Source organism: Pomacea canaliculata, linkage group LG5 (genome assembly GCF_003073045.1).
Source record: "Pomacea canaliculata isolate SZHN2017 linkage group LG5, ASM307304v1, whole genome shotgun sequence".
Classification (NCBI taxonomy): domain Eukaryota; kingdom Metazoa; phylum Mollusca; class Gastropoda; order Architaenioglossa; family Ampullariidae; genus Pomacea; species Pomacea canaliculata.
In genome coordinates this window covers 21,287,948-21,357,240 of record NC_037594.1, presented here as the reverse complement: position 1 = coordinate 21,357,240, position 69,293 = coordinate 21,287,948, and the positions used below count along the sequence as shown (strand labels likewise).

General features: G+C 46.2%; 1 protein-coding gene and 1 non-coding gene across 2 annotated transcripts; one reads left to right on the top strand and one right to left on the bottom strand.

Moving 5' to 3' along the window:
* Window positions 1-6,671: 6,671 nt before the first annotated feature.
* Window positions 6,672-6,835, bottom strand: LOC112565465. Its single transcript, XR_003099414.1, has one exon. It is a non-coding gene; the product is annotated as a U1 spliceosomal RNA (small nuclear RNA).
* A 16,617-nt stretch (window positions 6,836-23,452) lies between these two features.
* Window positions 23,453-69,091, top strand: LOC112564167 (BMP and activin membrane-bound inhibitor homolog). The gene is made up of 3 exons (XM_025238803.1): window positions 23,453-24,887; window positions 57,096-57,470; window positions 66,546-69,091. Exons 1-3 carry the CDS (start codon window positions 24,824-24,826, stop codon window positions 67,130-67,132), a joined length of 1,026 nt encoding a protein of 341 aa, XP_025094588.1. The 5' UTR covers window positions 23,453-24,823; the 3' UTR covers window positions 67,133-69,091.
* The last annotated feature ends 202 nt before the right edge of the window (window positions 69,092-69,293 follow it).

The window sequence follows — 69,293 nt, the reverse complement described above, 5'->3', positions numbered from 1 at the left end:
GTGTGTTTGTGGACGGGTCCAGTGTCTTGATTGCGTGCTAAACGTTCGCGATTGAACGCAAGCTCAGCCCAAAGCCAAACACATTCCAAGGACTTTTTTTTGTTGGCTGGCTCCAAGCGAGAGAGCTGTGCGTCTCAGTTTCCTTTTCCTATTCATACTCTCCGGTCTGGTCTCGAAGGCCGCGGCGAGGACTCAGTCCCTGGGGAACACATTGCGTACAGCTGGTCAACGTGTAGCTAATAACGACAACGAGCGAAGAACATCAAGTATGGCACATCTGCTTTTTTCATTTGTTGCCTGGGGTTGTTATGTACCTACCCTGACACATCCACTCTCACCAGAGAGCTTACATCATGACTTCCCAACCGTCAAGTTCTAAGTAGATTAGGAAATGTGATAATTAAAGTGATACTTAAGGAGCGTAGAATGCAGATAACTTCGTCGACTTTTAGAGGGTCTACAAGGACAGAAATCGTCAACTGGATGAACATTTTCGATGACGACCTTGTTTTTAGCTTGAATTCCAGAATCCGAGATTGTCGAGACCTGGCGATTGCTGTCCTTGTGACTACCTCTTCACAGTTTCAGGCCCAGTCTGTAATTACCACTAACCCCAAATACCGGTTTTAGGCCCAGTCTGTAATTATCCAGGCCGCCAGCAGCCACCACACTGTGGAGGTTGTCACAGCATTGCGTGCGACAAGTCGGGAGGGTCGTGTCGTTTAGGGGGGTTGTCGTGTCGTCGAGCTCCGAAGAGGACAGTCTCTTCTGACCCATGAAATGCACGAAACATGACCTTTGCACCTAACGCACACACACACACGGTCTCTCAAAGGTCTGCGCACCAAGGCAACCAAGGGTGAAGAAGTCTGCACGCAAAGGCAGTCTAGCGTGAAGGGTGAATAATAACTGCTAGTGATCTTGAAACGAGATGTGAGTTACGACCATCGTCATGCAAGTGGCACTGAAATCACGGGAATAAAAAAAGGTAAGTGACAGATTGTTAACGGTAAGATCAGCACAGTGTTATCACCTTTTATTATCAGCCAAATCGTCATGAAAACTTCTCAATACAGAAGAACAAAAAGCACACACACACACAAAATGTTCTATGTCTATGGTTCTCCTCAAATTTTATTGCAACAGTAATCAACTTAGGGGCGTATTCAAGCTGACATTCAAACTGCGATCCACAAACTGGTGGCGACATTGTATGAAGTAAACAAGCTGATAATTTTATGCCGAACCCTTAAATCATCCATTTTCTGGTTTCCCTCGTGTCAGAAGGTGTCACTGGCATTCGCTCATTCCAAAGGCCCTTATGATGGTTTATAGTAATGTCGCCAGAATTTTGACTTACAAAGACTTCCAATAAATAAATATTACAATTGTACCCTACACACTCTTCTTTGCCGTAGCTGAAACTTAAATAAATAACCTACCACAATGTCCAGTCCACACACACCCCCATACACACTCTCGTGCGCACGCGCACACATACAAGACATGGAGGTGCCGTCGACAATCCGAAACTAATGAGATCAGGACATTTTCCCACTCTGTCACGACTGTGGCGCCCGGCGCTGACTTCAGGGAACACCAGCGTTGCAGCTAGACAAGGGTTAAGCGTTGCGCGGTCCTCATCTGGCTCCAATTCCCACTCTGCATGTGCCGAGGCCTGGATGCCAGCGTGAGACTAGAGGTTGGGCGGGCGTCAGACTGTTCGACCTGCAATGAATTACCCGAGCGAGGCCGGCAAGCAAATAGCCTTCTGCAGCGAGTCTGGCGCCACCTGGGACATCCGACCAGAACTACCAATCCCCACTGTGATAGCATTTACTTACACTTCTCTTTCTCTCTGAGACACACGGGCGCAGAGAAAGAGAGAAGAAAGAAAGAGAAAAGGTCTGCCTTGACTTTCTTCTTGATTTGTCGGGCTCCACGAGTGTCTCGTCCTTATTCCAAGAGCTACACGTGGCACTTCAGAAGAAGACTGGAGTCTCAGATCGTGTCGCTTGCCTACTCTGGCAATGAAATATATACAACATGTACACACGGAAGACAGGCTGCTACCACAACACGCAAGGAGACGGATGAGTAGAGAAAATATGTGAGTGAGTGAGTGTTTGAGTGTGTTTTTTAATCAAAAAGAGAAATGTTGAAACAAATGAGCACAACATAAGACAAAAGAGAACCCATTCATTGTTCAGTTCCAGACAGATTTGGGGGGATTATTCAAACGCTGATGCGATGTTTTCCTGTCAGCCTCAACTAGAAATAAGAGGAGGTTGGAGCCAGAATTCCAGGTTTAATATTTTTTTTTTCACTCTAACCACCCCACTCCAACTCCAAGCTCTTTTGCATCAGAAGACATTTTCCATCTATTCGCTAGTGGATAATTTTGTGTTTCAAAGTCATGCGCACTGGCACGTGACTTTAATACATGACTTCTTGTTGTTATGGGTGACGTCATAAATCAGGGAGGTCAAAAGGCGAGAGGGTGTAAAGCCATAACCCTGATTGTTGAGAAACCACATTGAAAACCCCTGGAATGAGCTTCTGTGTCCGTCTTACTGTCGCTCCTGCAGGGAGACAGGATAGTGTATCCCTCCATGGAGGAATAAAATATGGAGGTCAGTGACCAACTCTAAGAATACCATAGCAAATATGGCGAAAACTGACTAAAGGAGTCAAGTAAGGAAAAGTTAGTCGAAGATTTTCCCAAATCTGTTTGCATACCACCATGCCATTCTCGATACACTTGTCTACAAACAAAAGAGTGCACAGGTCAAGATTAAACAAGCAGACGTCAGGATTGTGCTTAGACTGTGATGACCTCGGCATAAGGGAGAGAAGTGAATCTGTACAATTTTTTTCGTTTTTGTAGAAGCCGCAGTCTAAATGAATTATCTGCAGTAATAATCACCTCATGCTGTTTAATTTAATGCTGCCGATAATTATTCTCTTGATCTCGTCATCAATTTCTTTCTTTCTTTTTTTTTCTTTTTTTTTTTTTTTTTTGGTGGGGGGCGGGGATTTTCTTAAAGGTGTCCGTCGTTCATTCTGTAATAATCATTTTTGACAAATAGCACTCAGCTGAAGTCCTTTGACTTTCACAACGCAGTGAGCTTCCCTTTGGTCGAGATATTGCGCTGCACAAGTGAACTCCTCCTCGTCATCATCATCATCATCATCATTATCATCATCACCACATCATTCGACAGTGATCGAAGCCAACGCCATCTTGACGTCACACCAGCTATGAAATATACTTACGAGAGAAAGCGGAAGGGTGAAGTCGGGGTACAGAGCAGCCACAGGGATTCCTACTTACTTGTGGAAGCAGAAACTAATGGTGGCGATGTGGCTGGCCACAAAGCCCATAATTTATTGATGGAATTTATTTTCCCCTCTTGGCAAGCCGAGACTGCTGGCCTGCGACTTAGCGTTTGCGCGTTTCCTGTGCCAGGCCTGCACCAGTAATCTTGTCGCCAGGGTTGTCGTTCTTACTAACGCCAGCGACGCTACCAGCTTAATCTTCCTGCTCTGAAATATTGCGATTCCCTTTGCTGGCTCCCTTGTGAGTAATGATAGAGCTGATGCAGTGTGCAAACTGGGTTGGCTTTCTTTCCCTGCGACCGGTGGGACATGGCACAATGCGTCGGATTCAACCTGACACGAGTGAATTATAGTCTCAGTCCTAACGGTCTTTTGATCAGGATATGCTGGTAGAGAAATCGGTCCACGAAGCAAACTTTCTCTAGCTGGCAGGTTGTTGATGATGTTGTCTGTAAAGTCTTAAGTAAACTTACACTTCAGATACAACTTTGGCAAGACGAACCGAGTGCACATGACAAACACGTGTGTGGTGTGTGTGTGCACGTGATAGGCCAAACTAGCGAGCCTACACCAAAGTTGCTGCAAACTTATGACATCCACCCAACGACTAGAAACAGAGAGAGATGGGTAGAGAAAGGAGTTAAAGAGAAAGTACAGAGAGAGAGAAAAACGTCTTCGCAGTTGCTGATCGATGACTTCACACGCCATGGCCGCCGGCTAATCATTGTTTCCCCCGAGGATCTGTGTCTTCGCGCCTCCCGGAAGACTCCGCATGGTCTGTTTGTCGGAGTCATTTCCCCTTTCCCGCGGCCTCTCTTGCCCTCGGCAGACCACGGGATGAAATAATATCGTGAATAGTGGCTGGGGGCGACTGGAATGGTGCCTACTGTGACCCGAGACTCGGGCAGCTACGTGCTTCTTGTGAGCCCCGATTTCCTTCCCCTCCACCCTAACCAGACGCACCCATCCCACCCTTTTTAACATTATAAGCCGAGTCGCTGACCATTTTATAAAATCAGAGTACAACCAAGAAAAGAAACTGTTGCCAGGAAATGAAATTTAATCAATCGATCAATCAGCCAAACAAGCAAGTATCCGAAGAAAAACTATTTAATCAATCAGGGTTTCTGTCAAGATGACCTGTGTTGTCTTCTGCAGAAAGTTCTCTATCGTGGAGGTCACGACTGGGTGCAGGCTATGCCATCATTGATCTATCCTGGAGGCTCTTCTATCGGTGATCTGTCTGGCGGTTCACATCGCCAGTCCGTCGTCAGCAGACGATCACCTGTTAATACCCTGACAGCTGATAGGTGATGTCACTGAATTACAAATTCTGTCAGATAAACTGTACGAGCTCGCGAGGTCTCGTGCGCATGTGTTCTCTCACTCACTGTATGCTCGCATTTAGAATCACTGGCTGCATACGAAGTCACCTTGCCCTGTCTCCCTGTCTCCCTGTCGGGGGTAGCAGTGAAATACGTGTTTATGCGGAAGATAATTCGCGATTATTTAGATACAAGTCACCGGTTTACGGCCTGTGGCGCCAGCAGTTTCTGCCAAGCACCAGTAAACCTGTGTCGAGCATCTTACACTCTTTACACCTGCCTTTAGAGCTTCTAGGTAGACGGTCGTAAATTTTACAGGTATCGCGTTTGCTTTGATATTCTGCATCAGGTGGGTAGTAGTGGTCATGAAGTTGCTGTCACAAGCCTAGGTCAGACAGTCAGAAACAATGACAAGCTGACAGAGCATGGACAGACAGACAGTCGAAGGGATTCTTCATATGAGAATATAAAAAACAAAGGCATCATAAAGTATAAGTGACAGCAATTGTACCCACCCACCCTACGTGACAGATGGTCTGGGGTGTACTTACTGCGACCGATTAGTTACTAAGCCAGGGCTGTCAACATGAGCTATACCAGCTAAAAGGCTCTTCTGAAACGGGACAATTTAGTCGAATGTTTGATCAAGTCTGGAAAAGTGACGGGGAATCAATGGTTTTGGAGACGAACTTTCAGGAGAGTAAAACGGAGGTCAACAAGCTAAGTTCAAAATTGTTTGACAGTACAATGACCTCTAGAGAACTTCCGATGATAGAATTTCTCGTCTCTCTGCCAGCTTACGATCTTTACGTCTGAACGAGAATCTGCTTGCATGCATTCTTACAAAATTGTTATATTTTAGCTATTATTGAATCTCACGGTTAATGTAATGCGAAAAATTAATTTTCGAGAATAAAGTGCGACTCTGTTTTCTTCTTTTTTTTGTAGTATCTTAGAATAATGTTCAGGCTCAAGAATAAATGTAAATACTTCACTGCTTTTATGAAATACATCGTAATCATCCGACATTTCAATATTGGCATAAAGTCCTCGCTCCAACAGCAGTCATAAAAGAAGAAGAAAACAATCTGGCCGGAATTGATATGGATAACTGTTCAATTTCACCCAGCCACCTACCCCTACCCTAACCCATCGACATCAATGCAAAAAATAAAAGGTAGTACTTTTGCAGTTTCTTTGAGTGCAAGAAATACATTAGATACGGAGGCATAGAATATGAAAGAAATTGAAATCGTACCTGAGAAAGGTTTAAAGCAATAAATAAACAGTAAAACCGCAGACTTCCTACAGTGAAAATGAGGGTGGGTCCAGTCGTTTTGGCACAATCAGACTGATGGGCTAGTTAATACGGGAAATGTCTAGGCTTTTTCGCTCCACAAATGATTTCGAAACCATAAATTTAAAAATCGAATAAATAAAGGAATCTTTCAAATTTTGCTCTTTGGGAACTTCCGAAAAACATAACGAACGTGTTAAACGATGGAAGCGTAAGTAAATCGGTCTAAGGGAAGCAACTCACTAATTATTTAAAACACAGGAAAATTTTTTGCATTGTCTCCCCTACTATGTGGTAAAAAGATATGTATCCTTTCTTCTCTAAACACACACGCGCTAGTTCTCTCCTTCTACAGATATTAATAGATGAAATTTAAAGCGAATTCTAACCCTCCCGAGTAATTTTCGACAATGTGTCCTGTTAGTGAGGTTTTTTGTGTGTTCACGTACATAGCCAAACCGGATCGTAGGCCTGATACAAACATCATGTAACTCTTTATAGTGTGGCAGACATTTTCGAAAGCCTCTGTTCTTCTACGTGATGTCACGTCTTGGTTTCGCGACTTGTGAACGCTACCGTGTGCATTGTGATTACATAGAGGTGGTACTACATGCACAGTGCCCTATAATACTCGATAGCTCTGTTAGTAACTGCTCCCGATATGGAGTCTTCCACGTCAGGAAGAAGTTTTATTGACATTCAGAATTTTGCAGGGGATAGCGCGAACGCAGTCCCCCTTACGAATAAATTACGCACTCGAGTCACCCACATTTGGGGTGATCGCAGGGGTCAACCCGCCCGAAGTGCAATGGACAGGCCTCGCCCTGGGAGGACCTCCTTGCTGATCAAGGTGCCTCCCGTGCCAGGTAAGTATGCTTCTCATTCGAAAGTCTGCCCTCTAGTTCGACAAAATTACTTGTTTTCTACTGGTGAGCTTTAAATAAAAGAATTTTTTTCAAAATATTTTTAAGATTTTCCCTTATAAAATAAAACACATTTAAACTAGTCTTATACTAATTTTTATTACATAAATAACTATTGTAAAAACTTAACAAAGTTTGAACTTTTTATATTACTTTGATCAAAATAAATATTTATGAGTGTGAATTATCTCCCTTGTATTCATTTTTTTTTCTCTTAGTGATATCTTGATCAGAAAGCAAAGGCTTATTTCTAAATATTTTAAAGATCTTTCATTTGCAAAACATAAACTAAAATTAAACTAATAATCTAATAATTTTTTTAATAAATCTTGCAAAGACCTACTAAAATATATATACTTTGCTAAAAATAAAATATTCGCGAGTGGAAATTATCTCCCTTGTAGTGTAGTTCTCCTTCGTCATATGTTGATCAGTAAACAAGGGCATATAGAGACTACATATTGTTAATTCAGGTATGTCGTAGCTAGATTTTGATACTCAGTTGTCAGACACTATGATGGCAAAATACACCGTGATTCGGTGGCTGCCTTCGCTGTTCGCCATTTTTCATTGCTGTAGAATACGTGCTCATTAGACTCTAGACTAAAAGGGGGAAGAACTCTTAACGTTAGTGCATAGTCTAGCAGTATTGAGTTATATCTCTTTAATTGATAAATGTGGGGATGTTTTTTTTCGTAAGTACAGCTGACTGGAAACAAAACTTACTTGTGAATCAGTTATTCACATGAAGTAGCATTAATATATTTCTAACAATCTAAGGTTGTGTAAGTATCCAGAAGGCATAATAAATTATAAATTCTTCTGTTCAATACTTAAAGGACATTAGTTGTAATAGTTTTTCCCCTCTTCTCTTTTTTTTCTTTTGTCTTATAAATTTGACATCATCTACACTCTACAGTTTGAGTACAGTTTGGGAGTTTATATTATTAATTTATTCCTTAAGTTACCCTGCCTTATGTTTGGTTATAGTTCTGGTTATGAATGACTGAGGAAGCACTGTATTTACTATGGTTTTATTTATTTCAAATAACTTTAATACTTGGTTACAATAGGCTATCAGTCTTATTCATTCATTTATGGCAATGTTTATGACTTTTTGTTTTAATTTTTATAGCTTTCCAGGGGATATGTTATCCAGTTTGTCTTCTTTGCCTTTTTATCTGAATGTAGAGCTGGGATGGCTTGTTACTTTACTAATGACAGTATAAAATGACATAGCTCTTTGGGTGGGTTATGTTAGCTATTAATATTTAATGCCAGTCTTTGTTTATCTGAGACCTATTGAGTTCTTCTCTTTCTTGTTTGTTTTCATTACACTTCAACAGCACATACGAGGTGTTAAGTCTGTCACTACATGTGCATGTAAAGGGTCTTTATATTTTCTTTTATGCTGTTACCAACGATTTTGGTTTGGTAGGACTTATCTGATTTGAAGAAAGCATTACTAGGTTGATTTTTTAAACTCCGACTTCCTTTACCTTCATATCTGTATTTCTCTTGTTGCATCTATACCCTAGCATTCATAAATTCCTACTGGAGCTTTATAGAAAGACATAACGATATTACCATTGCTGGTAATGGTAGCTGCACCATTTAATCAGTGGCAATAAAATATACTTGCATGTATTGTCAATTTAGTTAATTTAAACTGACTTACACTGAAAGTTTTTTAAAGCAAAACAGGCCTGCTGCACACTCATGTTAAAAGCATGTACTGTCTCAAAATTTTAACGTTTCAAGCTTGTATAGCTTTTAATCATCACTTGCCAAAAAAAACAAACAAAAAACAAACAGACAAAGAAAAGAGAAAGCAAAAACAAAACCAAAATCTGACCGCCATGTCATATCTATCACAATTTATACACAAGGGCACACAGCAGTGCCTGTAGGATTTGACTTTCTAAGTTTCTTTGCTCTCAGGCATTTTTCCTGTAGCTATGGGTCCTATGAGGACTCGTTTTGGAAAGTCAGTAGAGCGGCGCGTGAATAAAGTCTTTTGTTAATTTTGGGAGGGAGAGTGCTTCCACTCGAAGGCGATTTCGCACAAAAAAAAATCTTTTATGTACCTCGACGCCTTTTTAGAGTAGCAGCCATCTTGACCCGGCAGGATACGCCATCTTGTCTCCCTCATTTCAGGATTTTTGCCATCCATGTGACGTCACCAACCGACATGAGTGCGCGTGCGTTTTGCGTGTTACGACACATGTGTGTAACACATCTGCTGATAGCATGCGTGACCCACAACCCTCGACCGCTGCTCACCCCCACTGTCCACCCTCACTGTCCACCCCCACTACACCTCGCCATTGTTTCAAACTGTCCGCCGGCGAGCTAGGAACACTGGCGCCGCTCTCGTTTGTTCTCCGTCGATAGTTTGACCAGTGTTTGTCCAGAGGGTGACCATCAAACCTTCACGTCTCTGTCCCCCGGCAGGCTGTATCATCCTCACTCTTGCTCTCCCCGGCCATAAAGTTGCCTTGACGCTGAATTCCTTTCCCGCTGTGAGGAAACGCCAGGAAAAACTTTGTAGACAGGAGATCAAAATCTGCCATCAAAAAGCGACTTGCACTTGCCCGACCTTTTTTTTTTTTACAGACATGAAACAATCCCCACTGTTTCTAAGGGAGGAAAAAAAGTTCTTGCAAAAGAGATAACGTAGAAGATACAGTCAGATGGTGCACAACTCAGGTAATGAAAACTGATAGGTGTAAAGCATTGAAGAAAATCGCGCGCGTGAGTTTGTGTGTGTGTGCGAGAGAGTCAGGGAGATACTTGACACTTGATATCTTTAGAATCATTGACTATCGTTATGATGAGGTGGAAAATCAAGCAAAGTATTAATAAAACAAAGCAGAGTATAAAAACCAATAAGAATGAACATATTCGTTTCATTGGAATCCAGGTGTACATCCGTACTTTTCAGGCACTAAAGATTGATATGTGATCCTATTATGCTCTATATGAATATACATTGTTCCGTCATGTAAGCGCCTGTCCTGTGTAAGACTACAATTGTTTCATCCTTTTTCTTTCCCTATTCTTACGTCCACACACACATACAGATGGGGAGAGAGAGAGAGCATCAAAAGATAGATTGCCGACAGCACTGCCAACAAAGATTTAGCGATAGCATCTGCGCGGGGACATCCGAAGTCACGGCGCCTATAGCAGGTACACACAGGTGAGCTAGTCGCTGGCATGTTGAGACAGAAAGGTAGCTTTTCGCAGCACGGGGCTGGCGGGAGGGAGGCGGGGACGCCAGATAACGATGGGGTCACGGTGACTGTCGCCAGCCCCTTCATTAGCACGGTGTCCTATCGCTCCCCGCCATCGTCACGCTGACCTCTCGTTGCTATCGTCTGCTCGGCACCCACCGACCTGCCTACTACACGGTCACGCTTCACTCGCTTCAGGCACGGTTTGGGAGACTAGTCAAGGCTTGGTTTTACCTGTTAAACTAGCTCAGGCGTAACGTGCTTGCACTTTTCGTGTGTATGAATGTATGTGCAAGTGTATGTAAGTGATTAGCATGGATAAAAAAAATCAAAACCTCCAGAGGGTCAATCAGACTTCATATCTTAAGTCTCTCGATTACTAGGTTCTACGTAATGGTTTTGCAGTGATAACATTGAGTTGCTCAAGCGAGGGCACAACCGGACCTCGGGGATCTCTCTCCCCTAACCTCCTGCTCACCTCTCATCCTAGCATGCTAACACCAAGCTCTCAGTCAACAGTAACTTTCAAAGCGCGTGAGCCGATGGGTTTGTTGATTGGCTGATAACGATACGTCGTCCATATCGTTTCTGTGTCAAGCCACAGCGCCACCTGTCAGACTGTCTGTGACGTCAGCAGTTGAACCCGCCGAGCGAACGGAAGAGCTCACCCTGAGAGCGTCCATCTGAAACCCGTGTATATAACAGAAACATTCGTGGTCAACTGTCGTTTTGAGTTGGAGAAAGCGAGTCGGTTTGAAATGGATAATAAATTATTTTTTTTATAATGCTATGCGTATATTTAGCAGATGAAAAGTTTAGCCACCCATCCAGCCTCCTGCTTCTCTCCCTTTCCATTGTTCTAGCAGTTCTTCATCCTCACATCGGTCACTCCGTCTGCTAATCTTGACGTTTGCCAGTGACCCCCGGGTCGGAGGTCAGTCGTCTGATTAATCTTCGTCTGAAACAACGCCAGGGAGACTACGTGGACTTTAAACATCCGGATGTAGTGTTGAGGTCTCTCCTGTGGATCCCCGACCCTTGCAAGGTTCTCGTGTACCATACAGTTGCTCGTTCGTCGGGTTTGGCTAACTCGGAACACTGGCCATTGGCAAGATCTCAAGGGCCTAGTCTGACGCTGGCACCATAGTTCCTCTCTCTCTCTGGGAGGCTGAGAGACATGCCAGCAACTCTGCGGGAAGCCATTTTCTCTCTGCTGCTATCCAAGTTGTTCCCGTCTTTGAGCTGGGCACTGCGTGCTTTGCCTGGCGTCTGGCGCCTGCTAAGGCTCTACCTCCCTTCCAAACTCCTTAACTCCTCGTGATGACGTGTTGTTAATGAGCGGAGCCATGTCTCAGTCTCTGATTGCCGGCGCACCGCCCCCTCCACCTACCCTACATGTTTCCCTGGAAACGCTTGTTCGTACCCAGACATCTGGCGATGGCGCTAGAGTCGCGGCGCGCCGTGGCGGATGTGATGGTGGTGGAGGAGGAGTTCAAAGATGACGACACTAATAACGGCCTTTTAAACTCAAGTGGACTTGTCTGCGACTCTAGAGACAAACGTCGGTGTTTGTGGACGCAAATTTTAGCTGTTGAAGAAACCTCTTACTACAAAAACTGTTCTCCACAAATTTTCTACGATTTTTTAAACGTTACAATTCTCTCGACCTTATTCAGAATCGCCAGTACGCATGCGCACACACAATGTACGTCGCGTTTGTTGCCTGGAGTGGAGCTGGTGACCTGTTTGGGATTTCTACTGCGATGGGGCAGTCACCTATCAACCCATCTGTTTATTTTCGTAGCTTTTGAGCTTAGTCACGGTATGACTGAATTGCACTCTTTTTGGAATCAACTAAGTGAACCTGACAAGTCCTCTCTGATCCCGACTGTTGGGCTGGAAACTGTTGTGAGCGATTGTTTACAAAGAACAGTTGAGATACCAAAAGGTTTTAGAATTTGTCTCACAAGCACGTGCGTAGGTTTCTCCTATGCTTTTGCGTGCACAAAAAAGATGGGGACAGGAGGGGCAGGAAAAAAATATAAATATAAAAATAAAGAGGGGAGACTGAAAATTTTAAGACTAAGAAAATAGGGCGCACAGAAAACGCTGACATTTAACGTGAAGTCATATATCATTTAACCTGTCATTCATGTGTCATCACCAATTCGTCATCTAGCAGAAGAGTTCTTGTGGCCTGAATGGGGCATGCACTTGAAACAGGAGAGGAGAGGACGTTCATGTCTCCTCGGCTCGAGTCCGTAAAGTTTTAGATGTTTGTATCTGGGGCTTCGGAACGCTTACCTTCGAAACGCCGGTTTACTGTTGTTATCATTAAAATACACAAACACAGACAATCAGCAAACGTCCTGCCGAGACGGGAAACGAGAGAGAGGAAGAGAGCGGGGTTTTTTGTTTTTTGTTTTGTTTGTTGCAACCACGTGATCCATGTACACGCATTACTAACGGGGTACTGTCCGCCATCTCGTGATGCAGCCACACTGCAAGAAAAACTCTGGGACCAACTCAACCCTGCGCACTGTTAGAATTGGAGAAGCCGGCTCGAGCACAAAATGGTGTCACCGGCTGTCGGAAATAGCCATCAACGCTATCCTCCCTCGACAACAACAGCCCTTGTGAGACAGATCCTGTTTTAACAAAACCAACGTAGACATATCATAAACATATTTACAAAAATGGCTGACGAGGGAGGACAGACCCGCTCGTACTCTTGCTATGTCTAGAATTTATCTCTCGTTATGGTCAGTCATGATGGCTACAAACAATGATGGCTATATGCAACGCCCCGCTACCCTCTTACCTCCTCGACCAACTCTTTAACTCCACATAAACTTATATAACATACAGATGAACACACGCGCACAAATACACACAAACACGATAGATACAGTGTGCTTCACTGAGGATTACTAGGTTTGCGCCATCAAACCAAAACCTTTCTTTAAAGTTGCAGACAGGAGAAGAGAGACTCGCCCAAAGAGATTTTAGTTTTGAATAGGTTGGAGCCAGCTGCAGGCTAAACGAAGACGAACTTAATGATGACGATGCACGCTAATAAGGTCGGCAACATCGCGGACAGACAGGCACACGGATGGGTAGTACACTGAACACGAGGTTAGACCCGTTGTACACCGAACGACACACGAGCTTCAAATAAGTGTGGACATGACTGGCAACAGACAAACACCATGAAGTCTTTAAACAAACAAAACGACGGACAGTAAATACATGTTGAAGGTTATGAAGAAAGAAATAAAAAAACAAACAAACAAATGCGCAAGCAAACAAGGAAACAAGCAAAAACAAATATTATGATGGATTCTTCGTGCACTTTTGTTGCTTAAAAAAGGTTTGGAAAAAAAAAGGAAACAAATTCAATGATTGATGCTTAGTGCAAGTTCGTTGAGTGAAAAAGTGAAACATTGCTTTACAATTGCAGGTAACTCAACTTCGTCAAAGACAAAAAGCGATGACTCAGTGACTCTCATCTTTCTTTGCGATTTCAAATGCTGACTGGTTTCGTCTGGTAAAGACTTATTTCGTGTTTCATACATGAATTCAAACAGTCACCATGGTAATTTTATTCCCTGAAATTTTCATTTTCTTGTATTTCTTTATTTAACCGCTCTGTGGATTTTGCCAGAGCTGGGTAAATCCTCAGCGAGCGATGCGGCCGCGAGCCTTTGAGACAAGTAAACCGGAAGTGCGCAAACCTCATCCGCGGGGCATGCGCAGTGACCGTGCCAGACCCGTTCACGGGACAAAGCGTGCGGTCACGTGCTGTTGACAATGGCCGCTGTCGGTGTGTCAACACTGGGGGGAAAAGGGGGATTCTGTTTCCACCTCTGTTTAACTTCGCCCGGGTTCTAACCGTTTTTGGATTTGTGAAACACTTTTCAACAAACTTCCACTTGTTTTCACACTGGCACGCTGTTGTGCAGGGTCAAGCAAAGCCTGCCAACATGGCGCAGTGTTTTCGTAAGCCGTTCAGCGAGGTGCTCTTTTTTTCCCTTTCTTTTTCTTTTATTTTATTTTTTGATCGTGGGAATCGAGTCGAGGCTGTGACCGCAGGCTAGCGTCTGTTTCGATGGACGAAGACGAAATGAGATGAAAAGACAAAGCTTGAAACATCAGCAGGAAAGTGTAATTAATAATTCTATTATTCTCGCAGTGCTGGATGCCATGGTCTGTAAACTTAGTCGCTATGTGAAGTGGTAGCTGCTTTGCCGCTGGAGATGATGATGATGATGAAGCTGTGACCCATCCGTTCGTACCAAGTGTATAAACTTGAATGCTCACAGGGCATGTGATGTTCATACCCCCTTTTATATTTTTAAAAACTTGGTTTAGCAGGTCACTCTAAAGAAACTCAAATCACAATACATGCAAGTAAAGTTGACCAACTTTACAAAACTTAAAGTTCAGATAAGGTTAAAATTATGTTAAATGTATACTATGTATGTGTCATCCTTTTTTACATTTATTTACACATGGTATTTAGTCTTGTAAACAGCCAATGTTTTAATTGTCAGGTATTGTGTTTCTGAAAATTACCTTGAAAAACATTTTGCTTCATCATTGATGAACGCATTTTTAGATCAAAGTGTAGACACAAATTTCAACAGCATTACTTATCAAGTGCCACCACATACAAAAGCCAAACAACCCTGTGGCACTCTTTGCTGGCTCTTAATACAGATAATCCTTGTGGATGAAGTCATGGTAGATAAAGAGTTCACAACAGTTTTCTGAAACCCTCCAACTACATAATATCTATAATTTTGTTTTTCATGGTGATCTTTGGCTTTAAATTTTGTCTGCACCAACTAATTGCACCTCCAATTTATTTTCCTATTTATTTACATGTTTAAAAAATATATCTCTTACAATATGCTGGCATGTATCATAAATTTATCAGATACGTCTGATTTGCTGCAGGTTAAATGGTGCTTAATTAATGGTAATATATTTGTCTTTCTACATAGCTTTAGTAGGAATATATGAATACAAGGTACAGATGGTTCTAATCTACATATACAAAATATTCATATGAGATAGAGAAAAGTTAAAAGGTTGGTGGCACAAAAATGCTAGACATGAATGTGCACAATATGCAAAATAATATGTACACGAGTTCAGAAAAATTATTCAAGTCATACATATCAAAAGTGCACAGAGAAGAAAAAATAACCCTCACATCTTTATAATATTAGTCAGGATTCGTTAGTAATGTTAGTCTACAGACGAGACGGGCTCGAGAATTCCGCTTGGTTTTGACGAAGGGTTCGTGGTGGCGGCGATGGTGGTGGTAGGGACGCAGGCCTGTCGCCATGGTCTTCTCCAGGTTTATCACCACTGACAAGCTCAGCGGCCATGTCAGGACCGCCATAACTGCCGCGTCACCTGTCACATGACAAAAGCCCAACAAGCCAGTCCCATGGCTTCCCTCGTGTCCACGCTGCTGACAGCCGCAACACGTCTCCGTTGCTATAAATTCCTGCTGATGGATCGTCTTGTTCTTGTGCTCGCGGCGCAGACGACTTTATGCCCGTCTGACGTCAGGTTGGCAGTAATTTACGAACATTTGAATAAGCCTCGTATGGGGCTAGATGTGGCCTTCGTCCGTCCCTCCAATCCCTTCCCTCCATCCCACCACCACCACCCGCCACCATGTGCAAAGCTAACCCTGCGCTGACTTCAAAATAAAAGCCACGGCTCGTCTATATTCCTGTTGCTATGTCGGTGAATAAACAGTAATGAGCTGGTCATGCAAAGAGTATGGAGTTGGAGTTCTGGTGTACCGTTATGTTTGTACGAGCTGTGCAGTGGTGCGTTTGTAAGTGTGAGTGCGTGCATGTGTCATGTGTGCGTGAGAGAGGGAGAAGAGAGAGAGAGAGGTATGTTCATGTTTGTCTGGATTTCTGGATTAAATCAGATACAACGGGACCAGCAACGGTTGGTGTATATGGCCGACACCGTAGTAGTCATGCAGGGCTTGGCTAAATAAATGTGATGACGTTCGTATTGCGCGCCACGTGACTTTTCCTGTCCAATGGGGTTGTCAGCTTTTGGGCGGATAATACCAAGTCTTCTTGTGAGATGAAGTGTATAGAAGATGTGCATTACAAGCAAAAGGTGAATTCGTTGAGTGGTGTACCTTGTGAATTACGCTTTACGGGCCAACAGTCGATGCTTGTATGACCTGAGCATTTAGTGTGGTCAGATGATTTCACATATATTACTTACATATATTTTTCTTAATAAAATTTTTGTCAGATCTAATAACTTTTCTTTAGCTCAAAGAAAGAGAGGAGACGGTGAGATAAACAATTATTCTAGATTGAAACAAAAAGTGCATATCAATTACGAACGGAAGTTAAAAAACAATTAAATGAAAGAACGACAACTGATTCAATGGTCCTAAAGACTGTATGAATCTTTTTTTTTTTTTTTTTTTTTATTATAGAAAACATTATTCATAAGTCTTTTCTACTACAGCAGGGGAGGCTACTTGGATAGTGCATTTGTCTGTGGACCAGAAGGTCGCTTGCTGGAGGCTGGAAAATATCTTCCCTGCCCAACTGTCTACCGCCCTCGACAGGCCTAACTGGAAAGCATTATTAGTTGCTCCCCCAACTAACCCCTATTCCCTTCCGATGACCAGTTCCGGCGGAAGAAGAAAGGTTGTTATTGGCGTTTTACACTGTCCAGACTTACAAACAGGCTCCGCATTCTGAGAGAAAGGAGTGTGCGCGCGCAGAAGGTAAGTTCTGAGCCCACAAGATCCGATCCTTGCTGTTTTAGTGGAAGACGAAAGGAAAGACACGATTAAAAGAATCTGATAAAGAAAGAGGGAAAGAGATATCAGTCCTCAGCTCAACAAGGCACAGGAAATTGTAAACCACAAGAATCCAGAACAGTGTTATGTCAGACACCAACACCGGCGTCAACCTAGGCGTGGTCCCCGTCGCTCTTGGGAACAACAACGCTGGATGAACCTGCCACCGACATTCCTGCCACTCTTCCTGCGGCTTCCCATGCGAGCAGCACGAGACATGATGCAATTTAGACAGGAATGTCACTGGGTAAGATCTCTCCCTCTTCTCGAGACTCACGCTGAAACAACTTCATTTTCGTCAGCGCGAGAAACGGCAAACTCCGAGCTCGTGCAGGCGTCCAGCACGCGCCGCGCAAATGAACACAGTGTGCGGCTTTGTTTTACGGCGTCGACGCGAGAATGCCAGGTATGCAGGTGTGCCAGGTGCAACTGTCACAGGCTTCAGTTGCAGCGTGCAGGTGAAAAAGTTCCCCTTATTACTCTGCAAAGATGTCACGCCAACTCACGCTTTACGGGCAAGTGAACCTCCGACAGGCTAGCTGCTGGGGTTGAGATGGTGGTGGTGGCGGCGGTGGTGGTGGTTAGGGGAGACCCCACCCATCAAAGCGGGTCAACTAGAAGCAGCAGCCCGGTCCTTTAGCTGTTTCCGTTGGATATGACATGTTCTAGTAATAAGACACAACAACGGCTCTACATCCACAGTGTTGCTTCGTCACAGTCTACTCCAACATCAACTTAAAAAGTTGCTAGCAAGTTAAAGACACACAGACGATATAAGTTAATAAAAACGATTTATTTTATCAAAGAAAAACTAAACGCACGCGGATTGGCCTAAAAGTTTATACTTCTGACGTCACCAACGATGCAGCCAATGAGAGAACTTCCTGTATATTTTAATGACAGACATTTATTTATTAGTTTCAAACATTTTAAACTGAACTTTATAACATTTAGCAAAAAATGCAAACAGTCCACCCGGTACACCCTCAGGTCTGTAGGGTTGCGGGAGGGAGGCGACGGGCGTCCAGTGACGTCACTGTCCCAGAGCGAAGCGTAGGAATGCTCTCCCCTGGCCGCGTATATAAAAAAAAACTGGCAACACACGGGCGGAAGGCGGAGGATCAAGAGTGATCGTGAAGAGCGTAGAGGAGACATAATCGAGATGATATCTCCGTGAGTCTGCGCACAATGGCGGCGACCAGCTCGCCCGGGGAAGGCCCTAATTGGCCCGCGAGCAGGGTAGATGATGGGACAGGGGTCTCCATTTTCTCGTCGCTTCTAATTTCCGTCTCGGCGCTCAGTCCTGGTCCCTTTTAAAAAGGCATCCAGGCATGGCCACACGCTACAGGGCCAGTGATGGCGGCTGAATGAGCAATCGGCTTCGTGCTGGTGGGGGGAAGAGCAGGGGCAGAGAACAGGGAGGGAGGTTGTTAATGGAGACGACGCTGAGTTGTCATGTAGGTAGAGAATGAAGTGTCAGCAGATAGAGATCGCCGTGCATCTGAAGCCACGGACAAGGACACATTGAATAAAACATTTCTTCTTCTGGGCCCGGTTGTAGTGCACAGAAGCAGTTACACCTCAGTCTACTCTAGACCTGAACGAACTCTACCGGACTTTATTATTCTGGTTGCTGGTTGCATCTGATGTACGACTGTGACAGCCACTACCTACATTCATCAACCGTGAACTGCTGGTTTCACGAAACTCTCACTTGTGTCAACCCCGAAACGAATATTGGGCTCGGTACTCAGCTCTGTTGGAGCAAATAATTTGTATTTTGTGTATGTAGATTCTCGTGGCTAAACTAAGGTCCCCAGTTCCTTAGCCCACATTCAAGTGACTAGACACATCTATACTGTATAATTATAGCTAACAGGATGTATATTATGTTTAGTGTTCACACAGAATACGTTCACAGTATCAGTTGCATTGTTTCCTTTTTGCTTCACCATTGCAAAGGTGTAGAAAGTTTCATTTTTGTTCGCGGACACAAGCTTGTAAACTGTATGCTTGATGAGTATGGTGAAAACATTGTGCAAAATTCCTTCCATCCTGTTTATTCTGTGAAGGTTTTTTTTTTGACTGTTGTATTTTTAGCTTTCAGGTTATGCACAACATTTACTACCAAATACATAAAGTTTACGAGGAGGATCTGCAGACAGGAAGAGTGCACTCTGCTTTAGCACCTATAGAACTGACCTCCATAAATCATCATCTTCAGGGTATGGGGCCTCCTCCAATATATTCATGTGTGCAATATAAGCTAATATAAAACTTCTGTTATATCTTTCGTCTACTTCATTAATCTGCTTTCTGAGAGCTTCAGAAAGAGGGCGGATTGTTCGAGAAACTGTTGATTTATAGTCATTGGTGAAACAATCTGTAAACAACCCATCAATATATATACACACAGTTGTAATACTATTAACACCTGCTTTTCAGGAGAGAGGCTGCCTTGCTGTCAAAATGATAGGCGTGTTCATCGATGATTTCAAACTATCGGCTGCTTCGAAATCGAAATTGTCAAACAGTTCAAATTCATCGAACACCTCGAGGGTTGCGTTTGTTTGTGAGGACTTCATTTTGCTGTAAATTCGTTGTAGCTCATGATAACGATGAACAAATCCTTGAGCCATCTTGACAAAAGATACAAGTGTCAATGTGAAGGAAGAAACTTTGCTTCGCCTTTGTCCTACCTCCAAAGCTTAAAACAAAAATCCAACTGTTATTACAGACACTTGTAAAGTAGTCACTTGCTACTACTGACCTCAGAGTTTGACTAAAGCTACTTCTCACAGTTTATTGCTTCGTCGACATCAGTGCAGGTGTCGTAAAACTAGTTGGATTCTGTCCCTTTGATGGGTCTTCACTTTGGCGCTGTATCCGAGTGGTGCAAGTGGTTCGTGGTCTTTCTCTTTCTTCATACTCTTATCCTCTTCATCTATCTTCCCTGAAAATTGCCAACGAAAAAATTTACCGTCATTGACAAAAAACAAACAAAAACAAAACAAAACAAAACAAAACAAAACAAGCATAACAACACAGTTTATTGAGGCATTTTGAGGAAACGAGAACGCTGCTCAGGTTTCTGGATCCGGTCTTCAGGCAGAATATCTGCGTTTGATCATGGCTGGCAGTTCCTGGAAGGCACCTCTGTGTCGTGTGCTTTTGCCAGTTCTGTTATAAAACGGATTTTTCGTTTTTGTTTACAATTAGTGTGCTTGCTTCCTTTTATGACAGACTTGATGCCGTCTGCTCCTTACTGCTGCTTCCTTTTGACAGCTAGTGAGTGACAAGCACCATCCACAATAAGCTCCAGACCTTTACCAACCAATGTCTATGCCATATTCTGGGAATAAGATGGCCTGAAAAGATCTCCAACAGCAGCCTGTGGAAAAGAACCAGAATGCCACTAGCCAAGACCTCAAAAAGCGCAAATGGGGCTGGATAGGATTCACACCCTGAGCAAACCAAATGAACTTTGCCAGGCAGGCACTTGACTGGAACCCTCAGGGGAAGAGGAGAGTTGGGAGACCACAGCAGACTTGGAAAAGAACAGTAGAGAGCGAGGCAAAGGACGTGGGAACCACATGGGTCCAACTAAGGGGCTGCCCAAAACTGATGTGTTCTTGCGGCCCTATGCTCCTCGAGGGGTAACAAGGATTAAACTGCTCTCTCATTGCCTGCAATCCCTGCGTGTCCTGGTATCCACAGCAAGACAATCTTCGCTTTCTGAGTCAGCTTGTTGATGTTGTTCGTCATGAACTATAGTATCTAGTCGGTCTTACTAAAGGTGAACGCTTGATTGGGCTGAGAGTGAGTCTGTGAAGAAGACGGTTTTAGTTTTTAGGGGGATGACGGGGTAGAAGAGTCTATATGTAGCGATTAGAAGAGTCGGGGCTATAAAGAATAATTTGCCCCCGGGTGCTGACGTGAAGACTGGTGGCTGGCCAGGATTTTATGTAGATGCCATATCCTAAAGTTTTGTAGTGTTTTCATCTCAGTGGTCGATAAAGATAACTGGATAGGATTTGAATTCAAGCAGCAGCCTCCATCCGGGCTATACACCCTCTACACCAACCTCAGTCCCCATAACTGCAGCGTATAGTGCCGCACTTGTGGAGTGGCGGCCCCTGGTCGTATGTTGTGTTGTAGGAAGCAGTGACAAGGCACCAGCCGGCGCTACTTAATATTTTATGGTCGCACTGCAAACCCACTTTTTTCAGTTCCACCCACAACAGTTTTGGACCACCACAGTAGCTAAGGGGTCTACCCAGTTATGTAAGTCTGGACCGTGTCTGGGTGCCGTAAAAACAAAGAGCATTTCGAAAGATCCGTATTTGTTGACCATGTTTCCGAATTACTCTTTTTTCTTGGGATGTGCTTTTCATCTGAGTAAGTTTGTTACGCATAAAACGACCTTTTAAGTAATGTGTCATCAACCACATCAACAGCCTTCAGTTCCGAAACAGCCCGTTACTGACATTATTTTAAAGGATAAAAATAACGGCCATGGGAAAGTTTGCCACTATCTTCTCTGTGGCACAGTTCCTGCAGCCATCCAGCTTCCAGAGACTGAGGTCACTACTCACTTATGACATCACTCATCTGTAGGTGGCGTTGCCAGCAGACTTCCCAGCTCGCTGCTGACGTCATTGTACACCCCTTCTTGCAGGAAACCAACACACACACACTCTCCTCCTTCCGCTAAACTGCCGTACTCACACACCCTTTTATACCCGACAGCAGGAGGAGACTAGGGGCGATCTCCCTCCGGCCTCCACCCGTTCCACCACCACCACCACCATCACCACCACCACCACCACCACCACTTAATATAGCCATTCTAGCAGTCTCGGCTCCGGAAATGAAATTGATTCTGGATCGCAAGACAGGGCATTACGGGTGGATGGATGGTGCGTGTAGGGGGTGGGGATGGAACTCAACAGACAACAGGAAAAGCGAAACTGTGAGGGTGGGGGGCTTTGTTTCATTGTTGGAGGAGACAGTGAGTGACGTCAACAGAGGAAGCTAACGGAAGGCAAGGTGTGGTCGCGCAGGCGAGTGGCGCAGCGCCGCTGTGCGGCGGGCAGCTGGCCACGTTGCCGGCAACAGGGAAGACAAGCAAAGAGCATCCGCGCGCCGCCAGCAGAACGTCAGAACGACGGGCGGCGCGAGCTGGGCATCTGCGCATGCGCGCGAGACTTTGAGGACTGGATGAACGACTCTAATGTCAGGAGTGTGAGGAAGGGAGGAGGAAGAGTTGGCTTTGAGGGGTCACGGCTGATACACTGCACAGCTTGTCTTGAAACTTCGTCTGGAACTCTTTGAAAAGGTTTGGATTAAGTCCTGTCGGAGGGAGTTGGGGGAAATAAAGTTTAGGGTAGGGGTGGAATGAACTTTGGGGGAAGGTCAAACAGGAGCGATCAACGATTGTAACTACCCCATCTACCCTGCAAACTCTTCTTGCCACACCCACTCTGGTCCTTCATTGCCAAAATACAAATTAATGTATTTTTGTGACCAACCATGTCTCAAGCCCTCGTGATGTTCAGCTAACAACAAAGCACAGGTACACTAAACTTATTTCACCTGTATTCTAAGTTAGAGTTAGAGTCTAACAGTTTGTTAGGACCAGACACCCAGGTATGACATCAAGATTTCGGCAGCTTGCGGAAGTTCCTCAGAACTCGGGGTTTGATTGTCGCGATTGGAAGAGAATCAGAGTCTGATTATTTGACCCATGACCGTTTGACATCATCGTCACCTGAACCTGTCGAGTGTCTTTCTGTTCTGAACCCTGATGTTCTTCAACTCCATCTGCTTAGTACAGCTTCAAGCACTACCTGATGGCGAAAAAAAATAATCAAAAAAGGTATATTTCTGAGAAAGCAGTCTACAATAGTCACACACACATATTGGTGTGACCGACCCCACGTGACAGCTAATCATCACACGCCAAACGGGATGACAACGATTATAGTCGACCACGACATCGACGAGGGGTTAAAAAAAAATTTACAAAAAAATGTGGAGGGTCGAGGTCCTCAGGTAAAAGAAATCCTCATGTCTGCAAACAGCCCGCCACACCTGAGTGGGAACCTCCTGAACCTGCCGTCTCCGGTGCCTGTTGCAGGCACACAGCGTCAGTCGCCGCCCGGGCACTACAGAAATCGTTTTGTGATCAGTATATCAACACAGGAGTAAAATCAACAGAGCATTTAGCCTGACAGCCCACATTGCGCTATCGGGTAGGAGCCCGCCGCCCTGGCGCCGTCGGCCGCACAAGCGTTAATAAACATTAGCATAGCAAGCCCCGCCCCCGCCAGCCCCGCCCCCTCCCTTTCTCCTACAAGGGGGGGAGGGCTTGTTTCTACCTTTACGTCGGGGGGGAAGGTAAGGGGGGGGGCTGTTGGCGCGGTGGCTGGGCGGTCGGGCCACAAGGTAACAGGCGTGTTCCACAAAGAGGGAGGCGAGCTGGAGGAGCGAGGCTGCGAGTTGGCCAACAAGGGCTCTAAAAGGGGGGAACAGTTACGTGGTCATGCCTCCGTTATGAGAGCGTGTGTCGTCGTCGTCGACGTCGACCGACGGTGGGGGTGTTGTTGTAGTAGGAGGCGCTGCGTCGTGCTGGCGGCAGGAGGAGTGAGTGCTGCTACACACGGTGGAGGAGGGAGGGTGCTCCGAGGAGGAGACAAGGTTTTTAATCAAATTCGGACGCAGGAGCCGGGAGTTTACGTATACAGGCTAAATGGCTGGCGAGGGCTGACGGGAGGAGGAGGAAGAGGAGGAGGAGGAAGAAAAGAGAGAGAGAGGTAGGGAGGGGGAGAAGGCTCGGTCGCCGCAAGTGAGCGTGGAACAAGCAGCGGGGCTCATCGCGAACGTTAGAGTAGGGGCCAGTTGTTGTTACGGAACACTACCAAACAGTTGCCTTTTTCTTCACAGCGTTTGGGATTCCCGTGTGAGCGGAACGCCACGGTGAGAGAGAGACAGAGAGAGAGAGACCGAGGGTTGTGCGTCTGTCTGGATGACCAGACTGATAACAACGAGTGATCATCGCACGTGACGGTGGCTGGTGGCGGGGTTGGAGCAGTGTTTGTGAGAGAGGGAGAGACAGCGGGGCGAAGAGGATTGAAGTCGAGCGAGGCGTCGCCGAGCACGTGAAGTTTTCTGCTCGACTTCTCTCTCTAACCTAGTCGAGCTTGCTCTCTCACTCGTCTCCTCCCCAGCGCGCGTGCGCGTGATGTATGTGTTCGGTTTATGATCCCCCATCACCTGCGCTGAGTGTGTGACAGTCGCTGTACGAGCCTCGGGAGGAGGATGTAAACTGTATGACAGCTGCCCGACAGTCTCGTCCGTGGAGCAGACGGAGTTGGCCACAGTGGGGGGAAGAGTTTGACCCTTTCGTGACTGATCACAGTCAGCAGTCGCCGGAGCCAAGCTAACAATCGCTGTCATCCTCTCGTGTTGTTGTTGAACAGAGTGACGTGCTTGATGCTTCATCAACGAACGCTGTCATCTCCGTTCTTCTCATCATCATCATCGTCGTCGTCGTCGTCTGAGGTTGTGACCTGTTGTTTAGCAGTCCGCAGAGATAACTGTGCACTCGGCTCTCCGTTGGCGGCGGCGACAGCGACATCAGTGGGAGGGTAGTCGATACGTGACGTACGGCCGCATGTTACCCACGTCGTATCGGCAGCGGTGACGGACGCTGCCGCGGCGTTGAGGACTGACGGGGAGCCGGTGCTGATGTTAGTGGTGGTTGAAGTGTGGATTTACCTGCAATCGGATCGTTGGGATAACACCTTAGTGTCGTCTGCTGCCCGGTGAAGGCAGGTATACCGATGGAGTCCAGCTCCTACCTGCTGTTGCTGCTGTTGATGGGATACTGCCTGGCATTGATTGAAGGTGAGTTATTGACTGCGACTTTGCTGCTGTACACCTTTTACATTATTGAAAACACAGGTAACAGAAAAGTGGAGGGTGGAATCCTTTTAAAACTCTCCAGGCATGAAGGCTGAGGTATTGACTCTTACTGTACTGTCGCCAGTGTCCGGCAGAGTTGCATTCTCAGGGGAAATGAAGTGTCAAAAGCTGGCTTGAAACAAGTTACTGAGGACATGCAAAAGATCTTGCAGTTTCTTTATCCTTCAGATGACTTCTAGAGTGGAAATTTTCTAAGGCTTATACAACACTTAAGATCATTTAACAAGATTTTCTGATATATAGTTTAGACAGTACACAAGATTTAAACCTACACCTTCGGTGTGTTAGACATAAGAGATATGCATCCATTTCTTCTACACATAAAAAATAATACATATATAAAACTATCAGTAAATCAGCAGGTTGAGTCCCCTCTATCTGTCACAAATATTCCAGTCACTTTCTGGCTTTACCAATTTAACCTTTCTCAAAGTCTTATTTGTCATACACATCTTCTGCTTATCTTTTCACAACTAAAAACTGTCCTCCATTGGTTTTGTGTTCCCCTATTCCCCACCATCCCCTCCCCACACACACTTCCTCACACACAAACACTGAAAAAAAGAGAAAACCCTATATGTTCTCATGTCTATGTGCATAACTGTACCACATATGTACCCAGGTGACTACCGCATGCCTTACAAACAGAAAACATTCTCCTGGCCACCCCCACGAACCATTTGTGCAATGCCGTTGTCTTGGAAACACCCTCAAACTCACAACGCCTTTATTCCTCCTCTGAAACCGTCTGTCAACTGTATTTTCCATACCTGTCAGCCTTCTGACAGCCATGGTTGAACCTCCAGTCATTGTTTGCTGTCAGTTCTAATAGTAATAAAGTCAAAGGCATCCCCCTCTTCTTTGTTTTACTCATTTTGCACTCTCACATTTCTCAGTTCAAGCGCGTACACGTCTAGCAAAACTGTGGATTCCTTAGTAAATTCACAGAAAAATATGCATCTCAAACAGTATCAAAAATGAAGGAAGGAGGAGTATATCAACATTCAGCTGGAGAGCAAAATAGCTGCATGGGAACATATCAGAAGCCGCATTTACATGTAATGGTTGTGAGGTAATGTTACAGATTATCACAGTTTATTTTAGCCCCCTTCTTTTTGTAATATAGTTGTTTCAATCTCAAGCTGCTGTTTTCCCTTTAAGCAATGAAAAGTCAGTGTTAAAAAGGAGCATTTTTGTGGCCTCCCTGGGCTCTAAGCTAGCCTTATGGTTGATACAGGAACTATTGAATGATAGAAGACTCATAAATAGTCTCAAAAATCGCCAGGACTTAAAATTCACAAAAATGTTTTATTTCTTACTTTGAACTCAGATGTAATAGTGTGGTATAAATTATGAAAATAATATTTTATTTAGTGCTTGAGTAGTTTCGAGATGAGAGCTAGAACCAGGAAGGTAGTTAACATCCTCTACACCACGCTAGCTATGTCACTTAGGACCGGAAGTTTCGGGTGGAGAACATAATTAACGCATGACAGTTTGGCAAATTGACTTTCATCCTTGTTACATGTCACCAGCTTGGCCACACTGACCTGTATAAATAACAATTACATTGACTGAATAGACTGGTCAAACCACATTACAACATTGACTTGCTTTAGTACAACTCTATAAGTATTCTGAGTGAGACCCAAGTAATGCATTCTGTTGATGAAGCACCATCTGTTTTGGTCCTTTGCTGACCATTCGAGGCCAAAGCGATAAACTTTGTCAGTAACACAGCGTCTGTCTCTCTCTCTCTTACACATCTTTGAAGACACCTTTCTTTCCTTCTGGTCCTTGTCCAGAAGACCGGAAGACAGCACCCGATGGCGAAGTTTAGTTGCAAGTCTTGTTAGATCGGCTTGAGGCATCCAACTGTGTTTTGTCTGGTGGACGTGGCCGACCCAGCAGGAAATTTCCTGGAAGGGCTCGACTTTCAGACTCCGTATTGATGGCCAGTCCTGCGCCGATACCACATCCCCCTTTGAACCCTGAACCGTCCGTCTTCCATCGCCGCCACAGTGAGAGTCGCCGCCTGGAATATCTAGCAACACTGGGGACGACAACTCTGTGTGGTTTCGCCGCTCAGACTTGAGTCGCCATGTTGTTAACAGCGGGTAATGTTTACCATCACCTCTGGTTTCATGTTCACTTTTGACCCATCGTCACCTTTCCCTTCCCGAGTGGGTTGGAGGGATGGAGGGCAGGGCATGAAGAGACGCAGAAACGGAAGGGCAGGAGGGGAATAGATGAGCAGATGATGAATCTTTACACACCATTCAGACGACCAAATGATGGGTCTCTTCCTTCCGCATATGCGTTTTTAAATGATGGTGATGATAAATCTTTGTCTTCGCATCGTCGCCTAAAAAAAAAAATCTCAATATCTCTTCGTGAGGGAGTTGGGGAGGTAGGTGAATTAGGACAGTCGTAGAGCGAGGTGCTTTTCTCAGTCTCCGTGTAATGAATGATTTCTCTACCGCGGCTTTAGACCTCGAGTTATTATTCAAGGCCTCGAGTTCTCTCAGGGGCCATAGCCATGGACTGGAGGCAAAGTTACCACGGAGATAAACAGCGCTGGAAGAGTAATGGATACTTACAGATAGGAATAGGTTAAAGTGCAATTTCCGGAAAGTCTCCGTCTGTCTGTGTTTACCAGTTTATTAGCATACTTAAAGGCAGCCTGCATACATCCAGTATGTATATGTACCCTTTAATAAGTGACCTTGTCCATCCTTCATCCGTCTCCCACTCTATACTTACTGTCGCAGGGTTGTTGTTGCTGTTTGTTTACCTGAACCAGGTTTCACATCGGTTGTTTAGCAGGAACGGAGACACGAGCTTATGACAAAGGTCCTTGCTTGTTTTCTGCCCTAATCTTCTGTGTCAGCAGTACGAAACACTCGTCCCTTTTTTTTGTACCGCCCCCTGTATGAGCAGCCCCCTGTCCCCTTGTATGAGCAGCGGGCTTTAAAGAAAAAAAAAAAAATACAAGGCCCCACAAGGACTGGCGTCTGAAGCAGACCAAGTCCCAAAATGAGAGAAATCAAGTTAGTTCTGCGCGGTCAGGTGCAGCCATGACTACTGAACTGCTGCACATCCCAGGCAGCGGCAACCCACACCATCGAGAAGTAACCGTCGTCTTGGCTTCTGGAGCAGTAACCGAGACAGGGGTGGGTTGAGGGAGGAACGGTGAAAGACTCGACACATGCACATGGATCTCAGTCATCACCTCCCGTCTCGCTCTTCTGTGCATCAGACCGACTCGAATGCTCAGGTTGGGTGGGGTGGTGGTGGTGGTGGTGGTTGTGTGGAGGTGGGCTTTTTGAGGAAGGGATAGAGGCTGCTTCTGCAGGGTCTACACCGTGTGCTGACAACATGTATAAACCTGGCTGCGCAGACGAGGTAAATGCAATAAGTTACATCAAGGCACACGATGACGAGGAGTTAATACCCAATCACCTTCTGGTGATGAAAGATAGTTGCGTGAAGATTAATCTTCAGAGAGAGAGAGAGAAGATTGCCAATACCTCGACGATCAAAGGATGACTGCTTGAACGTTATCCTCCTTCCCCCTACTCTCTTCTTCCTTTCCATATTTTTATACTTCACAGTATTTCAGCCTCCACAGCTCTTCATAAATTCGTAAGACAGCGACCCCCAAGACAATGAGGTAAATAATGAAGAATGAATATGTCCTGGTTTTTGTCATATCAAAGCGATTTAATAATAATGAAAACCGAAGATTTACTTGTGCGTATTTATAACCTCTGACCTCTCATGTTATGTAACGTGGAGAGGAACACGGCGTTGCAACGTCTCCCCTGCTGTCTTTTGTGAGAGCACGATATTCACACACTAGTTCTTATTCCTCCTATCATCACCGCCTCCTCTGACATGTTGTCACAACATTGACAAAAACTAATCCAACCTATAGAAAGTTTTTAAAAAATTTATTATGGGAGTTAGTGTAGAGATCAAGCTTGTGTGTGTGTGTAGGGACACGGCAGGAGGTTGCTGGCCCGCCCAACAGATCCTTTTGGCTGGAGGGTCGGGTGCTCTTGTGAGTTGTGGCGACGCTCACGAGGTGGCGCCACGGATGCCGATGGCCCTGCGGCAACAACCACGACATGATGCTGCTTGTTGGTCTGATGGTGCGCAAAGGCTTGAGAAAACATTCAACACCGAGATTCTTTCAGCAACATGCAGCAAAACCAAAAACAAACAACAACATTAAAAAGCTTTGTTATTTTAACACATCTAGCTTGATGTAAGTCGAACGACGTTTTACGAGATCATTATCATCGTCGTCATCGTCTTCCTAAGGCTAAGTGAGACCAATCCATTAGTATGTGCTCTCTGTTTATGTATTGGGGAAGTAATGACGATCGTGCAACGGAACCCTGGAGAATGCAAGTCTCGTATCACGCACATGACAAAAACAATTTTTAAAATCCTCTTTCCCTTCTCAAACGCATAATCGCACGCACACACACGCACTAACACACAGACGGTCATTGTAGCAAACTTTATGGCGATTAAAGTGGTCGCAATCGGTTTGTGGAGGCCATATTGTGAATTAACATGTACGTGTTTCTTTTACATCTACAGGAGTCGCTAAGTTCCTTCTCAGGCCATTCTGCTCCCCTGGCACCGTCCCTTCCTCGCTCCATATTTCCTCCACTGCTCTTTTTTTCTCTCCCACCCCCCTCTCCCTCTCACACTCTCTTATTCACTAAAAATATGCAGCAGAACGGCCGCGCGAGCGAGAGAGATTAGATAACCTTTACTTTCCTGAGCCGTTCATTCAGTTAAATTAGTAACTCCGAGATAAGGGAGTCAAAGTTGATCCCCGCCTTGCCTTTCCCTCCCGGTGGCAGATCTTGGGGGAGGGCGAGCTGGCACTTTTCTGTGAGCAGATTCGCGAGTGAAAAAGTTGTTAATGACGATCTGCACACTCGCTCGACTTTGTCGATCGAAAACCACTTTCTTATCTTTTGGTGTTGTAGGAGTTCCCTGGGAAATTAATAAAAATTGGAGGTTGGAGGGTTGGGGAATGGGGGAGTTCTCTGTGTGTGTGTGTGTGGAGAGGAGGGGGAGTGCAAAAAAGGAGAGGGAGGATCAAGGCGTGGAGAGGTGGCGGTGGGAGGGCAAGAAAAAGAGAAAGAGTGGAACGGATCTTTACAAATGACATTGATCGCTAGTGTCGTTAAAAAAAATGGAGGAAAAATGAAACAGCTGAGGAACCACCTGCCTCTCCAACGAGTCCATTTTCAAGCCGATCAAAAGCTTATGTTGACCCTGCCCAGGGCACCAACAAGTCGGCAAACAGACCAGGTACATAGACACCCACACGGCACACGCATGCACGTACAGCACGGACACACATGCGCAGACACATGCACACCGTCATCTGCAGCTGCGTTAGTGTCAGTCGGGTGAAGTGTAAACCTCGCATAAACCTCGTTAAAATGGCGATTAAAACCAACGGAAGAGGTTTGAATAGGTGATAATGGCATTGATGCGAAATGCAAAGCTGTTTTATTCTATACTCACGCAAATGCATCCGCGTCCTAAGCATGCACAAGATTATTTTATCCCTTCTTTCCACTCTTCTTTGCTAACAGGTTTGTCTTCTACTCAGGAAAGAATATAAGTTATTTTCTTCGCACACATAGGAAGAGAACCAGCGTAAAGGTGGAGGAGGAACTCGGTGGGTGTCCCCCTTACAAGTCCTTGACCCCGACGGTGGCGGCGGCGGATGACGACGACCGTCACTTACGTTGTTGACTGTCTACTTCATTATTTTTCCGTTAATCCACCCGCAGAGTGGCGCGCTCTAGGTCTTCTATCCCCGACGAGGGCCTAGAGGGCGCTTCCAGTCCCGCCTCACTCCCCACGTGTCGTCTACCTGTCGTCCTGAGACAGGTTAGCCACTCGCAGCTCGAGACATGACATACCACGACACGGCAAAGGTCTTCTCACTCCAAAGTATTTTTGTATTTTTTCAAAACTCTCTTAGTTTTCATAACGCTGTTTCCCTTTTTACAGAGCCACACAACAAGTAGTCCCCACTCCACGGCTTAAGCCAGGCCATCCCGCGGAGTAAAATTAATGATTTTCAATTCCGGTTAAACGGACTGACGTCAAAATCCACTTTGGTGGCTGTGTCGTCTGCTCGCTGAAAGACTTCTTTGACCTGCAAGGTCGGACGCCTAACGACTGAATCCCCCGCTTCGCGTGTCACGGCCCCTACTCCACCCCTCTCTCTTTCTCATTTTTTTTAAGCCACCCCTCCCACCCGTACCCCGAGTTTGTCTGTGCACGACAGTCACCCGCAAATAGCTCTTGAATCAAAAAAGTAAAGAGTATGCCTTCGCGGTAGGACGGAGGAGCTGAGGAAGCCAACTGTAGGAGAGTTGTCGGGTGGGTTGGTGGGTGATAGAGGGTAGGGGGAGATAAATGTACGTTAAAGTGGCTTGTGGGGAGATAATAGTCCCGGCTTCCTACCGTCAGACTCGAGTCAAGTTTTCGCTGCATTCCTGCAGGTACTCGACTACGCCAAGAGCTCGCGAGCTGCACATCCATGTTTTGAGAGTGTGGTCGGCCACACGCCTGGTACCCGGAGTGCACATCAACGGAAACTGGCGGCGGACCCAATGAGGGTGTCCCGCTGGGAAGCGACTCACCGAGGTCGCCATCCTGTTGGGAGGGTCCATGTCATGGGCCACACGTCGTGTAAACACAACCTCCGTCCTCCCGATAAACAAACAGTGCGACTGCTCTCTTCACTCTCGTGTCTTTCAGCGATCGCAACTCGATCAAAAGGCGCGGCTTGTTGGAGTCGAACCTCACCCTCAACCCTCCCCCCAATCCGTCACCAGCATCTCACCTGTTTCATGCACGTGAGGAAAATAGACTAAAAGAGGCTGGGAGAGGGAAAGATGAAGATTTAAACATACATGGAATTAATGTTGGACCGTTAGTTTAACTAACTTCACAATCCCTGACTTCTGCCGTAGTTTATTTTTCTTGTTTTTTCTGTAATAGCATCCGTAAGAATACAACCAGTCCTATGGAAGATGCAAGAGTTGAGTTGATCCGGTTCCATGTGGAACATAGGTCTTCGAAGTTCTGGCAGGGATACGAACCCGATACAGAAGATAGTGACAGTGGTGATCCCGAACATTCTGACATTCTAATGGACTGGTCTCATCATCGAGTACAGGACATGATACTGGAAATGGATTAGTCTCAGTTACCTGTAGTATAGTGAATTTACCTGTAACATAAGTATAATCCATAAAGCCTGGTCTAGTCCAACTGTACACCCGTTCGCGAGAATTCCAGGTTTGCACCTACATCTACACGAAAACATTTACTTGGCCTCCTCCGACACAACACACGTACACATGGAATCGTGCACATCTCGTGCTCGCTCCACCCCAACCCCGACACATACAAACTCGCACAAGCTACGAGTCTCTCTCTCACCCACACCAACATCCATGTGCCTCCCACGCCATATTTTCTCCTCGCTCGTGCCTGCCTATTTTAAGACCAAACCTACGAACTTCCGATAATGGAGACCGTTACAAAAAGTGCAGCACCACCCGTGTCAGACATCACCGTGAATGCGTTCCGTTGCCGCAGGTACACAGCATTCGACACGAGGGTGATTGGGGTGACGGAGGGGCTAGGGGTAGGGAGGGGCCCATGTACACAGCGTCTCGACATGAGGTTGGAGGGACGGGGGCGAGGCGAGGGAGGAGGCCTTGAGAACACGTTTAATAGTTGCACTGGTATTTAGAGCCTGTCTGACAGTTGTTGACTCTGTCCATGAGCTTTGCAGATGGGTCAGATAAGGACGCCAGCCTTTGGGGTTGTTAAATAGAGTGTTTAGTCTTCGTTGAGATTGGCCCTGCGTGTGCCTTCTTCTCTCTCTCCTTCCCCCATCTCCATTTCTCTCTCGTACGCACGCACGAACACGACAAACCGACAAGAGTTTCTTATATTTTAATTCACCCACCCCTCCTTTTTGAAGGATAGCATCATGTGCATAATATATGCCGATGCTGCTGCATTTTTTCTTCATAATGTTAGCTCTTTCCATTTCAAAAGCAGAGTAGAAACATTTCGTGGAATCAGGTCGAGTCGAATGAAGGAAAGACTAGAGTTTCCTCTTTCAAACCGTTGACTTTACCGGAGAAATGCAAACTCCCCAGAAAAAAACTCTAACTGGAACATTTTTAGGAAGAAAGAAAAAAAATGGATGAAAAGAAAAGGAAAGAAAGAGAAGGAAATGAAGGTGCGTCGACTGGAAGTAGTGGGGGTGGATGGAAGGAGGGAACATAAAAACCACCTCGGGTGGAGACAGCTCAGCAGTAAATTGTGGAAACTGCACACACGTTGGGGAGGTTCTGAGGCTTGCATGATGCACAAACGGCAGAAGTGTATCAACCGAAGAATGGAGAACTAGTTTTATGGCCTGTCAACTGTTGTAAAGCCACCCTCCATCGCCCCTCGAACTTCCCCCTTTCTCGAGACGGAACGGAGAGAGGAGATGGTGGAGGAAGGGAAGAGTCGAAGAAGAAAAAAAAAAAGGAGGTAACTTCCTCGCGTTGTGCCGCTACTGTTGCTGAACAAAATATAGTTTTGTAATGGAGGAGAGGGGGCTCTGCTAGCCAACAGCACGAGAAATAAGAATGGTTTGGACTTAAAGACGAGGTCATGATTATCAGTATATTTGTACCGCGTGTGTTTGTGTTTTTGTTTTTTTTCTCTCTGTCCTTCTTTTGTTTTTTCCTCTGTACTTTTATTTTATTTTTTGCACGGCCACGCACTGGATTTTCTTCCCACACCCACTCCCCCTTTTTTTTGTGCCATCAAGAATGAACTGGGAAGGCACGCACTCTGGGGGAGTAGATGATAAGGAAGAAGAGGGAGGTTCATGGGTGTGAATGCGCACTAGCGGGGATTTCCAAAGATGTGAGTGAACAACAGCGACAACAAATAACTGCAGATAAAAAAAAAAAGCGATGAAAACTGTCGACACCTCATGTGGGATCGCGCCTGTCCTGTCCTGCATCCTCCTGCCCTGCGCCATGTTTCTGGAAAGCGAATTTACCCACCACGACAAACTGGGGAGGGGAGGGCGGTTAAGGGTGGTGGGGAACTGACGACTGGCATCGACACGGTTCTTTTCTGGACATGCTTCTCTAATGACCCAGTTCCTGTTTGTTCCTGACAAGTTTGGATTCTTCGATGATAAACAATGTTAGAGACGGCAACAAGACATCCAGAAGCGAGAACTCATCCGCGGACCATGTTCACGGGTGATGTCCTCCGGTTTTGCGGGGTGAAAATGTCGTGTTTGAGACCAGCGTGCAGAGCAGTCGTTTGTTCTTGTCCTCACCATCACATCGTCCCACTCCTACCCCCGACACCCTTCACATCCTTTCCGACCTCCTCCCGCAGTTTGAAGCAGAGGGTGCTACTGGTCTTGTTTGCCAGTCACGCCTCTCGTCCGACAGAGTTGGAGATGACAGCGCCTGTGTTGTGAGATCACGTGACCGGTGACTTCTGACCTGCGATAAACATTGAGTTTGAGGTGGGGTGCGGGCTAAGTTGAAGGTTTAGTTAGTCCAGGGAAGGTTGGCTCAGAACGGTCAGGCAAATCATCGAGGTGGGGTGGATAAGGTTGGTTGAGGCAAGCGACAAAACCGGTGTGGGGAACGAAATGTGAAAGATCCACAACAAGCCAGAGGACAGCAAGAGCTGGACTCGCGGACCAATGTCGGCTGGCAGTGGAAAAAGATGATGTCCTGAGCCGAAGCTTGTCCAACATCGGGTGGAAACATTGCTCCTAGTTGTGATCAAGCTGGTGTTTCTTCTCGGAAGTCCTGGGTGGACCAGGCTGGTCAGGTGTGGTACCGACTCTCTGAAGTCACTGACCTGTGACAGCCAGGTGTTTGTGGACTGTGTTCTTTCAGACCAAGTAACGACGGCGAGGCTTTGTCGAGGGATTGCTTCAATACAGAGACTGGGGAAAATGAAAAATACGATGAACATTCACTGATGTCTATGTGCGATAGATGGCTTATCTGTGCACCCGTGTGTTTCCGGTATTGCTGTAGCGGTCTGTGAGTTTCTCTAACACTCGGCCTTAAATGTCACTTCAAGCAATCATCTACGAGCCTGTTGTTCACGACTTTCCTCCAGCTCTGCAAACAGTCTGCATTCACACGTCACTTCCGCCTTTCTTCAAGACTTCCATGTCGGTGGCTGTGGCGTGCCTTGAAGTGCTTTAAACTCCCGTCCTGCGTGTGTTTGTGGCATTCTTCTGACAGCTATCTGCTGTGCTTCCGGCGTTTTAAACTTCTTGTGTTTTCTGTCCCATTTTCACAATGTGGTTACCTTTTTCCGCTTGTTTCTCTCTTTGTTGTTTACTTTTCTTCCTGCCTTTTTCCATCTCATATTTCCCCATGCTGTATTGAGGTCTTAAATTTTGTAAAATCAGTATTTTAATTGTGGGTTTTACTTTTATATTGTTCTAAATTCTTTTATTTCATTTTCAGTAAAAGGTTTGTTACATTTTCCCGAATGTTAAAAATTTCCACGGATGCTAATTTTGTTCATCCTCTTATTGCGACATACATAACAGATCACGGGAAGAATTAGTGTTCGTTCCTCTCTGCCGGCAGACGGCACTGATGGCCGAGATGATGACAGTGATGGCGAGAAAACTCACTGCACATGCGCACAGTAGTGAAGGAAATACAACAAAAGTTTTCACGTTGCGCAGAGTTTAAGAGGATGAGGAGGGTAGGGGCGATGAAAGTGAGGCGAGCAGACAGGAGGTGAGAGAGAGAGACGCTGGCAGTTTCGAATTAAGCGATAATTTAATGTTCTCGAGTTTGCTTTAACGCTTTATTCCTCTCTTCGTTAATGCCGTTAAGATACATTTCCTATAAAATCGCCCGTAAAACTCCACTCTCAAGCGAGTTCTGTCTGTCACTCCACAAGTTAAGAATCTGGTTCCAAATTAAAAGAAGGAAGGAGGAGCCCATATAGATACAATCATCAGTTATTCGTTTCCCTCCCTCTTTTTTTTTTTTAACCCCGACATTAGCATTTTTATCCGTGCGGCTGTCTTTGACCCAAAATGATCTTGTCGAGCGTCGTCGGAGTGTGCTTCATTATAGAAAACTTTTTCCTCTCTTACCTTCCTTCCCTCATCTCCACGCTTGTCTGCACCCTTGTGCATGCAGCGAACAAAAGCCCGAACAAACCTGCTTAAAGACAGTAGAATGCATCTAGCTACCCCATGTCTAGACCGCTTACAACAAAACAAAAAGGTAAGTTTTTAAAAAGAGAAATATAAAAATATACAAGACAAGAACATTCGACAGGGAGGACAAAAACGAAAGAGAAAATAAAACAAGCGAGGGGAAAGAAAAAGTTGCACCAAAAACCAAGTTGAGTAGAAGGCAAAAAAGAAAATTAAAAGCTCACTAACCTAATCAGCAGCCCGTCGTGGACAAAACACTGGGTCTCGTAACTGTCGGCCATCTCATCTTTCTCACAGTACATTGTCAAGACGGCAGCGATTACTCCCCCCGACCCCTCATCCCCCTCCACTCCTCCAACCCACCCTGATGCCTATCTGCTTAGGACGCCAGCCGCACGAGTCGTTTTAACTTTACATGCGATCCCGACCGCCTAGTTTCTTTAAAAAAAAATGCATAACGATTGCTTTATTTGTTTTCAAGAAGAGATTTTTTTTTTTTTTTTTTTTTTTTTTTGAGACCGAGAACCCGTCTTGCCGTTCCGAGCTGGCGAGGGGTGGATTTGAGGTTCTCATTGTTGTCTGCTCTTTCCATCCATCATTTCTCTCGGCGCAAGCTATCACCCGATACCTTCAGCCCCGCCTCTTCGGTGTCGCCGTGGTCTCGGCCACAGGAGTATACCCGTCTCCTCCAGACGTTTCGTGACCACTCCCACCCACTCCACCACCACCACCACCCCGTTTCTCTGATCATTCCACCCTTTTGTCGGTTTTGTCTCACGCGATGGTCATCCCAGAAATCGTAAACGACATTTTCTATGCAGTCGACGCCAGATCGACTGAGTGGGTAACAGACTGTGAACTGGATATCGGAGATTATGTTACCCTTAGTCAAAGTTAAATAATAAAAATTGTTCATCATTGCCGTATACTTAAAAAAAAAAAATCGGGCATGGTTAGGTTGAGATGAAATTTGTGACGTCAATGACTGCTTGTTTGAAAGATTTTTTGTTTATTTTTTCCCCCCACTTTAAAACCGGAAGTAGTCTCTATGAACATGGTGCGCATGCCCGAACTGCAGCCACCGCGCATACCAACGACGCAGGGGCGGGCGTGTGGAGGAGCACTTCACACTCCAAACCCAGTCACCCGGTGAGTGACTTACCGTCCCTACCGGCTCGGCAGTGCTTCTCTTCGCGTGAAGGGCCCTCGTTAGACTGTCGTGCCCCTAATCCTTGTACAGGGGCCGGCGAAAACAAGTGGAGTCGCTGCGAGAGCTCAGTGAGTCGCCTCTCCTCTTGTCTTTTGTCACTGATGTATAAGGGTCCCGGCTCAGCAAGACACGAGATAAAGCACCATCTTGTTATGGGACTCGAGTGGCCTTTTTTTTTTTCCCCTTCTTATTCTCCGCTGCTTACCTTTTCCATCGATGTGTCTCGCTTTTGTCCTCGAGGTTCCTCTGACGTGCAGGATGTTTGCAGTGTGTTTGTCTCGAACATTAGAGAGCTATCGGCAACAAGAGGTACATTTACAAATCCGCAGAAAATTGAAGTGGGGGAGGTGAGGGCTGCGGTACCTGACGGTACCTACCCTAGGTTTTTTAACCAGGTTGCTCCTTGGACAGAACTATCCCTGCACCTTGTCTCTCCATGGACGAATATAGATGTTTTGCTGTCTTTCTACCAAGACCATCGCATAGCCCCTTACGAAGTTCTCCGCTGTTAGTCTCGTCGAGCCTAAACAAAGAATATGACTAAACCGGAAGCTATGTAGTAGTATGCCTCGTTTTAGTAGTTAACTGGAAAAATCGTCTGCCAGCAGTCCAGTAATACAAGTCCGTGGTCTCTCTGTTTCCTTCACGTGATCTGTCTTCTTGCCTCCTGTCATCTTGCAATAGCCTGGCGGAGAAATGGAACGTGTCATCGGGGGTGTGTGCGTGGGGAGAGAAAGAAGTGGACGATAGGCGCTGGGTGAGCTTTTGTCGCGCAAGGCTGCAACTTCCTCAGGGCCAGGCCAAGGGCAGGGAGGCGCGCCTAATTACCGCTTTGACTCGGAGGACCGCTGTCGTAACGCCGAGCCCGCTGTTCCGCCTCCCGTCGCCAGCCGTCGCGCGGAGAGCAAGATGACGCGCCATCTGCCGCGCGACCTCACCGAGCGACGGTTGCAGAGAGTGGTCAGGAAAGGAGGGGAGGGTCAGCCGGTGAAGACACATTTCGTGTTCTTTAGACTGAAGGCAGCAACCTTAGGCGATAATTGGCAACCTTGCGCCAGACAAAGTGGACCTCCGTAGAGAACAGAGCCAGACCTCTACCTCGAGGGACAAAGGAGGAGGTGGAAGGAGCAATGACGTCCGATGATTAAAAAAAAGTTTTTTTTAAAAAAAAGATGAATTTTCCTTTTTGCTCTTTGTCCTTCTTGTCCTTCTTGTTCTTGTTATCACTTGATGAGTTGATGACGAAGACTGCAAAGAACAAGAGGATATGAAATAAGAGTGTCAAGTTCCTAAGAAGAGACACTGTCGAGGGTTAGTACCCAACCGATTTAATTTTAATCTTGTTTGCAATGCCCATCAATCCGAGCTAGTTTTGTGTTGGTTAAAGCCTGCAGACGTGCCACCAAGGTTGTAAATTACATGTTCATGCCATCCTATAGATGACTGTTGTCATTCAAAAGCACAATATAGGCTTTATACGGTGAGCTGTAACAAAGCATGTGAAGATATCTAGTCAGTATTCGAAACTCCTTATCCTTATATTAGCATCAACGGAAATATTCAGGTCACTCAGTAAATTATTGTTTTTAGGGGTGAGGATTGGAACATCTAAGCAACTTTTTGAAACAAAAAAGGTGAACTTTTTATAGGGGCTGAAGGTTAGCTACAAGGGTGTGTGGTCGTGAGAAGGGAGAGCAGGACACTGAGCTTCACACAAACTCAGACAGCCAGGATCAATAAGACGGATGTGGTGAAGAATGGCAGGCAGAACGCAGGAAATCCATCCTCCACGCTCCTTACTGCACCACCACCTCCACCACCACCACCTCCACCACCGGTCGCCAATCGGAAGCGCGTCCTCAGCAGCCCTGATCAAATCACTGGCGGTGAGTAAGGTGCGGCCCGAGCATCACCGCCAGCGTCTCAGCACCGGAAACCAAGCTTGCTTCCTTCCGCAGCACAAATGGAGCCAGGAGAGAGAAGATCCGCATTTCACGGCGTTTTCTCATAACTTGCCTTGTTGTTTATGTTGAGTTGGGGGCTGCATTTAGTCGTCTATGTGCCCCCAAACCAGGACAAACAAAGGCAGTGTAAGTGGTTGAAAGGGGAGGTTGGCCATGCCGGCTGGCATCTGACGCCAGAAGTGAATGTTGGATGCGAAGGGTTTCTGAGCCGGGTTGCATTGCAGGGCTGGGTTACACCAGGGTTCACGCCTCCTTCCTTTACAAACCTCCTTCCAAACCTGAAAGCCACAGATAAATTTGAACCTTGTGTGTGTGTTCGCTAAGTAAAATGTTAGGGTAGTTCCACGAACAACATCTTTACAGACTGAAATGTCTATTCACACGATTATCTGATTATTTTTCCACCCCTACTCTTGTATTCTTCGTTGGTCAGTTTATTTTTTTTTTTCACAGTTTCCAAAGATGTTTTTTGTCCCCTGTTCTGTGCCTTTTGTTGACCTGTGACTATCTGCGATGTCTGCACTCATTTTTTCATGGATTTGCACTCTGTATCAGGTGACAAAAGCAATAAAACTGCACTGAATCGTTTAGTAATATGGCGCGATTCTGTTCTGTAAGAGTTTATCTTCGTTTTAAAGGCTCTGGACGTGGCTTTATAACCCCGTCTTCCCAACAATCCTGCCCTGCGCATGTCTGTTGCCATGGCCGTCCTTCCTGCGTGACTGCGCATGTCTCTCTCTCTCCTGACACAGCGACGCAAACGACTCGGCATGCGCGCCGCAGGGCTTCGCATTTCAGAAAGAGGCTGCTGTCATGGACACCGAACCAGTTGCATGTCAGAGTTTTGTCATTTATCTCTTGCTACAGCGCTCTCTCGCTCTCTCCCACTCCACTCCCTCCTCTGCACGAACCCTAAGGTGTAACCACAAGCAGCTGGTCCGTGATAATATTTATCGTCTGCGCCGAGCCGACGTTGCCAGAGGCGAATCGTAAATTTTCGCCGAGGTAAAATGGAACAAAGAAAGTCGTTGGTATTCTAAGAATCAAAATTGCCCCCACCCCCTCACACAAAAAAAAAAAAAAAAAATCCGCATGTAGCAGGCGAGTTGCTCTGTGTGTGGGGAAGAAACAAAAAAAGGACATGAATATTTTCACTTAAGAAAAACAAATCCCAAAAGTGTTTCGCAGAAAAAAGACATTTGGGGAAAAGCCGAGGAGATTCAGATGTTTGAGTAGAACTAGTAGTGGAGTTAGGAGATCTCTCGAACGATTAGATGAAATGGCTGTTACAGGGGTTGGAAACCCGGAACAGACTAGCATACTCTTTCCAGGAGTAGCTATAGTGTTATTCTATCATCTTCTGTTATGCTAAGTGGGATGTAAAAATGGCGGACATTAACGATGCAAATGTGGGGAGGAGTGGTGTTAGGGAGAGGCCTTAATGGATTAAAAAAAAAATCTTTTTGATATGGTAAGTTTATATCAGCAGCGCATCTATGCATGCTCAGTGCCGAGGGTGTTTTTTTATGTGGGAAAGAAAAGTCAGAGGTTGAGAAGTGTTATGTCATCGCAACCTTCCCAAGCAGAATACCTGTCTTTATTTCAGCCAGTGTCGGTGGTGTACAAATTCCAAACATTCATCCATCACCCACCCAGTGTAGATATCACATACAGAGTATGTGGTCGGTGTGGGTGGTAGGTGGGTTTTTTGAACTCGATTGATGCTCCAGCAGCCGCAGTCGGCGGTGTCAGTATCAAAGCGTGAGAACTACAGTTTCTTATACTGATGTCTTATCGCGAGTCTGTCGACCGTTGAAATGCGTGAACTTAGTTCTCCTTCCCCATTCCCCTGTCTTCCCACCCCGAGTGTCAGGCGGTTGCATGGCGCTGAGCGGTAGCCAAGCGCGGGTGTATTGTTTCTAACGAGTGCAACAATCCTGCCGCGCGGCAGGATGCGGTGAGCGCCAGTCGCTCTCGGGTTCTGCTGGCGCCCCGCTGCTGGAAGGTAATACAGTCCGCCTCCGTGTCACGAAAGCTGGCAGGATGAGGCTGTTGAGGTGGTGAGGACACTTCCTCTCACACTTTACATCTCTGAGGGTCTGTCTAGTTGCTGGGTCCTCCTACCTTGTGTGGGTCCCGCGAGAACAGCGCGAGCTAGTCAAGTCTTGGTCACCGAGGACGCAAACAGGAGTCGCGTGGCGAAGGTGAGATGTTTCCCGCCGTCTCCAAGAGCCTGGCGTGTGAAAGTCGTTGCATTCGGGTGTGAAGATTCTTCTCCCCTTGGCAATGGATTGGGAGTCGGTGCAGCCTTGCCGCAACACCGCAGCGTCTCGGGATCCATAGGACGAGATCGCCAGGACAGTAGACGTGCCATGCTGTTGAAAGGTTTTTCACGTTGCACCAACAACTCTGGAGCCGTATGTGGTTCGAATCATCGTCTTCAGAACAGAGGGTCACATGTTTGAGGCACTCGTGCCTGTCTTTTAAAAATCAGATCTTGAGCATACCAGCAAATGAGTGCATAATCTTTCTGGAAAGAAATGTCAGGCGAAGCAGAAAATTAGGCTTCGCCTTTCATAGGATGTGCCAGTCTATGTCTGTAAGGCTACGACATTACAGAATGTTTTCCCTTGTTACCTCTCTCTCTTTCTCTCTCTCTTTCTCTTTGTGTGTGTGAACGAGAGAGGAATCTGTGCAATTTTTCGCATTTTTCTGACTCTTCACCCCTCCCCTTTCTTTCTCACGAACACTCTGCTGAATTCTGTCGAAAGGCAACAAACCGTGAAATCATTTACACACAGTTTACATCTTCTTAATGCAAATTTCACGTCATATTGTCGCCCCTTGTGGATAGTGTCTCCAGAGCTCCGCCACTTCAGTCCACGCGCTTCACGACCCTCGACCTCCGAGAGCGGAACGGGAGGAAGGGGGAACGACCTCGCCAGGACGTGAACTCGACACTCCCTCGCTGGCCATCCGGAGCTCCCACCTCCTCCCCGGGATGCCTACTGTTGTGGACACAATAGCGACCTCAAGGTGGCCATTCTACAACTCTACCCACAGTCCAGGATGCTAATCCCTTTCTTATCGGAACACGGTTGTGAATTTTTTTTAAAGAGACTGTAATGGGAGGGGAAATATGCATCCATAATTTCCCCCAACTAAATTATCGGGAAAGTCAACCAGAAATAAAGGATACCCTTTGTGCATTGTTATTCAGTTTAGGTTTAATTAACTGGAAAGACACGAGTATGGGAATGGGAAGATAATTGTGTGGGTGGGTGGGGTTTGTGTTTGTGCCGAGGTAGGAGACGTGAAAGTAGCTGTTAGAGGACGGCGACAACAATCCAGCTGATGGTTTCACCCCGCTGCCATTGTATGTGAAACACACACACACACTTGTGCTTAGAGACTCCAAGACAAAAATATTTGTTTGGCTTGTTTACCAAGACTACACAAATTTTAAAAAACTCTCATTTGATAAGGTATCGCTGCTTACAAGACAGAATGACAGTGGATGACACTTTGAGACACTATCATGACCGATCTCATTTCTCCGTAATCAGCAGCCTTACAGTAGCCTCCCCTGCGTAGCCCTACAACCTGCGATTCTGGTTTGAGGTGGCGTACAGACGTCGGAACATCATCTCACGAAGCCATTGATGACAAAATCGACCATTTCAGAAATAGCAATGGTATGGAGGAAAAGTCGCCATTTTGACAACCAACGACAGATTTCCTAGCACCAGAGAATCCACCGTTGTCAGTTGTGTAGTAACAGCAGGACTGTCACATCCTTCCGCACTTTGATTCCAGATAAACTACCCTGCTAAAGGGACCGACGGGTGACAAGGATGTCCATGCGGAGGGTCGAGTAGGATCGACGCAGTTGTCTGCCCTTGGGCCGGTTCAGTGCCGAGAGACGGTGCATCAGTGTATTTCCGCCTGGCGTGGAGCCGGGGTTATCACCCCACCCCCCCCCCCCCGTGGCGCCCCGCCAACCCCTCTCCTTCGCACGTGCGGGCTTGCACGCGCAGGGGGGGAACGTATCGAGACGGAACGCAGATGCTTGGGGGAAGGGTACGATGGGGGGGGTATGGGGGGAAATGGTCGAATTTTGCAGCCTGACAGATGGAGTTGGCTGACCGCTTGCCCGCGGCCTGTCTCCCCACCGCTAACAGCTAATGGGACCGGAGGCGCCAGGCGCGTGCATGGTTACGGCCCCTTTGACCAGCAGGCGGCGCCACCGGGATGCTTGACGAAGGTCGTCTGCTCCCATCCTTCCGACCGCCTTCATCCTTGGACTTGTTGAGAGTCAAGATGGATGGAATTAAAGAAAATCAATCATTGCTGCACTCTCTCACAGCCGCCTGCATCCGAAATCACTGCATCAGAGATAAAAAAAAAAAAAAAAGTGGGAGGAGGGGGACTGGGAGGGAGGAGAGAGTGAGCGCGAGGAAGTAGGAAAGAAGTGCTGTTAGTCACCGGGGGATTTCGAAACCTTGGCCCCTGAGCTGAGAATGCGGAAGACAAATAATCAGGTGTGATTGAGTCTCTGTTTTACAGATGCCTGAAAAAATTGTCGTTCATTTTAACTGGCTGGTCTTGAATGCCGGATTGTAGAAGACTCTAGATGCCATGGAGATATCGATCAAGGATGACAAAAATGGCGGATGCTTTGTTATTTGTTAAAAGTTTATTGAATTTAAGTAATTATTTCATTCTAGGAAAAAGATTATTACACTGTATTGAGACACATTTCTTACGCGGTCAAGAAACAGTGTGTGAGAGAATAGACGGAGTGGAAGAAAAGAAGAAAGAATCAGGCGGAGAATAGTAAGAACGTGTAGCACAAACCTCGACCTTTTCGTTTGTACCGAAGCATCCCTGCCTTAACGAAAGTGTACAGGAGAGTTGGGGTGGGGTGGTGGTGGCTCCATCACCTCCGCCTTCACCTTTGACTGCTTCTCCGACACCCTCCCTTCTTTTCCGCGATCGTTTCCAGTTGGCTTCCTCCTCCCCGCCAGCCTCCACTCCACACTTGATAGTTCAGGCGCCGCCACGGCGGTCAAGGGTCAGATAAATTTTCTGGCTTCGGTTACGAACAGGCGGCTGTCAGTGAAGTCCCACCTATGAGCCGCTAACAGAAACAACATGGCCACGGAGCAGATCCAAGCTGTGTTGCTGTTGTAGCTTCTACTCGACTGTCCCTAGGCTATCGTTTCTGTTCCCAGTTCTTTCACTCGATAGTCCTTTTAACCTGGTATTTGGTGCGCGTGCGTGTGTGCGTGTGTGTGTTCATGCGATTCTTGTCTTTTACTAACGCAGGAAGTTCTATCACCCATCCCTTTTGATCCATCTGGTCACTTCTGATGAACCTAAAACATTTAATTTCTTACTTATCTGAACAGGCTGAAAACAAGCACTTGTACAAATGTTGGGGGGTCTTAGTGATGGTCATTCTAAAAATAGACAACAGGTGATCTCATTGATGTACCTATACATTACTCAGTCTGACAAGATGTAGGTATAGTGTAGCTTTAGATGTCTTTCATTAAATGTCCAAAGTGGTCCTTCTATATGAAAGTAAGTTAATCGTCTTCTTTCTGGGACATCAGTCGTTTGTAGACGGTTCACGGGGCACAGGTAGCAAGGACGCCGCGACTATAAATAAAATATTCGCATCGTGACTGTACGACAGTCGTCTGTCTGTCTCTTGTTCCTGGGTCTTCATATTGTCGAGCAGTTAGAAACCTTGTCCCTTTTATCACCAGCTTAGGGTTGGAGACGGAATGTCACTCTGTCTTGTTTTCTGGACCAGCAACCAGAGCCTGTCGGATGCCAGAGCTGTCGCGTGTCTAGACACCAGACGCGTTTTGTCCTTGCTTGGAGGAACCGATGCTAATCTCGAACTTCCCTCTCAGGCAGCAAGAGAGCTCTTCAATCGGTTCATTTGGCCTGAATGGCTGGAAGTCTTGTAATCAGTCTCGTGGTTATACTCAAGGCCAGACATCACGTCCTACAGTTTACCTCACTGGCAGTCGTCCTGTCTAGTGGAGTGCACTTCTTTGTCGGCAGAAGGAAAACCTTCCCCTCACCCCACTGACCCACCCACCCAACTACTCCCCCCAACACACACACACCAGACTTTTCTCTTGCGTTAGGGGTGTGGAGGGGGAATATATGGTGTAGGATTTAGAAAGCGTGGATCCTGTCTCTCATTCAGGTTGAGGTCATTTGCAAATTCTGTTTTCCATCTGATTTTCTGAGGCGATGAGATCCAACGCACTCAGCTCCCGGCAAAGAGGGTGAAAACTAATTAATGTGAAGGGAAAAGCAAACCTGTTACTCCTTTCCTCCTCTAAAAATAGTTGTTTTGCAAATCATGCAAAATGTGGCAGTATCCCAAAATAATTAGATTTGTAGATAGTTTTTTTTATAATTCGTAAGATACTGGTGTGTGTGAGTGAGAAATTTTGCTAAAAGACTTGAAATGACAAAGGCTGTGCAAAAGGATTTTAGCAAGAATACTAAGCACCACACACACTGCCTGGAGGTCTGAGGTCACGACCCTAGACGGTGATCACAGCTGGGTCAGCTGGACAGCTGATGGCTCCCTCGTGAGCGAAATCGGGTACTTTGCGTATATGTCCCCGTGAAGGTGGCCATGGAAATGGTCTAGGACGGGGTGCGAGGGGAGGAGTAGCGATAAGTGTCGCTATCTATCAAAGCTGGTCTGTCCTGATTTTCATAGCTGCAAGACTGTTCGAGGAGTGTTTTCATTTGGGGTTATTTTGTTTTTATTCCATGATCACGTGTATTCACCGACGCAAAGACCGGAGTGTCAAAGAACAAGACTACAGAACTTTAACTGGACGTAGTTAGCACGTCAACGAGACGAAGTGAGAACATAAAACCGTAGTGCGAGGACTTGAACGTCGTTGGGATGCGTTTAGCAACGACCGGTGCACAACTGTGAAAGGATTACACTCGGAGTGTCCCGACTTATGAAAACACCTCACCTTCATGTCAAATTTGCAGAAAAAGAAATATGAAGAAGACAAGTTAGAGTGAGCGGGCGAGGAGAAGAAAGGTGGCCCTGTACAGCGTCGTTGACAAAACAGTTTTGGGAGGACATTTGATCCCCCTGTGCTGCGCTCCACTTTCAAGCAAGTTTGTCGTCAAAGGGCGGAGCAGCCTGCTCGCTGTCTAGTCAGTGTCAATAACGAGTCCCTACACTCCACTCACCGACGTGGACTCGGAGGGCGACTAACCGGATGACTACAGCAAACCCCTCGATGGGAGGGGGATCTGTCAGGGGAAGTGTGTGTGGAGGAGAAGAATCACAAATCGTTCCTCTTTGTTGTAAAAGATGTTCCCCAAATCAGAATTTTCTGCAGTTTTTAACTGATGCTTCTTCAGATTCAGAAAGTGACTTTTTCTGTTTCTCTTTTTTTTTATTTTGGAAATTCCTGGGCAACAGGGGTCGCGTGAGCGCCAAGGCAGCGGTTGAGGAGCCGCGAGTTTGCGAAACCCCGTTAAACGGATATTTATCTTACTTAGCTTGACATGTTGCTCTCTGACCCTTCGGTTCAAAATGGAGCGAAATGGCCTGTGTGCGCCAAACTCGGCGAGGCGCGAGGGTGGATTGGAGAGAGAGAGCCGAGGGGGAGAGGAACTAGGGGCACGATGCCCCTGTTTTGCCAGAAGGGCAGAGCTGCTTCCACAGCTTGTTGGTGGCGTTCACCTGCTTGCACAGGGCAGACTGGTGCATGTGCCCAAGTCACACTGCCTTTGTTCTTGTAGTTAGCGACTTTAACGAGAAGGCTGCGAACCCGAGGCAAGCGTTTATGATCTGTTCGAGACAAATGATGCCATCAGCCCAACTTATGTTTGCACAAGAGATAGAAGGTTATGAAAGGTTTGGGGAGAGGGAAGAAGAAAGAGAAAAAAAGAAGCTGCGGATGTTGATGAGGTGGAGGAGGGCGACTGGGGTGACGATAGTGGTGGCTGCTGTGGTCTAAGCGCTGTAAGCATTCAGTTTGGATTAAACATATACGTTTAATCTTTGGGAATTAAATGGAATGCAGTGAACCTTGTGAAGGATGATAAATCTGGTCGAGGGCTAGATATAATATTCAACGAAAAAAGAAGGCGCAATTAGAAGGTAAAAGAACGATATGGTCTTTATACAAAGTAATGGTGGAGGGTAAGTACTCCAAGCATTCGATTTGGACGGAAAGAGAATGTAGTATTACTAAATAAATCGTCAAACTGTCAGGAGGGCTAGATACATACATGTATTTAACAGAAACAAAAGGAATTTATAAGGTAGGGATCGGGTTGAGGGGAAGCAGGTCCTGTAATATAATTCTCTTTGTCGGATAGGAAGAAAAAAAGATGACATCCTGTTAATGACAAAACATTTAATGAAAAAAAAAAAGGACTCGTTTGACTTAGAGGCCGACATTCTGTTTGACGACAGAGATAGGCAAGCCAAGTCTGTGGCGACCCAAGGTTTGACTAGCCCTCTCACTCCCCAACTCCCCTCCGCCGAGGTAAGCTTGAACAAGTGAACAGGACGCAAAACACGGGGCGCGCTTGTTTGACCAGCCCCGGGGCACTAAGTCCCGGGCACATGTAGGGTTGTGTGCTTTCGCCAAGCCACACCAGCCTCGAGCTTGTGTTGAATCAGAGAATCTCGGTCAACAGGTCGCTTTGTCGTCAAAGGCACCGTCGTTGTGTGAACTTTGTTTTTAACGTGTGTCCAACATCTTGGCAGGAACACGCAAAGCGACCGTCTCCGCCGAACGCCAGGGTATTGTTGCTATGGAAATAGTGTGCGAGGGTAATTTAGAAACAATCAGCGGGCAAAGGTGAAGATTGAGAGGAAGATTGTCATCATTGTTTCTTGGACGAGTTGTCCTCTAAACATAAGAAGTCTCTTTGACAAGGTTAACGTATGTCTGTGCTTGCGGTATTTTATGTTAGTATTTAGCCTTGTATGTGTGAGACAGAGAGAGTATGTTGAATATTAACACACAAAAATTCTTTGAGAGAGAGGCGGGTTGAAGCTCCTTATAATTCTCAAGCTTCATCTCTCACCCCAGTTATAATGATAAAGAAGGAAAAGTTGGAGCAGGATACTGCGCAGATATAAGAGAAACACATACACTCTATAATGGAACGTGAAATGGCAGCTGGACAGACCTGGCACCATCTGGTCATGGCGCACATTCCCCTGATTAGTCACGACTGACTGCAGCAACGACACCAGCGCCACCATCCCAGAGCTGTTGGGATATTTAACAAGTTAGCGACAACACGTGGACTGCAGCAGCAGCAGCAACAGCAGGGGAAAGAACTCACTGCCCAGTCTCTAATTCGGACCGAACGGTGGCGCCACTGGTACAACAAGGTCAGGTGCTAGCATCGGTTCCGATTGGTCGAGAATCTTGACGTCATTGCTAGAGAGGAACTAGACAGCTCGGGCGCCGCTCGGATTGTGACAGGTGTCGAGCAAGCGATACATCCACAACGCTCGTTGCCTTGATTACTAATTAATGCCAGACCGTCTCCGATGCATTTCTCTACCAGAGTCCCTCCCACCCCCAATACCCCTCGCCGCAGACATTTCTTTCTCTCTTTCTCATCCTTCCCATGTTGGCGTCTGCTGAACAGCTCTATGTCTCCCTCCAGCTGAGCCTTGTGCATGCGATACACCTCCCCGTCGCTTCCGACACGAATAATTAATAAGAGAAAAATGTTGTCGGTTAGCTCCCCTTCCTCTTGACAGACACTCTTTGACCTTGCCTTTTACAGATATCAAATATTTGACCGACTGTTTTTACTGCCTTACATTTGAATGTGTAGCCGCCAAATGCCGACAGGGGAGGGGTGTTTTTCGCAGTTACCCAAAGAGCTGAAGGGAAGTTCCTCCACACACATCCACCCCCCGGAGAGATGTAATCTTGCCCTTGTGTCGATTGCCTTGAGCCTATAGCTCAGAAAGAGACTGCAATGATAATGTGTAAAAACGAAGTGATAGCCAAGATAATAATCACCCAGTAGAAAGAGAATCAGTAGTGAAGCTCCTGCATTCCAATGTATATGATGTCATGATCTTGCTACCTTAAAACTCCTCACCTCAATTAATCTGTGAATTTTCTGGTTGAGGTGTTATTGTCGCAAAAGTGGACGAAAAGAGTGATGTAAATCTGTATTTTAGATGATACAATATAAGTATAATAATAATGCAGGTTGGACGAAGTGCTTAGGTATACCAGACAGAATTAGAATTTGTAAAGGCGAACCTCAGTGCAAAATTAGTTTAAATTAGTGTGTTAAATTAATCTCTGATTCCAAAATCTGAACGAAAAATATTACTCCTTTCGCGAGATCGCGAGTCTTCAAACATCGCAGCTTCATCGCTTCGTCAGTTGAAAGATGTTAAGACGCTATTACACGTGACGTCACGGCTGTCGGTAATCTCGTTAGTAAATGCACGACAGGTCAGAGGTTACATCTTTACTTTCCCGCTCCCTGCCTCCCACCCTTCCAATCCCATCCTCTCACCTCCATTTTTTTTAAACCCAACTTCTCTACCACCGCTCATATCTCTTTTCATTCTGTTCCCCCATCTCAATTTTTTTTTTTTTTTTTTGTCAAAGCAGGCTACAGGTACGTGGTCGCACTTACCTTGCCTTATACTTAAAAACAGAGCAGCAAAGTTTTGCGGCGTCGCCAACTCCGATACGACAAATGAGACTCAGACGGGCTTACCACCCAATAAAAGCCATCGAAGCGGGTTTTACACGGCGGGGCCTGAGCTGCGACTCACGGCGAGGCACGTCACAAGCTTCCAGGCCATTAGCTTGACAACCGTCCGCACGACACATAGCCTGCATGAAAAAAGATGAATGGTAGCTTAATGTCTCCTTCCCCATCTCCCTTTCTCTCTCTTCTACCCGCATTACAACAGGTGGAAAAATATTACATTGTTTAAAATACTCAAGTTCAAGGATGTAGTCTACATGAGATGGATGTGTTTGGATGTTTGCTCACGCGAGCTTCTGACACCTGTAGGTCAGTATAGTGTGCAAAGAATATTTAGAAGTATGATGGGAATAAGAATAACCTACACGTTGGAAGTACTAATATTCAGTAGAGGTGTAGGCAAAGTAAAGGTTACCACAAAGGTAGATGTCAAAGGTCTGAAGAACTTTGTCCAGCTTGAGTCTTCAGGTTGCAGGTGGCTGTTCGCTAACGACTGCCTATGCCACGTGGGTTACAGTGCAGTGATTCTGAACAGATTATGTTGTTCCTCATTGTAAGAAACCTCTGGGATACAGAACTATGAGACAATTTTATTCCAGCATGTTGTAAAAAAATAAGACTGAAAAAAATGACATTTTTCCATGCATCGCAACTGCATTGCAACAATAGTAAAAGTTTAAATCCCAAAGCCTGGCTACTTGCATTACACATAATCCCCAGTCGTTTAATCGTCTTTTATGGTTTGTTGAGTCTGTTGGAAGGACCATGTTCTTATCTGTCTTTTTCCATATTGTTCGGGATATTTTTGTGACAGTCGCGAGCACCTAGATGGCTGGGGAAACCCAGTGGCCCGTGATGGTATCTCAGGTGCGTCTGCTTGCCTTCCTGGCGAAGGTCGTTGGTTCGATGGGTTGAACGACTCCATGTTGTAGACTCGGTGAGCCTAGGGTTTATGGACCTGACCACAGATAACTGTCGGCTTTCAGGTGGTTGTATACCGTTTAGTCTTCCCGACAGCCATCCCTCTCCCCGCCAACCATCCCTATCCTACCCAAGCCACCCATCCCGAGGATTTATGAGTTAGCAGATTGTGTCCCACGGAGCTGATATCAAACCGCACCCCATACCCCTTTCCCAAGCGCGCGCACACACACACAAACATCGCACCATCAGCTGCTTTGCTTTTACAAAAAAGTCTTATTTTGAATCCTCACTTTCTTCTTCCAGCACATCATCATTGTATACTGCCTTCCTGGACCTCAGTCGTGTCATCACCACGAAGTACACAATGTTGTTTAATATTTCACGTTGCTCGGTGGCTGCCGAGCTGTACTGTGGGTGGTCGGACCGCCATGTTGCTGTTGTACTGTCGTTGGCGAGTTGTATAGCGACCAAGTCGCCCCGCTGTGTTGCGATGTGCTCGTGCACACACACACACTCCCGACCTGGAGTCCGCTCCGCCACGCTGTGCACACACACACACACGTTCACAGGGCGCTCAGAGCCAGGGGCCCGCCAGCGCCTCCTGACGGCGAAGATGGCAGTTGTGATAATGCGCCCCCTCTGCTGACGTAAACGTCCTCCTGTAAGGAGCCGTAAACCCCTGCCAAGAGGCCCCTCGTCCTGTTGCCGGGAGATTGCGCGCCGCTGTCTTTGAAGTGAAGTATTCACTCCGCCAACTTTGCTTTGAGTTCGCTTGACTTCATTAGAGCCCTCCTCACCCCTCAACCCACCCCTCCCACAGCCGCCTCGTCCTTTGTGTGGTTGTGTACAATACTTGCACACACGTACACACGAGCGCACCTCCATGCACGTACAGGGACAGAGAGGTGGCGGGAGGAGGTGAAGAGGGAGAAAAGTAAGAGAACTATTGAAGGACTTCGGTTAATTCGTTTGTAGTACACTAAAGGAAGAAGGTTCTTATGGATATGGCTCTACAAATGATTGCTTTTTTGGGAAGGCTTGTCTTTGGCTTTTGTACAATGTAGAGTGTTTGCGTGAACAGTTTTTTTTTGGTTTTTTTTTTTTGGCAACAAAGTCAGAACTGTGATTTACACGTCAGCGATTTTCAAATTATCGCCATACAACCTGATTAATGTTTAATTTGGACCTCTGAGTGATTCCTCTCTGAGGAATAATGGGATATCTCAGCAAGGCCTGCAACCTGAGACACCTTACGTAAAATCAACCAAAGTTTAACGACTTTAAACCATGACTTCCAACGATATTCCTCCATTCCTACTCGGGGTACCCTTTTGCAGTTGCGCCCAACCTGTGCACGATATTCCCAGGACAAGGGGGAATCCCGTAATCTCACATCAGTCTGTTGTTCTCTTGTTTCCCTTGATCTTGCCGCACTGTAGTGGTCGTTGCGTTCTCAGCCAGCGAGCGACTGAGTGCAGAACACCTCGCCTCCGGAATCCGAGAGAAGTGAGCTCTTGAGAGAGGCGAAGCCTCGTCACCTGACAGCCATGGGGAGGAGAGAAGAGTCGCCGACTGCCGACAGTGAAGGTGGGCCTCTGGGCTGCAGCAGGCGGCTGGAACTCTCCATCTGTGGTGACGACAGTAGAGAACAAGGGTTTGGCCCCAGGGCCCTCCGGGTGAGCCCTAGCGAGTAGTTCTGTCAGAAGTCTGTGCAGAGAGCGACAAAGGGAGGTTATGCATGTGTTTCCTGCACTTCACACTGGTTTCTGAGTCGTGATAACCTCTTCATGTTGTCTGTGGTTGTGCTGAGTGAATTCTACTCACTGTTGCAGACATCAAAAGACACACACACACAGAGGGAGTGAAAAAAAAATTAAAAACAAAAAAATATAATAATGCCCCTCTAAATCACATACTGCCAACACTTCGATTTCTTATAAACTTAAGAACAAATTCCTGCCTGTGATATCTCCTCCTCTTCCATCCATCATTCGCTACCTCCCAACCTCTGTCACTGCTGTTCACCACGTGTCTACTACATGGCGAGGAGGGTCGGGTGGCGACCGTTGCCTTTGTGATTTGAAAGAAAGTTTTGTTAATCGTCTGCGTCTGTGGCCGTAATGAGTTGGGCATGGACCTCGTTATCTATCGCAAAGGCGCCAGCAAGTGTAGCCAGCTGCTGCACTTGCCAGGCAACGACGATCGTGATAAGCACACTGACTGCGGCGATGACAGCTAGCCCTCTGCGCATGTCCGTGTCAAGCTCTCGACAGTCGGCAACTGATATGGCGGGTGAGCAGAAGAGACACGGTTACTCCTGGAGCTGACACAACGAATTTGCCATAAAAGAGCCAAAATTTAAAAAAATAAATCCATACAAAATGAATGTGTTACTCACATAAACACTAAAATAAATAAACTGCACATTTGAAAAAAAAAAAATAGTGATGCCTGGATCCGATCCTGTCATCACAGGTTCAGCTTGCGATAGTTTTGTCTTCATGATCGCGAGTAGTGACCTTTGTATCTGATCTTTTGGAAAGATGTGTTTTGTGGAAAGGTCTAGAACCATACACATGATTAAATATACTTTGATTCGAATTGGTCTTTTGTAATGATAGGAATAAATTTCAACTACACGTTTGTACTACTCGTCACACCTTCGTCCGTCATTCAGACATGAGATCAGAAAGCGAGAGAGAAAACTGTGTGAGGAGAAGAAGTTCATAACCGATGAAACGAGTTTCAGAGGCAGCACTAAAGTTTCAGGAGGATGTCGGTCATCATGCCCGCAAAGTTTACTGAAACACAATTGCCGGTCTAGAACACACAGACAAAAGAAAGAATATAATTTCATTTTTTTTGGAAGGTAATAGAAGTCTTAGCCATACAGCCTACATGAAGATATCGCCGACCGTATCATCTTAAATAATAATGATAGCCGTGTAGCCTGAAATAAGATAGGTCAGCATAAAAATCTGTAGGTAAGCACAGAACCAGCATGAAAGAAGTCAGGGGAGGGTTGAGTGTAAGCAGACGAGGGAGCGTGACAAGACCCAGACAAAACAGTCCTGGGACTACCCGACATGGCTGGGAGACATCTCCGTGATCGGAAACCAACCTCCCGATTCGCCATGGGCAGGATGGGGCAGTGAAAGCTTGGGGGAGGGAGGTTGCAGTACTGAGGAGAGGGTGTTAAACAAAGCATAACCACCTTGCGATTTGCCCCTTTTCTTTGTTTGCTTGTTTGTTTTTAAAAGGGACTTGTAGATAGCAGGCGTCTGTGAACTTGCTGGAGCGGTTGCTGCTTTGCCAGGCAAGTCTTTTCAACTGCTTCCAAGAGAATGATGTAACCGCCAGTTCATCAAGTTCTTTTCTGGCCGCGCGACCAAACATCCCCATCCACTCTAAGATTTGGGAAGCTACCCCGGGTTGTTGGAGGGCGGGTCATCGCGGTTACCCCCTCGGCGCTTTTATTGGAGAGGTTGCGGTAGTTGGAGGATAACGAATATTTTCTTTGCGTCAGCAGTGGTGGTGGTGGAGGTGGTGTTGGCTCCTGCTTCCCTTTCATTACCGAAATTCTTATCCGATGATAGGAAGACTCAGTATCCGCCTTTTTCCCTTCATCTCTTTCCCAACCTCCCCTAGGGACACTGCTATCGTGACGATAATGTATTTCAATGTTTGTTATACCAGCAATTGTTCTTACCTTTAGCCTTACTTAAAATAATGGGAGGATTTTCTTATAAAAGCGTTCTTTTCACAATTAATAACCGCTTCTCGACTTGAACGCCAAGCAGAGTCTGTTGACACGGCGTTTGTTTGTTGCAGTGTAAATAAAACTTCCACTTGAGGCTTCTTACCCCTCTGGTTGTGAACAATAGGACCACCCGAGAGTAGCCTAGCAAAGGGTTAGCCTAGCCCTGCAAAGAGTCTGGCCACGACCCTCAGGTGGCTCTCGGTCCTTAGATGTGGATGACCATATTAACTCTGATTCTGTGGATTTGTTCTCTGGCAGTTCTCTATTTTTTTTCTCTCCCTATCGCCCACTCCTCTTTTTCTTCCATCCCTGCGGATGACCTGCTTGTGTAGACTTTATGTTTAGCTATATACACATCAGTAGAAAAGGAAATAAAAGACTAGAAACTGACCTACAACAACTAAACTTGCTGCTGACAGACAAAAATAAAGGTCTCTAGTAGTGGATTGGTTATGTATCACTGAGGTACGAAGAGGATCAAGTAAACATAAACAGACACGTGTGTGCACAGGCGAGTATTTGGTTCTTACAATAACAGCACTTCTTTCCTCTGGCTTCCATGTTCTCACACAAATCCCACAATACCTCGGTCACTAAGGCGTTTGTCTGGAGAGGGGGAGTCAGCAGTGAGTAGCTGCAATCTGCAAACGGCTTGCGGGGGTATACGACAGTGGCAAATACACACAGGAAGAGGAACAAACAAAGACGGTTTTCAATCAAGTGCTCTCTCCTTGCCGAGGCCAGAGCCGGAATAAGCGAATTAGACTCTCAAGGGCGTAAACCTGTGCGGCTGGAGTGCGCTCCCTTTGGTTGCATTTTTGGTTTCTCAGGAGATGCTGATAAAGGGGGGTCCCTACCAACGAGCTGTCATGGATTTCAAAGGCTCGATGGCTGGAATCTGCTAACAGACGGGCTGGAAGGGAATCAAAGATTTGATCTTCTCGGAACAAGGCCGAGGTATCTTGAGAGACGTAAACTTCTTACACCAGACTTACTTTATTCACAACATTGTTTTCGACCACGCCTTTTTTTTTTTAAGAACACTGGTATTAGGGTTGATGCACTACAATGTTACATGTTCGCACTGGGCCAGATTATTTTAACATATCCGACTATACTAGGACTGGTCCAGTCAGTGTAAAAACTACTCCAGGTCGAATGAATCATGTTTAAGCCAATAATTTCCTGCCCATTACCAGCCACACTCCCTGGCTTTGTTGATGTGCTGCAGTGTTAGCAGGTGATTGGTACTCACCCATTTTCCCCCCTCCGAGAACATAGCCAAGCGAGATGGATTGACAGAGAGGCAGATAAACTGTTTCGAATTACACCGAGTGGGACGGGACAAGGTGCCGCGATAGCACACTGGCACGCAATCTGCTTGCGAGCACCTCCAGGAGGTCAGCCAGGCATGTTAGGTCGAGCGAGGGTGAGCTGGGAGAACCAGATCCAGATGAAGGGAGGTTTGTGATTCAGTTTTTCTAGGCTGAAAGGGCGATACGGAGTGACTCCAGTTCTGTTCCTACGATCCGATTACTCTGCTTGAAATTGTTGTAAACATACCTCTAAAACATTTTTTTTATTTAGTGCCAGCCATACTTTTAGTTCACTATTTGTCAAGTAACAGTCGGTGGACAACTATTGACAGTGGCTCATTCTTCACAAACGTATACTAAGCATGCATTAGGTGCTAAAATATCGTCAGGAAAAAATAAAAAATTTGACCAGTTTGACAATTAAACCAGTATGTTCCCCGTGCTCTTATTTGGTCCATTATTTTCATGTCTTTTTGGATTGTTTGTTGCTTTGGTGCTCATATAAACCCTTATTCACGTGAATCAGTTGACAAAAGTATTTTAAGGGCCTTGTTTGAATCGTTATTAAAAACATAGGTAGCTAAGTATCGTTATGACAATTATCAATTGACATTTTCTGCGAATTAGTAAGTTGTTTTTTTGATGGGGGATCTTCTTGTCCCTCACATTAATAGTATTGGATGGAATTTTGCCTTGTACTTTGATACCTTTCAAAAAAACTGTAGATATTGATGTCAAATACGTTTTCTTTTTGTTTATTTTTCTGGGTTGTTCCTAGTATAAGATTAGCAAAGTTCTCCCTCGCACGCTATTTTTTTTTCTTTTGAATACCTGTTAAGAGATGGTGGAGGATGATGCAGGTAAAATAACTGCCTGCTTGTGTGTTGCAGGTGAACTGCGCTGCTACTGCAACGAGTCCGGCTGCGTGTCCACTGGCTACATGTGCAAGTCCGCTGCTGGTCAGTGCTTCACGGCCGTGGAGGTGCAAGGGGACAAGACTCGCGCCACCCACGGCTGTCTGGATTCTGTGCCCTTGGAGCATCGCGGGATGTGTGGGGGGCGCGGTGCAGTGGACGGGGGTGAGGCCGCCCGCCACGAGCGGCACAAGGAGGAGGTGGTGAAAGGGGGGACCCCTGCTCAGGCCGGAGGAGGGGCTAAGTTCCCGCTGCTCATTTGTTGCGAGGAGGACATGTGCAACTACATTGAAAATCTGGACCTCACTAACATAGTCATGGCGCCCAAAGCCAACGGAAGCGCGCAGAAAGGTGAGGAATATATTATATATGTAACAAATATCGGGGGGTGGGGTTGTTATGTTAGAGAAGCATGCAGTATGTTGTCAGTGTGGCGTGTGTAATCTCGTCATATCTCGTTGAAATCTGCTGAGTTTTAGAAACGTTCCTCTCCTCCGCCCATCCACCTCACGTATGCTGTTTGTGCAAAACAGAATGAAAGTCCGTGTCTTTGAGGTTACTCTTGATGACTACCATGATGAACACTATTGAAAGCTTCGACATAATCGCAGATAACTGTTACATCTTGTCACGAGTGAATGTTGAAAATGTCCATCTGAAAATGTAAAGGAGTGCAGCGAAAACCTTACGCCATTTTTTGTAGGGTGGAAAAAAATTAAACAAAAATGTAAACTGTTGTAAATTTTAAATATGAAATTTAAATGAGACAGAAAAAGTCATAAAAATAGAAAAAAAAAATGATAAGAAGGTGGCGTAGTGGGTGAGTGGAATAACTCCATCCGGGTCCAGGCTTCAGTTCCGTCATAAGCGTCCGCAGGCGGAAGTTCAGGAAATGAGTTCGTTTCGTGACAGATTTCCCGTAAGTTTTATTTTTTTCTTTCTTCACTCTCTTCCCCCCTCCGGTGGGACTGAGGTTGGAAGAGTTGCGATATTTATGGCTGGAAAATACAGAGCAGGCAGCGCCGCAACCAGCCCTACCTTATCGCCGTCACTGCCTGTGAGGTTACATTACTCAGGGCCGGTGATTACACCGGGCAAGAACAGATAACTGTGTTTGCTTTTGTGCCGGCGTAGAACAGGCGGAAGAGGCCAGGGTCGGTGGATTAGGCAAGTTCAGGGAGATAACTTTGAAGTGAACCCGTTAATTGTTGACAAATTGATTGGCGGAGAACCTGGTGGCATCCGCAACAAGCTGAGAGAGAGAGAAAGCGAGAGAGATGTACTTTCAATTGTTCTTTTCTTTCATTCGTTCTTTATTTCTCAAAATGCACCCACAGAAGAACCTAGCATAAGGAGGAGTATAGGGCGTATCATTTGTGTACAAGTCCCTTTCCTCCTCAGCAGCCTTCCCCACCCCCGCATCCTCACCAACTTGTCGATGAAAAGAGGCAACGTGGCGCGTGCAAGGGTCTGCAGCTGTGGCTTTCTCGCACTCAGCGGCTGTTGATTGTTTCTCCCCCCATCCCACAACCTCTACCTCCCCCTCCCTCCCACAGTCGGACACTTCAGTTTGTATTCAGGCCTCCACAGAGTAACAGTACTTCTCCTGAGAAGTGCGTGCAGCTGTGAGTTCGCGCGCGTGCCTGTGTGTGTGAATAAGCAATCACGCGAGTAAAAAGAAAAGAAGTGGTGGGTGGGGAGGAAGAAGTCGTATTACATGCACGACCTTTGACACTCGTATTTTGAGTCTGAACATCTTAGCATGGCAATGCTGGACTGAATGGAACTGGAGTTGTTGATGTATGGGAGGGAGGATCGCTATATTTCACACTTGCAGGGTGGGATCAGGACGCTTGCTCGCGGAACTGTTCTTGTCTGATCGTCCTGCCCCCACCACAGCGCCTCACGACTCCCCCCGACCGTGCGAGGGCCCTCCTCTTAATGTCGCCTGCCTGCTTTTCTCGTCTGCCTTGTTAAGCAGATACTCGGCTCGCGGATGGAACAACCCGAGCAGTCTGTGATACCCAACCATCTTCTTTTTTTTTTTTTTTAAATATACTCTTCGACCTCTGCACTTCATTCCCCATCCGTGTTCTGTATTGATTGCATTGGAGGGCACGCGAACCTTTCCACCCACCAACCCCTAAAACTCTGTCGGTGGAGAGAAGATCTAACTAAAAGTGGGTTTTTTTTTTTTTTAACTTCCTTTCGGGGATTTTTTTTTTTTTTCTTAAACCAGGGACAGTTTAACAATATTGTTATTAACACTCCTGGAGCTGCATGAAGTGCTGGGGACAGAATTTTACTTTTTGGACAGCACCACGTGTACTGCTTTCTGCGAGACTAACGGTTCTGATCATTCTGATCGTTTCCCAGTCGAAATCGCCAGATAAGTTTATTTGTTAAACAATGTTCTTACTACACCAGCAGCTTTATTGTCACCGGAACAATCACACCTACGTCCATGTTCGCAGATGTAGCAGCAGGCTATCGCGACCTGTGGCGGCTGGTCTTACCTGCCACCCGGCTTGCTCAGGTAGGGGTTTGAGGGGTTAATCTGCTGGCAACCCGACAGGATCGATTCCCAAAAGAGAGTCCTGTACAAACACTCCCGCGTGCTTTGTTTGCCTTACGAGCCTCCCAATCGACTTTAAGACTTACGGGACTTTGGTCGGCCCCCGGGTACATGTCAGCGAGGCCGCCGCGAGCATATGAGGGTAGACAAACCTGGCCGGGGTGGGTGGTGAAAGATAATAAAAAAAATTAGTGCAGCTGCTTTTCCTGTTTCGTCTGCACCCTCTTCCCACCCTTTTCCCGCCTCTTCCTCAGTGAGCTCCGACTCGCTGTCGTGTTTACGAGGTGCGGAGCGGACTTTGCGGTAGAGCCTCATGAAAGGTTGCGGATATTTGCGATGTCCTCGGGGTAGGATTGTGGGTACAGACTAGTGCGAGGGAACACAGCTGTGGGCTGCACTTTTTTCAAAGTTTACATGCTGCTTTGTGTCGGCTCATAAAACTTTTCATTTTTACATAACTCTGGTAAAAATATTTGAAAACTAAAACTGCTGAAGACACCGTCAGTCAGGACATTAAGGTAGCTTCACAGGGTGTGGTTGTAGAGCAAATGGCCACCCCAGATAAAAAGATCGCCTTCATGTTGAAAAAAGATGGAATCATAGGAAAAGTTTGAAGCAGAAGATTGAGTGCTTTTGATCATGTTCTTGTGTGCGCATGATGATCATGTGTGTACATTTTTTTTCTGGCTTATATTTCGACCGGTGTGGGGTTCACGGGGGAGATTTTGTTAGGATTCTAACCCTGCTTACCTGTCATGAAAGGTCAACGACTTTTCAACCACTCCAGACGACTGCAGAAGAGGAGAAAGGGGAGAATGACAATATTAGCAGTCTACCGAAACACCGGTTTGCACAAGCCGGTTGTTCCCCTTGTTCGGAGGGCGTGACTCCGCCGAGCGGTCGACGGGGGCTCAACGGCTACAACTGCTTCGTGCCGGTGGGGAGGGGGACAAGCACGCCGTCACGCATTGAGCCATAACTGTAAATACTTGAGATGCCAGTGCTGTGGGCAGTCTATTTACCACCAACAACCGCAAGAGAAAACCGGAAGCAGACTGGTGGGGGCGGGTAGAGTGGAGGGTGGGGTGGCGAACAAAAAGTTTTGATGAGAGGCATGGAGCACCACTGGGATCTGACGACATTTGTTGCTGTAGTCATTGTAATTTCTTGTAAAGGTTATCGTTCGCTTGGAACAATGAATTTGATATTGTTTAACCGCAGTTTATCGTGTCTCCTTACCTGTTTCAGTTTTACTCCTCTCTGTCTCTCACTTCCCTTTTGGGTTTTACCACAGTTCTTAAAGAATAAAGAGTACTTCAGTGATGTGAAGTAGTTATAATTTTTTAAAGAAAACATTTTACACACAAAATCAATAGTAATGTCCGAACAGACCGCTGTCCCTTATGGTTTTAGGGCTTGCAAATATATGGTATCGTTCGTTGTTACCGATGGTCCATTTACAGCGTAGGGTGTACGTACTTCCTGTCAAGTGTTTAAACAGTGCGAAGCCACGGACAGAGTTACTAATCGCCCTAACAGGAATACTTATGGAATACTAACGGTTTAGTAAGCTCGATGTTGAGATCCAGACAAAGTGATTATGCAGCCGGCCCCAGGACCCGCTTCTCTCGGCCGTTCACGCTGTCAGCTGGTTGTGAGTTCATCCTCGTACAAGTCTCGCGAAAGTCTCGTGCATGCCAGCCTGGTGTGTACTTACTTCCTGCGGAGATAAAAACTCGGGTTTGCTTGTAGACAACATATGACTGGCAGAGTGTCTAACTTTATCTACCAGCCGCGGTCATCGTCTGCTGTGTTTGATCAGTGCTTAGCTTTAGGCAGAGCTTGAAACTATTGATGGCTGCATATATCAGGGCTCTTGTGTTCATTGATAAACAACCCACTCCATCATCTAGCTTTAAGTGCACCCAGGTTGATCGTGTCACGTTTAGCAAGGATGTCCACGAAACATTTCACAGTCTGGGACTTTGTTTAGAGACTCGACGGGTTCTCCGTGAAATGTCCTCCAGCTGACTGAAGTCAGACCGAGGCAGAACTGTTGTGGATGTCAAAGCTGTTAAAAAAAGGTGACCGTTTGCGGGTAACTAAATGTGATATTTTCACAGCAGAGTGCGCGAGCCTACTGTTGTGTTTTCTGTCGAATTTTCCCAGCAGGTTGCAGGGCCGAAGGAATCTGATGGCAAGATTCCACGCTGATGACGTGTGCAAGACTGTTTGCGAAAGTTCGGGTCTGTTTGACAATCTGTAGACACCATGTCTCTAAACTTGTTAAGGCGGCCGCTGAGGGAACATGCCCTTGCTGCCCATTAACCCCACTCATGGTCGTAGTTGAGGGAACATTCCCTTGCTGTTCATCAGCCTTTGCTTATGATCGTAGCTGATGTGGGAATCACTCTCTTCCCCTTCCGTTAGAATTTTTTTTTTAAATATCATGTTGGTACAAACGAGTTTTTGTGTGTTTCGTCGCCGTTCACTTCATTGCCTTGAAATTTCGAAAAGAAATTCGTGACAGGCCTGGCGACAGCCTTATCAATAACTAATCATCGTCAGTGACGGAGCAGACTGGAGCCTGGTGCAGCGGAAGGGAGACCACTCTCAGTCACACAGGGCGACGCGGCAATGGCTGCGGTTGTCAGTCAGCGCCGTTTGTATCGACGGAGGATTTTTTTCCCCCTTCCCTGAGGTTATCGCGTCGACTGGCCAGCCAGAGTGGCAACAAATGATTTGGGGTTCGACTCAAGCCGATGGTCGCAAAAGCTGTGGATTAGCGCCCTTTTCTATCTTTCTGTGTACCCGCCAGTTGGCCGCCAGCCCCTACAGCCGCCGCTGGAGTGCAAGGGATCGACTCGTAAAGTGGGAGAGAAATAAAACGATTGTTGAACCACGTCCCCTGTTTTCTTCGATAATCAGGCAGTTGGTAGGGTACGTGTGTGTGTTTGCAAAAAGTAGGTCTCCAAACGGATTAGATTACACCAGACGTTAGTTCAAAACAGATGATTGCCCTAGGGTTTTTTTTTTCTACTTTGCGATCTAGTTCGAAAAAAGACAACAGAAATGGTGTACAATGGTTTACGTAGAACTTTGTAAAAAGAATTTTGATTTTGATTATTTCTTTGTAATTGATGCTATTTTTATTCAGTAGCCGTGAGCAGAGTGAAAAATAACAAAAAAAGGGTTGTCTCAGGGGTAGGGGAAAGGACTGTGGTGCCGACACTAAACACACGCGAGCTGTCCACAAAGTGGTCCGACATGTTAAGTTTTCAGGTGACATTAAGCGATTGCCTCCGAAGCAGGTTCTATCAGCTACCGACTGCATCCGATCTGGGCTAGACGCCGGGGTCATCTGGCACTGACCCCTTGACCCTGGCGGCACTGGAAGCGGAGAGGGCAGCGGGTGTCGACAACTGGAGGCATTATTACATCATGCTCGGCGCCGCTCGGAGTCCGCACATAAAACTCGTTTGTATTTCCATCAATCGTTGCTGACCCAACCGTCTCTTTCCTCAGTAGGAATATATTTTTAATCCAGTTTTATTTTATAGCTGCACTAAATTTAATTGTAAAAGATGCAAGCAGATCGCGCCTTGAGATCATCAGTTCACAGAGTTTGTTTGGACTAACGGTTAGTCCTGGCTTAACATCGTAGGAACAACAACAGTTGGTTGTCCTAGCTTTCAAAACTGCTGCTGATGCTTTACTTTTTAAGCACGAGCATTCAGCCATCTTGATTTGCATTTACTTCGCACCTCCGCACTTCTTCCATTATGCCTGGTGTGTAGTGCGGATATTGTAAAAATAGACCCGTGAAGTGCAGAGGACAAATGAAGAAGGCAAAAAACAAAACCTCGAAAAGCGCGAAACATTAGCATTTAAGTAGTGTTGAGTACAGATTTTTAGCGGATGACAGGATGGTGGATCCTGCTGGTGGTGGCCTCAGATATAATTTAGGGGCCTTGGGGAATGGCTCGTGTGCAAGTTAGACCACAGCAAGCCGTGCAGGACAGGATGGGGTTGAGGGATGGGATGTGGTCTAGCGCTCCATGGAGTATGTTTGAAACGAGAGTTGAAAATGTCAAACGAGTGCTGCAGATTAAATGTGGAGCTCTGGTACACACAGAGCACGTTCGCGCGTGCACACACACACATGCTCTTGGCTCTCTCTTTTTCTTGTCATCTGCTATCCGTCTGTTACGTCCACTACGTCCTGCACTCACGGTGTCTGTATAGTGAGTGTGATTGATAAATGCTACACATCAATCCTTAACATTAGATTGTATGATTGACTAGACGAAAACAAGATTATACCAGACGTACAAGCAGGGTTTAGTAAAGAATATCCAGTCAACAACTGGCAATATATTTTCACCCTATGCCATTATCCAGAAGGACGCAGTAAACCCTCTAAACTGTATGCGTGCTTTGTGGATTTAAAGATGGCTTACGATGCATCCCCACTCATAAATATATTTCATTCTACCTTCGTGTGTCTCTAGTGATAGATGTCGCCCAGGAAACAGTTTGCGAACACGAGGCACAGCGGACGTTTCAGTTATGCCCATCTCATAAAATCCACTCTCATGCCAGAGCTGTAATTCCATTATGTAAAAGTAACAGACTTCAAGGATGCCTTAATATGCTTCCGTCTAGGAGTGAGTGGTATAAATAGGTAAATAAAGCTTCATATGCAGGTTAGGATGGAGATTACAAGCAAATGTCCTTTCTGTGTAAGTCCTACAGAGGACGAATTTCGAGCATGTCACCGTACACAACAAAGAACAATATCTTGCTCAAGTACTTTTATGCAAAAAAGCAGGTGATGATGATATCCATGGCCAGTGTGTTTTGAATCATGTCGGTATAGGAGAGTGGACATAGCTTGTGCATGCAAATATTTATGTAGGAGAGGGATGGGAGAGGCATGGGTGAATAGGTGGATGGGTGAGTGCGGGACAGGTTATTTCCAACTCACCTTGACAATTCCTGGAATGGTCTTGTCAATAAAATGTTCCAGTTTCTTTTTGTCTCTCTCTCTCTCCCAAGACCTTGAAGCTGCAGTAAAACGCATCGGAATTAAGGTTTCTGCGGGCAAGGGAGGTTGAAAGACCCGGCGTTGCCTGGCAACGGACGCCGTACTCCACAGCAACCTCGTTGCAGCTATGAAATATGGCGTCGTTACGTGGGACCGCTTGTGGCGAGTGCTCGTTGCCGTCTTGTAGTCCACGGTCTTGTGTAGCTGGTCCCGCTATAAAGTGTCGGTGTTTGACTGGGCGAGTGCTGCTCCCAGTTGATGTTTGATGTGGATGACTGGGAGGCAGACAAGAACGCACGCTCGTCTGAGGTCGTGCGAGTGAGTTCTGTGAATCACTGCACAGGAATGACTGTTTCTACGGCTGGGCATGGCGAGACGGTGTCACCGAGACGTCTGTGAAGATTTTATGAGAAGTAACGAGGGTGTTGTCTGCTCAGTGATCCGTCTGGAGTCACTGAGACCTGAAGCTTCGTGCTGACGTTCCTGCCCCGTGATACGGTGCCGTCAGATGATGTCAAGAACACGACACGATAATAATGAAGGGCCGCTGCCTGATGTCTTGTAGACACTTTCAGGTGCAGTTGATGACAGTGTGGTCTGCATTTTGCCGCACCTTGTAACCTGGAGCTTTTCTTATGTATCGAAAGAACATACGGGCCTAGGTATACATGTGCTTTCATTTTGCATGTTGTGTCGTGTTTCTGGATTTGTTTTTGACTGACACCTGGAGTAGGTTTTTTTTCTTTGCGAGGGGAGAGAGAGTATACTTCAGTACCTGGAGAGCCTATCCGTAGTGCGTACATACCTGACAACATACCTAAGGAGTTTGTTGTGTCTGACATGCCTATCTATCCACTGACACGCAAGATTCTGAGCCTTTCTGGCGTCGTCCCTGTTCTTGTCTACATCCCCCTCACATCCCATCAGGCTGCCTGCGCAGGCAGATGGCGCTCCATCCGGTCAACGGTCACAGTTGTACCAATCCTGCCCTAGTCACAGAGCAATGGGCAGTCCCGTGACAGCTGTTGACAAACTCCTAAACTCCCAACTGTCTCTCCAGCAGCATGAAGAGGTTCGTGGGATCCTGCTCTCTTTTCACGGCTTGCTCTTTAAGATCCGACCTTCGCCTCCACACGAGGATTGTGCACTCGAAGGTCGCATAAATCCGTTCCGGGGTTCGAGACTGGCGTGTGCGAGCAAGTGAGAAATCCGTTGTGTCAGTGGAGTCCCCCGGCAGCCGACGAGACGGATCGTGACCCGGCGTTCTGCGCAGTCGCGACCGGAAAGGCCTCTAGCTGGGGCCGATTGCATGACCTGTTGTGGTTTAATACTTGGCATTACTTTATTATTATTAAGTCCTACTTACATTCTCCTGGTGATATACCATAGAATACTTATAATTGCCCCACATATCGCTTTACTTTCGGATTTGTCTTGAATACCATTAAGCTCGGATTTTTAGGACACAGCAAGGTGACTTTAAAAAGTCAAGGAGAACTCATTTTAAAAACCAGCTACACGTAAAGAAAACTTTAAAATGTGTTAGACCGAATCACTACTAAGAAGTGAGCTCAATATTTTGTAATTCCCTGAAATAGGAATAGAAACAAAGGTGGCTAAGCACCTGGGATAGCACTGCAATAAAATACATGAGTCGTATCTAATATCAGGGATACGTCGTATTACACATGATGATGATGATGACGATGATGATGATGATGATGATGATGATGATGTAAAGAGGGGTGACTCATTACCATAACAGGCTATCAAAAATTAATGGTATGCGTGCTCTTTTTTTCAGGCGGCTCGAGCAGTGAGAAGGGCATCATCTACTCGAGGAACCCGGAGGAGCAGGATGCAGAGAGGGACTTGTGGTTCAAGGCCGCGGTCATCGCCGTTCCCATTGCCGGTGGCTTCATTCTGGTGCTCCTCGTGCTTCTGGCAGTGCGCATGCTTAGAACTGACAATCAACGTCATCGGCGCCTCATCCAGATCCGCCGCGAGCGGAGTCTGACCAAAGCGCAGCTCTACGTCACAGATCATTTCAGTGACGTCAGCGCCAAGTCGGACGTCGGCAAGTCGTACTCTCTGTTCGCCAGCAAGCCTCACGGTGGGGCTCACGGTGGACCTGTCGGGGCCGGAGTTAAGCCCCACAGCGGGGGGCCCACAGTAGCAGGCGGCAAAGGACTGGAGGTGGGGATGGGCTTGAACGTGGGGCTGAGGCTGGGAGGCGGGAAACCCGTGTGCCGGGACGTGAACATTTCCGTGGACAAGGAAGGGCGAGTGTACGAGAAGGTGTGTGACGTCAACGTGCACAGACAGCCGCAACACCCCTCGGTAGTCAGATGGGGGCACTCCTCTAAGGCAGACCATGCGACCGTTGTGTAGGCGGCTTTACTGCCCCATTCAAGGGGCACGACTCAGAGCGTTTTACACCTTTGATCATCGTCGAGCCGATGACCCTGGTGCTGAAAGGACAAGGAATCTGACCGCGTGGTGTGCGTGTGTGGGTTTCACTCAGCATCATGGGAAAAGACTCATCATGGTCGAGATTTTTCTCGTCCTTTCTCGTGATTTCGTCATGACGACGACGAAAAGGAAACAATATGGCAATGGAGCTCTGCAGGGCAGGGTCTCCAGTGCCAGGAAATGCAGCCTGTAGACAAATGTTACCTAAGGAGCCGGACGTGAGAGCGCATGCTCAGCCGGTACGAACTCCATGGATGTCATGATCTGAATAAAAAGCAGCAGCTACTTTGATTGACTTCGTACGTACGCGGTTTACAGAAATTGTTACTGAGTTTTATATTCATAGGGCCAAGCTGGAAAGAATGGTATTGAAGATAACATCGTGTTCACCTGTGACCTACCTGGTGAACATTTTAAACAAACTACGATAGTCGTAAACGCAGAAGATGATGTACAGTTTATAGACATTGAATAGGTTATAAACAGACGTTGATGATTTCGCACTGACAGTCGACAAAGTCCTGAACCTTCACGATAGTTTCAAGTGTCTTGTGTACCAGGAACACTTTTGACTGTTGTCCACACACTGGGTGTGATCCCACCCGATGAACAGGTGCATAAATGTCTTGTTTTTGGTGGAAGAACATTCATTGAGTCAGAACGGTGATGTGTAATTATCACGAGGATAATGCTCAGCCTTTCAAACATAATTATGTTTCTTTTAATTATGCTCTGGTTTTTTGTTTGTTTTTCCCTTTCAGATTCCTGTTCTAAGGATCATTGTGATAAGTGTGTGGGGGATTTTTTTTTTTTTTAAAGAAAATTATTTTTCAAGTACGCGTTGTTTTGTTTTTTCGCTGGGGTAAAAGGAGAAAATCGCATGGAGACGGTTATCTGCCCCTTTTGTTACTTTTTTCCCTTTTGTTCTGTAACGGAGCGTGATTATCATATAAGGAAGACTTATTTTCTTGCTTTGGTGTATGGGATGTTTTTGTTGATATGTGTTTTGTTATTCGTGCTGTCACTGAGCTAAGGAAGGGTCATCTCTTATTTTTCATTTATTTGGCAATGTTAGGAAACGAATCCTCATGCTTTAGACTGGAGTGAGGTGCTGTACCATGTGACGACCAGATAATTGAATATATCAGGGGTTGTAGCTTGTGCCACACCATATTGGCGGCCACCAATGAGCAACCGCAGGTGTGAGTTTAGGGTAGATAGCAAGGTGTGACGAGAATCTCACGATGTGGATAGAAATTAGAAATTTTACAAGTCTGGTTAGAAGACATTACATACAGCTTGACCCCGTGACATCAGTGACTTAGCGAAACACACTTCCATCTCCTTCCCTCTTCTGTACCTGTGTGAGAGAGGGAGAGAGAGATAACAGCGAATATCGACTGCCTAGTTGCCATGGAGATGCCGACTATTCTGGGGGTTTTTTATGGTTAAAAAAAACAGTCTTCTCGTTTGTCGACCTGCCTTCTAAATGATGTTCTTTGTCACTTGTGAGCACGCGAGGACTGTGTGTGGCGTGCCTGCAGCATCATATCATACCCCGTCTCCTTTGTTGCCGGTGGCTGGGTATGTGCATGCTACGAGAGATTGCTGGGTGATGAGGCTAGATGCTGCTCCCCCTCCCCACTTCATTCCTGTAAAAAAAAAAAAAAGAAGAAAAGATGAGTGCACGGCTGTTTGAAGCTAAATAGCTGACATTGTTCGCCTGCTGAGACTGACAGAGTGTGGATGTGTGAAGGGGCAGCGTGGGTGTGTGTGCTTGAGACTCAGACCTGTGCAAGATTTCACATATTTTGCATTTTTCGATGAAATGGCTTATTTATTGTTGTAAGAATAAATTTTATGGCTTCAACGTCTTCACGACGGCGTCACGGTGTTGTTGTCTGAGAAGAGAAGAATGATTGGATGGGAAGATCGATGTTGCAGTGACTGATGCTGATGGTCACGTGACTGGGAGGATGGGCTTGATGTCGTAGTGTTACCTGAAGTGTCCTCAGCAGCAGGTTCCAAGCTTTTCGCTAGCTAATGCGGGTGGCTGCAGACTTGGATGAAAGTATCAGTG

What these genes read in the sequence shown, in the direction of transcription:
- LOC112564167 (XM_025238803.1), top strand. Translation starts at nt 24,824, where the DNA reads ATGGAGTCCAGCTCCTACCTGCTGTTGCTGCTGTTGATGGGATACTGC. An exon ending in CTGCCTGGCATTGATTGAAG is followed by an intron (nt 24,888 to 57,095) that starts GTGAGTTATTGA and finishes TGTGTGTTGCAG; the next exon opens with GTGAACTGCGCTGCTACTGC. An exon ending in CAACGGAAGCGCGCAGAAAG is followed by an intron (nt 57,471 to 66,545) that starts GTGAGGAATATA and finishes TCTTTTTTTCAG; the next exon opens with GCGGCTCGAGCAGTGAGAAG.